This window comes from Conger conger, chromosome 10 (genome assembly GCF_963514075.1).
Source record: "Conger conger chromosome 10, fConCon1.1, whole genome shotgun sequence".
Taxonomy (NCBI): domain Eukaryota; kingdom Metazoa; phylum Chordata; class Actinopteri; order Anguilliformes; family Congridae; genus Conger; species Conger conger.
In genome coordinates this window covers 2,726,459-2,798,547 of record NC_083769.1, presented here as the reverse complement: position 1 = coordinate 2,798,547, position 72,089 = coordinate 2,726,459, and the positions used below count along the sequence as shown (strand labels likewise).

At 45.0% G+C, this 72,089-nt stretch overlaps 2 protein-coding genes across 4 annotated transcripts; one reads left to right on the top strand and one right to left on the bottom strand.

Moving 5' to 3' along the window:
* Positions 1–29,304: 29,304 nt before the first annotated feature.
* lmod3 (leiomodin 3 (fetal)) lies at positions 29,305–40,428 on the top strand. Its single transcript, XM_061257357.1, has 3 exons — positions 29,305–29,780; positions 32,322–33,872; positions 36,146–40,428. Exons 1-3 carry the CDS (start codon positions 29,499–29,501, stop codon positions 36,191–36,193), a joined length of 1,881 nt encoding a protein of 626 aa, XP_061113341.1. The 5' UTR covers positions 29,305–29,498; the 3' UTR covers positions 36,194–40,428.
* LOC133138528 (monocarboxylate transporter 2-like) lies at positions 39,349–60,986 on the bottom strand. Of its 3 annotated transcripts, none has more exons than XM_061257359.1 (6): positions 60,653–60,986; positions 59,716–59,945; positions 47,915–48,058; positions 42,445–43,290; positions 41,708–41,907; positions 39,349–41,662 (listed from the first exon to the last, which is right to left on the bottom strand). In XM_061257359.1, exons 2-6 carry the CDS (start codon positions 59,930–59,932, stop codon positions 41,546–41,548), a joined length of 1,524 nt encoding a protein of 507 aa, XP_061113343.1. In that variant the 5' UTR covers positions 59,933–59,945; positions 60,653–60,986; the 3' UTR covers positions 39,349–41,545. The 3 variants fall into 3 exon arrangements, with proteins under 3 accessions (XP_061113343.1, XP_061113344.1, XP_061113342.1); XM_061257360.1 differs by having other exon boundaries at positions 39,349–41,907; positions 42,445–42,756; positions 42,961–43,290; XM_061257358.1 differs by having other exon boundaries at positions 39,349–41,907.
* Positions 60,987–72,089: the final 11,103 nt, after the last annotated feature.

Sequence of the window (72,089 nt, the reverse complement as noted above, 5' to 3'; positions counted from 1 at the left end):
GCTATGTAGCCAGGTGCTAAACCATGGGCCAAAAAGGAAAGGTACTCATCAATAGATATAGGTTCCATATCTCAAGCCAAATACAGCTAAAAGCTAAATCAGTAACTTAAGAGGGTACTCTTGACGACAACCATTTCACAAGCTGGCAATGAATTGTTTCCCAATATCACAATCCAACATACAAGTTGTGATGAAGGATAAAGAATTTAAAATGCTGTTTGAATTTTCTCTAGCTATAGTACAAGGTAGCTATAGCATCACACAGGGACTCAGGTAGCACTAGCGGTACTGCAATGCAACAACAGCAAAATGACCGAACATATGGCGGATGTTGAGACCGTAAAATAGGAACTGTGACACATTAATCCTAAATACCAGAATGTGACAGGTTGAAATTACAATTAAATTTGGATTTAAAGGTAAAATTCAATTAATTATTAAAATTACTTTGATAAAGTAATTATAATTAATAATACAGTATGGCTAATAATACTATTATTGATAATGCATATTATAATGGAAGGTAAATGCAAATCAACAGACTACCGTGTAAGATTACGAATGTAATGCCACAATGTTACACAAGAGGGCAGTGTATTGAGAAAACGGCTCATGCAGGCTTTCAAAAATGGTACAAGGGTGACATCTAGTGGTCTTTTCAGAAAATTGCACTTGTGGCTATTTATCTGAGAAAGCCAAAGAATGCCGAGAATTCGTTCTGGAGTCACATGACATGAAATATGAGCCAAAGCTCATCTTTCTCATGCAGAGCTCCAAATAATGAAGGGGAATTCATTATGAAGTTACAAGACATGAAATGTGAGCCAAAGCTAGTCTTCCTCACACGGGGCACCAAAAAATGTAGGGTCCTTCGCACAGGGCACCAAATTATGTAGGGTCCTCGCACAGGCTGCCAAATAACGTAGGGATTTTACTCTCTACGAAACCGGGGCGCCAATTAATGTTATGTAGCAGTATAACTGCAAAAAGTAATCAGTCTCATAAAATTACTATTATCAGAAATATCTAACCACAAATGTAGTATTTTAATTAGTAATTAAAACGACTAATATTAATGATTAAACATACCGATAACCTGAAGGTTGGAAGTTCTTCGAAAGACTGCTTTAACTCGGCTCTCATGTCTATGTGATTCCAGAACGGACACCGGGGTTTAATAAAATATATTTCATTAAATAACGCACAAACACAGAACAGATAAACTAACGGGAATTAGTCGGGGAAGTTAGGGTGTGTGTGCGTGTGTGTGAGCGCGTGCAAGCGCACGTGTCGCTTGAACAAAGGAAAGGTAAAAGTGGGAGTGTTAGTGTTAGCTGGGGAATAGAGGCTACTTGCGTAGTTTTACTCTAATTACATACGCGAAAGACAGCGAATCAATTCACGTATATATGTGGCTAACAAAAATACATTCAAACGGTAAGATGGCAAATATAGAAACACAGATTCAAAATAACCGTTAAGACTAAGCTAACACTGGCTATGCCTGCAAATGCTTGTTTAGTCTTACTGAGTCCATACACATTGCTGGATCCAAAAGACGTGCTGTCCTTGTAGAAGTGGCGATGGTAATGTGAACCGTTGTCATAGGCAGATGCGCAGAGCTGGGATGTGTCCGTGGGCTGTGCGTTGCTGTCTGGTCCGCTCGGTTGCTGGAAGGATGTTCGCTGGTTCTTTTTCCGGGTGGAAAAGTTTGTTGATGTTGTTCCTTGGTGAGCTTTGCAGGGGTAAACTGATGTAGCATTCCGCGTACACCAGTTTCCACTCCCTATAGGCCACGAAGTTACCGCAATGTAACTAGGTGTGTCCGTAGGCCTGGTAGTGCGCTGTGCAGCATTCAGCCTCTGTCCGAGTCTCGGAGCAGATGAGCTGAAGCGAATGGCCAAAAAGGGTGCGTCGAGGAAGGGAATGAAGAAAGGGAAGAAAGAGATAGATCTGGAGAACATGTCTTGCTCTTATACGGGAAAATTTATTGCTCCCGCCATTACGGGATTGGCTGAACCAAGCTAGACGTCATGCGGGGTGGACGTTGCGTCATTGTCCTGTGGGATTGTGGGAGTTGTGGTTCCTACAACAATTTTCTCTATGTATATACTTTGCAGAATTCAGGTCAGACTGGTTTGCTTTGCATTGGATTTCAGACTGCGTAGCAGAGAGAACAAGACCTACCAGAGTTACCATAATTCCCTGAGACCCAAACAATGAACCTTTTTATTGAATTTTATTATTATTACTATTATTATTATTGTTATTATTATTGTTGTTGTTATTATTGTTATAATCCTGTCATTAAAGTATATTTTCTTTTATCTCTCCAAGAAGGAATATGAGAAGGGGACATCTGAAAATGGAAAGCGTCTAATCCGTAGAGAAGCCAAGAAATTCTAACTTCAAAGTCCACAAACCATATAGAACTCTGTCACATTCTGGATGGATGCAGGAGAAAGTGTCATTTTTGTGTATTTTCGCAACAAAAATTTTTATCATCCACTTCCTGGAAAACAATTTTATGTTTGTTTCTTTTGACGTCATAAAAAGAAATGATAGCAGCAGGTTGATAGAAAATATACACCATAGCATGAAAGGATGCTGATCGGAGGGGAACGAGTAATTGACAGTCATAATTAACCAACACTATTGGTTCCAATTTTGATTCATGCTCAGTGGTACATGATGACGTCAAATTAAAAGTAAAATTGTTTTCCAGGAAGTGGATGATAATAAACTTTGGTGCGAAAATACACAAAAATGTCATTTTAATCTATTTAAGTTCACCTTCTTTATCCTTTGTCCTTTATCCTTCCCTTTATAAGAAGTTTTTCCCTGGTGGGGTAGTTTTCAGTTACAGGTTATTCCACCTATCTACAGTACTTACAGCATTTTCACCTGTTCCAGCCTACTAAAACTAAACTTTACCTTGAAATATTATAATTCAAATATTTCAAGAATCTTATTAATTTTGTATTATTATGTGAGTCTATTTCATATATCATGCTTGAAACATCTTTTCATTGGAGTTCTGGGGACAATTGGTGAACCTAAAAGTACGTAAGTACCTCTATTTAAGTTACTTCTGTGTTTGTATTTCAGCACTCTGCTGCTAATACTGAGTTTGTTTAACTTGTCAGATGCGATTACATTACAAATAAATGGTAATTTTTTTAAATCGATGAATGTACACAGACCAGGCATCATAGCTAGCTATGCTGTCGTCATCCCAGGCCGGCTCATGTCATGTCACTCCACTCCGCATTGGCCTCCACTGGCTTCATATTACCGCACGCATCCGCTTCAAGGCGCTAGTGTTGGCATTTCAGGCTGCAAAAGGGACTGCCCCACCTTACATCCAATCCTTAATCACTCCCTACTCCCCAGCTAGACCACTACGGTCTGCCAGCTCTGGTCACCTTATGGTTCCCTCACTACGAGCACCTGGTGGTCGAGTTGCACATTCAAGCCTGTTTTCCGTTTCGGTTCACAGTGGTGGAATGACTTGCCTACCACTGTCAGGACAGCAGAACCACTCCCCTATTTCGACTTAAAACCCACCTTTTCAAACTGTACCTTAGTCCTACCTGTACAACAGAGATAAGGACGAGGGCCAATTTTTTTTTTTTTAACAAAGAAACAAACGTGCAAAAGTGACCAAAGTTAACTATCCAAACACTGATTACCTAGCCAACTAAAAATACCGATACACAAAGCAAGTCACAGAGACAACAATTAAGGTTCACAGGGAGGTAGGGAGGGATGGGGAGAGGTGCTGCTTGAAGAGGTGTGTCTTCAGCTTGCGTTTGAAGGTGGGGAGAGATTCTACAGTTCTGACCTCAACGGGGAGTTTGTTCCACCACCAGAACAGACAGTAGTCGTGAGCGTGAGGTGGAGGTTCGGAGAGGGGGAGGTGCCAAACAGCCTGTGGAGGCTGAACGAAGAGGTCTGGCAGGGGTATAGGGTCTGATGATTTTTTGTAGATAAGCTGGGGAAGACCCCTTAACTGCTTGGAAGGCTAGCACAAATGTTTTGAATTTGATGCGAGCCATGACAGGCAGCCAGTGGAGGGTAGTAAGCAGGGGGGTGACGTGTGAGTATTTGGGAAGGTTGAAGACCAGACGAGCTGCTGCATTCTGGATAAGTTGGAGGGGTCTGATGGTGGACGCTGGGAGGCCAGCCAAGAGGGAATTGCAGTAGTCCATGGAGTGACTCACTGACGGAGAGGAGCGCAGTCTCTGTCGAGTGGCCCGATCTGAAGCCAGACTGATGGGGGTCTAGCAGGTTGTTGTTAGAAAAGAAAGAAGAAAGTTGAGTAGAAGCGGCTCGTTCTATAGTTTTAGAAAGGAAAGGAAGAAGAGATACCGGCAGTAGTTCTGGATGATGGAGGGATCCAGAGTAGGCTTTTTTAGCAGCGGAGTGATGTGGGCCCTCTTGGAGGATGCCGGAAAACAGCCGGAAGACAGGGAGGAGTTGACAAGGGAGGTGACAAATGGGAGAATGTCAGGTGTGATAGTTTGGAGAAGAGAAGAGGGGATAGGGTCAAGGGCACGGGTTGTAGGGCGGTGGGAGAGCAGGAGTTGAGAAACATCAGAGTCTGTAAGGGGGGAGAAAGTGGAAAAGGAAGGGATGGGCCTAAAGGGGGGGAAGGGCACAGTGAGGGGGGCGGTGGTTGTAAAGGATCTGCGGATGACTGTGACCTTCTCATCGAAGAAATCAGCAAAGTCATCAGCAGCCAAGGAGGACTGAGGAGGAGGAGGTGGTGCGTTGAGAAGAGAGGAGAAAATAGAGAAAAGTTTCCGGGGGTTAGAAGCGGAGTTCTGAATTGGTGTTTGATGGTATTTTGCTTTGGCAGCAGTGACAGGGGAAGAGAATGCCGCCAGGAGAGACTGGTAAGTCGTGAGGTCTGAAGCGTCTCTGGATTTCCCCCACTTCCTCTCTGCTGCGCGGAGGCTGGCCCTGGAGGTACAGAGGGTGTCAGATATCCAAGGGGACGGGGGGGATGTGCGAGGCGGCTTTGAGACAGGCAGACAGAGGGAGTCAAAGGCGGAGGAGAGAGATGAAAGGAGGGTGGCAGATGCAGAGTCAGCGGGGAGTTTGGAGAAGGATTCGAGAGGGGGGAGTGAGGCGGTGACAGTGGTGGCAAAGGAAGAGGGTGAGAAGGAGCGGAGGTTACGGCGGGCAGAGGAAGGGTAGGTGGGAGGAGGGGGAGGAGGATGGGGAGGAAGAGGGAGGGAGAATGAGATGAAGTGGTGATCAGATGTATGCAGAGGGGTAACCGTGAAATCAGAGCATGAGCAGTTCCTCACAAAGACATGGTCTAGGACATTGCCCGCCTTGTGGGTTGGAGGAGAGTGTTGCAGGGAGGCTGAAGGAGTGGAGTAGCGGTAGGAAGGCAGCAGCCTGGGAGGCTTCTAAGTGGATGTTGAAGTTTCCAAGGAGAATCAGCGGGGTGCCATCCTCAGGGAAGGAGCTGAGAAGGGTGTCTAACTCATCAAGGAAGCTTCCCAGGGGCCCTGGAGGGTGATAGATAACTGCAATAAAAAGGTTAGTAGGGTAGGATACTGCAACAGAATGGAATTCAAAAGTGGATATGGACAGGTCAGAGAGGGGGAGAACAGAGAATTTCCACGAGGGGGAAATTAAAAGACCAGTACCACCGCCACGGCCAGAAGGCCGGGGAGTGTGCGAGAAGGAGAAGGAGGATGAGAGGGCAGCGGGAGTGGCGGTGTTGTCAGGTGTGATCCAGGTCTCAGTTAGGGCAAGGAATTGTAGGGACTGGACGGAGGCATATGCAGGGATGAAGTCTGCCTTCCGAGTGGCAGACTGGCAGTTCCATAGTACCCCTGTAACCCCCTTGTACCCCCTCCTTATAGGGGGTCAGCGGGGGGTAGCTGAGGTTGGAGGGGTTCCGACGCCGCGGAGGCCCATGTCGCAGGGGGTGTCTTCGGGGCAGAGAGCACACTGGGATGGGGTGAAACATAACAACATAACAAACTGGGACGGAGCGTCGCTCTGAAGACGCCTGCGTCAGATTGTTCAAATTATCAATTATAAAATTACACTTTACCGCGTCTAGTGGACGGTCCGCAGCGATACCACACACCTGGTTACAATGATGCACTAATAAAGGATCATATGGTGGAGAAGAGCTTTCCAGAGAAATGGGTGCTTCTGCTGAAGCTTTGGGGAGCTCCAAACTCTCCAGACATCACCGCTGATGTTTTTATCCATTGGTTCCACTGTTGATGCAAGGTCAACAGTAGGGGTTAAAGGAGTGTGGGTTTGACCACGTGCTGATGGCACCAGGCCTCAGGTCTCACAGGGACACCAGCCAACTCCACCTTCTGCATCTGGTCATCTGTGATCTCTATCTACTGGAAAAAACGCTCTGAATCAAACTTTCCACCTTACAGAAACTCAAAACTCAAGGAGGACTGGAAGGCCCAGACTTCTATAACTACTATTTTGTAAACCAGCTACAATGCATCACAAACTGGATGCATCCCAACCAACAGGACAACCCATGGATAGAAATAAAACAATCACAATGTAAAGAAATTTCCATCTCTGATCTACCATTCTTCAATATTTCTGTAAAACGCCACAACCACTTCAAAAACACTGTCATTTCAACAACTCTGACAGCCTGGTGGAAAATGAACAAAATCTTTAAATTCACAATGACCCCTTGCAAATACACTCCAATATGGCACAATCCTGACTTCTTGCTTGCACCACATGGAAACAAAAAGGAATCGTACATCTTTCTGGATAGCACCTTCATCACCTTCCTGGATTTGTTGTCAGGTTCTGTGTTTCCTGTTTCCTGATTTTCTGTCTTCCCCTGCATTTTTGGCTTTTGTTACCTCTGTGCTTTCCATAGTCTGTTTCCTGCTTCATTCCCTCATTCATTTGTTTCCACCTGTGTTTCATTTCATGTCTCCACCTCCCCACTCCTTTTATGTACTTCCTTGTCTTTTGTCATTCAGCTTTGTCATACCCTGTATCCTGAGTCTGTCCCTGTATTTTCCTGTCCCTGGTTCTAGCCTCCTGTACCCCTTGCCTTCACCCCTCTGGTCTGGTCTGGTCTGGTCTGGTCTCTGCCTGGCCTTTGATTTTTTTGTTTTTGGATCCTGTTTTTGTGCCTTCGTCTGTGTGGACTGCCTTCCTGTTCTGCCTGTCATCTGACCACTCTTCTGCGTGCTCGGTATATACCCGTCTGCCTGGATTTTGAAAATTGCCTGTTTCTGGATTGCGTTTTGGATCTGCCCTGTATCATTAAACCTGCTATTTTCCTACCTGAGTCTGCACTTGGTTCCTCTGTCCCCTGCACCCTGACATTTGTTGTACGTCGCTCTGGATAAGAGCATCTGCCAAATGCCATGAATGTAATGTAATTTGGTACAATATTGGGAAAGAACAATGCCTTCAGTACTTATAATTAATCTGTTTTAAAATGTAAAACTTTCAATCAACTCCGCTAATGGATGAAATTACTAAAATCAACCCCAAGCTATCTCCAAACTATCCGAACTATAATATCAATCACATACCTAACAATATCCATCCCCATCAAAGCCTGGGAAAAAGACTTATCACTCTGTTACAATTCAGACTTGTAGGAAATCTGTAGGAACACCTTCACGATGACCACCGATACTAACCTACAACTAATACAATATAAGGTAATTCACAGAACACATATCACCCACCAAAAGATGTATAAAATTGCATTTGTGGACATACACACTGCTCTTTGAACACCCCAGATAATTACTTCCACTCGACCTGGCTCTGCCCACCAACTCCCCATTTCTGGAAGCAAGTCACAAACCAAATATTTCATTATGAGCTGTAGCATTCCACTCTGTTCATCCCTCTGTCTGCTAGGAGACCTCTCAACAATCAACCTACCAAATCAAAATACCAAACCTATACTCCTTGCCCTAGCTATCGCCAAGGAAACCATCCTCGTAAACTGGAGAACAAGAAACACAATAAACCTAACACAAAGGCTAAACCTTCTCAAAAAAGACATTTCCATGGAAATAATCTCACACCCTCACTTTGCAAACATTTGCAACATAGACCACCGTATTCTTCTCCACAATCTGGTTGGTCTCGCTGGACAACCTCTGTTGTGGTTTAAATCCTATATCTCTGATATATTTTAGTTTATAAGAGAAAACAATGAGTCATCTATGGGTATTATAAGCAGACATGGTGCTAACTGCCACTGCTAGTGCTATGCAGAAAGCATGCAACTTTATCAGTTAAACGCAGCTCATTTGCCCAGCTCGCCAAACTGGAGGACTGTCTTAAAGACATAAAGGCCTGGATAGCCCTATATTATCTTTTCTGTAATTCAGGTAAGACAGAGATGTTGGTAGTAGGCCCCAAATCTCTTCCCGATATTTAAACTTCTTTACACCTAGATGGCTCCTCTGTCCAATACAGTTGTTAAAAACATTGGTGTGTCTAGTGTAAAGGTCATTTTCTTAATCGATTCTTAATGTCAACATCAATTACGTGATTAAAAATAACCATTTATTTTTATCTTTATTACAAATTAGACCATGTATGCTGAAATAAGTGTTTAAGAAATATGCTCTGAGAGTCTTCCTCTGTCTCTCTCTCTAACAGGCAGCCTGTGAGATTAATGTCTCTGCTTCTCCGAGCAAATTCCGCTCTTACAGCAGGTTCGAGGAGTTTATGTGGAGACTAAATAATAATAATCCAAGGTTGTCAGCATCATGTGTTCCTTGTTTTTGTTTCCGCCCTTGTGGAAAAGTGTGTATAAGAGTACGAGAGAGACCAACATCTCTGTCTTACCTGAATTACTGGGGGTGGCCTGTAACGTAGTGGTTAAGGTAAATGACTGGGACACGCAAGGTCAGTGGTTCTAATCCCAGTGTAGCCACAATAGCCTCTGGGCCCTTGAGCAAGGCCCCCAACCCTACATTGCTCCAGGGGAGGATTGTCTCCTGCTTAGTCTAAGCAACTGTACATCGCTCTGGATAAGAGCGTCTGCCAAATGCCAATAATGTAATGTAAAGAGTCTTACTATGTCTGATTCAAATCAGAGGTCCGGTAAGCTCTCTCACTTTCTGTTATTTCTTTGTAAATAAATATGAAAGTTAAATTGTTGTTTTACTGTGGATCTGATCACACGTGCTGAAACTCAAACATGTCTTGACATGTACAGTGGGCTCAAAAATTATTGGCACCCTTGACAGAAAATGAACAAACAATACTCAAAAAAATTCTAAACAATATATTTATAGACAAACTCGAAATACCAACATGTGATAAATACTGTGCTATTTTAATGTTTCAATGGAACCAACAAAAATCATTTACTGATTTAATTAAAAATCTATTTCCTCCAAATCAATGTTTCACAATTATTGGCACCCTTAAAGATTACTGTAAATAACACCTACCAAAATTAAACCAGGTATTAAATTCCACTTATTTAAGTTTATCTATGTGTTAAGGAACTGTATTGAGTGATTACATCACTTCCTGTTTCACAAGGGTATAAAAATGAGGTAACACACATGCAATATCCCTTTGTCATCCAACACCATGAAGAAAACAAAAGAATTGGCAGTTCAAAAGAGGCAGATGGTCGGAGACCTTCATAAATGTGGTAATGGCTACAAGAAAATTCACAAACGATTGAATATACCACTGAGCACTGACTGTCAGAGCAATTATAAAAAAATTCAAAAGATATGGAACTGTTGAAAATCTCATGGGTAGAGGACGCAACTGCATCTTGCCCCCCAGGATACTGAGGAGAATGGTGAGAGAAGAAACAAAATCCCCAAGGATCACAGTGAAAGAATTGCAGGCCTTGGTGGCATCTTGGGGTCACCAGGTTTCAAAAAGCACCATCAGACACCACCTCCATAACCACAGCCTCATTGGAAGGGTTGCCTTTTCTGACCACAAGACACAGAAGAAAGCGCTTGGAGTTTGCCAAATGTCATTTACATTATGACTGGAACAAGGTTCTCTGGTCAGATGAGACCAAAATTGAACGTTTTGGTCAGATACAGCATCGGTATGTTTGGCGTAGGAACAGAGATGCATAGAAGGAGAAGCACCTCATACCCACAGTGAAATATGGTGGTGGGTCAGTCATGTTTTGGGGCTGTTTTAATTCCAGAGGTCCAGGGGCACTGGTTAGGATAGATGGCATAATGAATTCCAGCAAGTATCAGGCAATTTTTGCTGAAAATCTGGTTCCCTCTGCCAGAAGTCTGGGACTGGGTCGTAGGTGGACTTCCCAACAAAACAATGACCCAAAACACACCTCAAGATCCACACAGAAATAGTTCCCTGACAACAAAATGGCCATCTCAGTCACCAGACCTCAATCCAATCGAAAACCTGTGGGCTGAGTTGAAGAGGTCAGTTGATAAGCACAAACCCAAGAACGTGAAGGATCTTGAAAGGATATGCAAAGAGGAATGGTCCAAAATCCCTCCAAATGTGTTCCTTAATCTTGTCAAAAATTACAGGAAGAGACTCCATGCTGTTATCCTTGCCAGAGGTGGTTGCACTAAGTACTAGGTGAAGGGTGCCAATAATTCTGAAACCTTGATTTTGTTGAAATTTATTTTTTATTAAATGATTGTTATGATTTTGGTTGTTTCCATTGAAAAATTAATAAAGTACAGTATTTGGCACATGTTGGTGTATTACCTTTCTCTATAATTATATTATTCTTTTTTTTTAAGCCTTGTTTGTGCATTGCTGGTGAGGGGTGCCAATAATTCTTGAGCCCACTGTAGGCTCAAATGTTTACTCAACTTTTCATTAAAGATGTCTGGGACAGGTATCAATTAGGACTATAGAGCCGTTACGTAACCTGCGCTGACTGTGCTGTTTCCCTGCCAGTGCATGTGCAGTGTGCTACTGCCTGTTCAGGATCATTCTCATGATTGTGTACACCCCTATTCTTCACACGCAAAAGCAAACTGGAGCTATTCCATATTACACTCAGACCTCTATGCAGCATTTAATCCCAAAATTATATAGTGCCTAATCCTTGTTCTCTTCTCTATTCTCTCCCTGAACCCTTTTCCCCGCCCTGAGTTTGCAGACCGCTTGAGTCTCGTCCTACTCCTGTTCAAGCCCATGCCATGATGCCCCCTGGAGGCCTAGATGCATTACCATGTACTCTGTGTTGCATACTACTATACGACTCTCTTCTTGGACTGCCTACCTCTGAGGTTAACCTTATACGGTGGGCAATAGCATTAACAATGAACTTCCATTTCCCACCTGGTGGTCAGCACCCTACTTTCCCTTCCTGGCAATAGCTAATCAGCATTAAACATGATTATCAAAATGTGTATAGAATGTATATGTCAAAAAATATTCGTAACAGAAAAAAAAATATCATACCTTCACAAACAGGTCATAGATGTGTTCACTGCCTGAGGCAGATAAAAACACCTCTGCCATATTCTGAACCATCCTTTCTCATAAAGGCTACAAATTCTTTATTGAGAGAGAGAGAGAGAGAGAGAGAGAGAGAGAGAGAGAGAGAGAGAGAGAGAGAGAGAGAGAGAGAGAGAGAGAGAGAGAGAGAGAGAGAGAGAGAGAGAGAGAGAGGCATGACAAGCTGTTGTTAAGTTTTATTTTAGTGTTCGATATTTCTTCTGGACTTGCATTTGTGTACACGTGCATTTGCCTTTTTCTTCTGTTCTATGCAAAATATACTTGCAAAGATATCACTTATGAAACCCATGGCCAGTTACCTGGCTGAGTTGCATGCATTTAGAACATTTCATGGACAGTAGATTGACTGTAATTCTCCAACCTCTTGGTCTATTCAGCTTCTGGCACTGGATCCCAACGTGCTGGGTTGTTGAGACCAACTCCAACATCGTACCTTCCTAAAACAAAACATTGTACTTCTGCATTGATTTACAGTGTAACTCATTCATAAGGTTGAAGGCTCATTCACTGAGAGGCTTATGTGTTGTTTTCTCACATTACCATATCCTTCCCCATACAGAAAAATGAAGCCATTTCCATTTGGACATTAAACTATATAGACTACTCAAATGTGCTATGAGCTAACCTCCTCTACAGGCATCCATGCCATTACCTCCTCTAGGGGCATCTGTACCATTCTTGGTTTCTCTCTCTTGGACACTTTTCATCCCCATCTACCTTCATTTTATTCTCCTCACGTCCACACACAGCACCAAACGCCCCATGGCCCGCTAATCACGAAGCAGCAGGCGATGTCCTCTTTGCTTTGGTTAATTGTGTTCCTGAAGGTCTGTACCTCATCCTTCATTTCCTGAGTGGAATAGCCAAATGATGAGATCAAAAATATACACCATGCATTTGATGTTAAAATGAAAATGACCTGTGTTGTAGGGTTGATCTTTATGGTGTAATGAAAGCTGTACTGCTGAAAGAGCTCGCTCATCATCCAGAAATTACTTACTCCACTAAAAGCATCAGTAATGTGACTGCAGAGCCGTACACCTCCTGCTCTGTGAGCGTCTGTCCTGGACGCTACACGGCCCCTGCAGTGCCTATAACTGCAGTAGTGTAAATAAGGATCTGCCTTTAGGAGACCCCACCAAATTTTCACTGAAGCTGCATGAATGAATTCCATGTTCCAGTAAATGTATCCAGATCACAACAGTAGGGATTTGCATACTGGGAATGAATGGCATAATTTTATACTTACTGCGACACGGAGTCACAGTGCTGGTCTGGTAGCGTGCAGCAGAAGTTGAACCCACTTTTTGTACGTGTCAGCTCCGCTGCTAATCCACACCTGAGCAGGAGAGCATAGCTTGTCAGAAGCTTCTGGCACATTTGCTGGAGCAGTTCTGCTGCCTTCGTCACATACACATACACAATCAGTGACCACTTCATTAGCTATCTCTGCAGCCAACATCCCGGATTTAGTTAATTATTGGCATTTGGCAGACAATCTTCTACAGTTGATTAGACTAAGCAGAAGACAATCCTCCCCTGGAGCAATACAGGGTTAAGGGCCTTGCTCAAGGGCCCAATGGCTTTGTGGATCTTATTGTGGATTAGAACCCCCTATCTTGCGTGTCCCAGTCATTTACCTTAACCATTGCGCTACAGGCCACCCTGTTCACTGACCGGTTGCTTTTCAGTAAATGATAGCATGGACCAAGCATCTTCATAATGAACATGTATCTCATGAAACACTCTCTGCAGTTTTTTCTGCAACACCTCGGTTGGACCAAAGCTGCATAGGCCCTTCTCCCCAGAATCCACAGTTTGGCTGGGTGGCTCTATGAAGATTCCTGGTTGTTCCAAACTTCTCCCATTTAAGAATTATGGAGGCCACAGTGCTCTTGGGAACCTTCAATGCAGCAGAAATGTATTTGTAGCCTTTCCCAGGTCTGTGTCTCGACACAGTCCCGTCTCTGAGCTCTGCAGGCAGTTCCTTTAACCTCATGCTCTAATCTACCAGCTGTGAGACCTTACATAGACAGGTGTGTGCCTCTCCAAATTATGTCTGATCAATAGAACTTTCCACAGGTCAATCGAGGTGTAGGAACATCTCACAGATGATCAAGGGAAATGGGAGGCACCTGAGCTAAAGTTTTAATAAATGTGCTAAAATTCAAAAATTCTGTTTTCGTTTTGTCATTATGGGAGATTGATGAATAAAAATAATAAAGATTTTACCATCAGGCTGCAACATAACAAAATGTGAAAAAAGTGAAGGGTCTGAATACTTCCTGAATGCATCTGGACTCAAAACAAAAATACTACACAGTGGAAATACAGTACATACTCATTTTTATGTCAAAAGTAGTATTGAATAGTAGTATTCGGATAGTATGTGGTGTTGAACAGGGCCTTCTCTGTGAAACCAGCCCATAAGTTCTATCTTAACTCTCCAGCAGGTGGTAGTGTGGATTCAGGTTTCTGACACTGAAATAAATTCTGGAGAGGTCAGGGTTCCTCAGTGTATAAGTGGGCTGGGACCCTCACCTTGGACCTGGACCTGGACCTGGAGCACTTTGGGTTATGGACTCACATACACAATCAAACAATTAGGTAACTACTAGACTTCTGCCGCAGTAGCACATCCACTTCAGGGTTGGATGCATTGTGTGTTCAGAGATGCTCTTCTGAATGTAATGTGTGGTTGTTTGTGTTACTGTCACCTTCATGCCATCTTGAACCACTCTGACAATTCTCCTCTGGCCCCTCTAATTAACAGGGAATATTTGCCCACAGAACTGCCACTCACTGGATGTTTTTGGTTTTTCGCACCATTCTCTGCAAACTTTAATATTGTGCGTGGAAATTCCAGGAGATCAGCAGTTTCTGAGATACTGAAACCATCCTGTCTGGCACCAAAGTCACAAAGACTGAACCTCTTGTCCATATCTGTATGCTTTTATACATTGAGTTGCTGCCACACAATTGGCTGATTTGATATACAGTACTGTGCAAAAGTCTTAGGCACCTTAGATTTTGGTGTTTTCAAGATATAACTGAGTTAAAATGTTTTAAACACAAGTTCTGCTCCTATTCCCACACCTTCAAATGCATGTCCCCACAGTCACCCTGTTTTCCCCACTTTATTTAAATTTCCTTTCAAATGCCTTGATTTGAGATCTAGGTGCCGATAACCATTTGTCTTTGGCCTAATCAGGAAACCTGTCAATAGAAACTATCATATCTAAAGGAGTGTTTTGTCACAGAGGATGAAGCACTTCCTTTCAGCTAGTTTCCATTTGTTGAGATACTGATATAAACTGTGTCATTCCCAAAAAGGATTGTGTGAGATTGGAAAAAGCTCAGGAGAACGTAAAGATGACCTGGAACCAAAAATAAAGAGATGAACTTGTCTAACACCCTCAAATTTCGAAACACGATTTGAAGTACCAGCAGCGAACAGTTATAATTATAACTTCTTCAGCACCATAGATTATATACACTGCTCAAAAAAAGAATAATTAAGGGAACACTCAAGGGACATATCAGATCTTGATAAACGATTTATTCAAGTTGAAAATCTTTACTGATGTACATTGTATAATTTGTTGAGAACAAAATGACGTAACAACGGTCAAAGGAAACCAAAATCATCAACCCATTAAGGGCTGGATTCAAAATCACACCGAAAAACTAAGTAAAAAATAGAAATCACAGGCTGATCTAACTTGTGTGAATTTTATCACGGCAACTCATAATGTGACTCAGCAGTGTGTATGGCCCCCGTGTGCCTGTACGCACTCCCAACAATGTCTGGGCATACTCCTGATCAGTCGGTGGATGGTGTCCTGGGGGATCTCCTCCCAGACCTGGATCAGGGCATCAGTGAGCTCCTGGACAGTCTGTGGCAGTACTTGGCGGCATCGCATGCACCGATACATAACGTCCCATAGGTGCTCAATTGGATTTAGGTCAGGGGAACGTGAGGGCCAGTCAATGGCATCAATGCCTTCCAGGAACTGCCTACATACTCTGGCCACATGAGGCCGGGCATTGTCCTGCACCAGGAGGAACCCAGGGCCCACTGCACCAGCGTAAGTTCTGACATTCGGTCTGAGGATTTCATCCTGGTCCCTAACAGCAGTCAGGGTACCGGAGGTCTGTGCGACCCTCCAAGGATATGCCTCCCCAGGCCATCACTGACCCACTGCCAAACCAGTCATGCCGGATGATGTTACAGGCAGCATAACGTTCACCACGGCTTCTCCAGACTCTTTCACGCCTGTCACATGCGCTCAGTGTGAACCTGATCTCATCTGTGAAGAGAACAGGGCGCCAATGGCGGACCTGCCAATTCTGGTGGTCATGAATGCCAATCGAGCTGCACGGTGCTGGGCTGTGAGCACAGGTCCCACTAGAGGACATCGGGCCCTCATGCCACCCTCATGGAGTCTGTTTCTGACAGTTTGGTCAGAAACATGCTCACCAGTAGCCTGCTGAAGGTAATTTTGTAGGGCTCTGGCAGTGCTCCTCCTGTTCCTTCTCACACAAAGGAGCAGATACCGGTCCTGCTGCTGGGCTGATGCCCTTCTACAGCCCTGTCCAGCTCTCCTTGTGTAACGGCCGGTCTCCTGGTATCTCCTCCATGCTCTTGAGACTGTGCTGGGACATACAGCAAACCTTCTTGCGACCGCATGTATGGATGTACCATCCTGGAGGAGCTGTGCAACCTGATTGGGCTGCAGGTACCGCCTCATGCTACCAGTAGTGACAAGGACACTTGTCAGATCACAAAACTAGAGTCAGTCAGGAAGGATAAGGAGAAAGAAATTGTCTGTGGCCACCACATGCAAAACCATTACCTTTTTGGGGGTTGTCCTGCTTTTGCATGTCCATTGCACCTGTTGTCACTTTCATTTGCACCAAAGCAGGTGAAATTGATTCACAATCACTTGTGCTTCCTAAATGGACAGATTGATATCCCTGGAATTCCATTCTGCCCCAGTCCAGGCCACAGGTTCCACGCTAATACAACATCACCACCCCAAACCAGTTACCATCACCACCCCAAACCAGTTACCATCACCACCCCTCTGGTCAGGCTCCGACATCGCATGCACTGATGGGGTCGGCACATTGGCCAAAAACCCCTTTATTAAAATCACAGGCACAAACATCGTTGAGAGCGGGAGAATCCTCGTCACAGACATCAGTGGCGTCACTCAGATTGGTCAATGTGTACACCCCCACCAGCGTAGTAGAGAGGGTCACCCTATTTCATAAACTCCCATACTCCACTTCGCAATGCCAGTGGTCATGGGGGGGATTTCAACTGTGCCCTCAGGGATGAGGACCGCAGCTAGCCCCGTAGGGACCACTCCAGCGACATGCTGTGGTCCATCATAGAAGATTTCTCCCTCTAGGGCACCTCTCCCCCCCTGAGGTCTCCCCAGGCCTGAGGGTGCACACCTATTCCACCAGGGCAGAGCACTTCTCAGACCACCACAAGTTGATTGTGTCTCTGGTCTGGGAGAAGTCCATAACCACTGGTAGGGGTCTCTGGAGAATGAACAATGGCACAGCACAGACTCCCTATAGCGGTGTGCACAGACTCCCTGTAGCGGTGTGCACAGACTCCCTGTGGCGGTGTGCACAGACTCCCTATAGCGGTGTGCACAGACTCCCTATAGCGGTGTGCACAGACTCCCTGTAGCGGTGTGCAAAGACTCCCTATAGCGGTGTGCACAGACTCCCTGTAGCGGTGTGCACAGACTCCCTATAACAGTGTGCACAGATTCCCTGTAGCGGTGTGCACAGACTCCCTGTAGCAGTGCGCACAGACTCCCTATAGCGGTGTGCACAGACTCCCTGTAGCAGTGCGCACAGACTCCCTATAGCGGTGTGCACAGACTTCCTGTAGCGGTGTGCACAGACTCCCTGTAGCGGTGTGCACAGACTCCCTGTAGCGGTGTGCACAGACTCCCTATAGCAGTATGCACAGACTCCCTGTAGCGGTATGCACAGACTCCCTGTAGCGGTGTGCACAGACTCCCTGTAGCATGTGCACAGACTCCCTATAGCGGTGTGCACAGACTCCATATAACAGTGTGCACAGATTCCCTGTAGCATGTGCACAGACTCCCTATAGCGGTGTGCACAGACTCCCTATAGCGGTATGCACAGACTCCCTATAGCGGTATGCACAGACTCCCTGTAGCATGTGCACAGACTCCCTATAACAGTGTGCACAGATTCCCTGTAGCGGTGTGCACAGACTCCCTGTAGCGGTGTGCACAGACTCTCTGTAGCGGTGTGCACAGACTCCCTATAGCATGTGCACAGACTCCCTATAGCGGTGTGCACAGACTCCCTATAGCAGTATGCACAGACTCCCTATAGCGGTGTGCACAGACTCCCTATAGCGGTGTGCACAGACTCCCTATAGCGGTGTGCACAGACTCCCTGTAGCGGTGTGCACAGACTTCCTATAGCAGTGCGCACAGACTCCCTATAGCGGTGTGCACAGATTCCCTATAACAGTGTGCACAGATTCCCTGTAGCAGTGTGCACAGACTCCCTGTAGCAGTGCGCACAGACTCCCTATAGCGGTGTGCACAGACTCCCTATAACAGTGTGCACAGATTCCCTGTAGCGGTGTGCACAGACTCCCTGTAGCAGTGTGCACAGATTCCCTGTAGCGGTGTGCACAGACTCCCTATAACAGTGTGCACAGACTCTCTGTAGCGGTGTGCACAGACTCCCTATAGCATGTGCACAGACTCCCTATAGCGGTGTGCACAGACTCCCTATAGCGGTATGCACAGACTCCCTGTAGCGGTATGCACAGACTCCCTGTAGCGGTGTGCACAGACTCCCTGTAGCAGTATGCACAGACTCCCTATAGCGGTGTGCACAGACTCTCTGTAGCGGTGTGCACAGACTCCCTGTAGCGGTGTGCACAGACTCCATATAGCGGTATGCACAGACTCCCTGTAGCGGTGTGCACAGACTCCCTGTAGCATGTGCACAGACTCCCTATAGCGGTGTGCACAGACTCCCTATAACAGTGTGCACAGATTCCCTGTAGCGGTGTGCACAGACTCCCTGTAGCGGTGTGCACAGACTCTCTGTAGCGGTGTGCACAGACTCCCTGTAGCGGTGTGCACAGACTCCATATAGCGGTATGCACAGACTCCCTGTAGCGGTGTGCACAGACTCCCTGTAGCATGTGCACAGACTCCCTATAGCGGTGTGCACAGACTCCCTATAACAGTGTGCACAGATTCCCTGTAGCGGTGTGCACAGACTCCCTGTAGCAGAGTGCACAGACTCCCTATAGCGGTATGCACAGACTCCCTGTAGCGGTGTGCACAGACTCCCTGTGGCGGTGTGCACAGACTCCCTATAGCGGTGTGCACAGACTCCCTATAGCGGTGTGCACAGACTCCCTGTAGCGGTGTGCACAGACTTCCTGTGGCGGGGTGCACAGACTCCCTATAGCGGTGTGCACAGACTCCCTGTAGCGGTGTGCACAGACTCCCTATAACAGTGTGCACAGATTCCCTGTAGCGGTGTGCACAGACTCCCTGTAGCGGTGTGCACAGACTCCCTATAGCGGTGTGCACAGACTCCCTGTGGCGGTGTGCACAGACTCCCTATAGCGGTGTGCACAGACTCCCTGTAGCGGTGTGCACAGACTCCCTATAACAGTGTGCACAGATTCCCTGTAGCGGTGTGCACAGACTCCCTGTAGCGGTGTGCACAGACTCTCTGTAGCGGTGTGCACAGACTCCCTATAGCATGTGCACAGACTCCCTATAGCGGTGTGCACAGACTCCCTATAGCAGTATGCACAGACTCCCTGTAGCGGTATGCACAGACTCCCTGTAGCGGTGTGCACAGACTCCCTGTAGCATGTGCACAGACTCCCTATAGCGGTGTGCACAGACTCCCTATAGCGGTGTGCACAGACTCCCTATAGCGGTGTGCACAGACTCCCTGTAGCGGTGTGCACAGACTCCCTATAACAGTGTGCACAGATTCCCTATAGCATGTGCACAGACTCCCTATAGCGGTGTGCACAGACTCCCTATAGCGGTATGCACAGACTCCCTGTAGCGGTATGCACAGACTCCCTGTAGCATGTGCACAGACTCCCTATAACAGTGTGCACAGATTCCCTGTAGCGGTGAGCACAGACTCCCTGTAGCGGTGTGCACAGACTCTCTGTAGCGGTGTGCACAGACTCCCTATAACAGTGTGCACAGATTCCCTGTAGCGGTGTGCACAGACTCCCTGTAGCAGTGTGCACAGACTCTCTGTAGCGGTGTGCACAGACTCCCTATAGCATGTGCACAGACTCCCTATAGCGGTGTGCACAGACTCCCTATAGCGGTATGCACAGACTCCCTGTAGCAGTATGCACAGACTCCCTGTAGCATGTGCACAGACTCCCTATAGCGGTGTGCACAGACTCTCTGTAGCGGTGTGCACAGACTCCCTGTAGCGGTGTGCACAGACTCCCTATAGCGGTGTGCACAGACTCCCTATAGCGGTGTGCACAGACTCCCTGTAGCGGTGTGCACAGACTCCCTGTAGCAGTATGCACAGACTCCCTATAGCGGTGTGCACAGACTCTCTGTAGCGGTGTGCACAGACTCCCTGTAGCGGTGTGCACAGACTCCATATAGCGGTATGCACAGACTCCCTGTAGCATGTGCACAGACTCCCTATAGCGGTGTGCACAGACTCCCTATAACAGTGTGCACAGATTCCCTGTAGCGGTGTGCACAGACTCCCTGTAGCGGTGTGCACAGACTCCCTATAGCGATGTGCACAGACTCCCTGTGGCGGTGTGCACAGACTCCCTATAGCGGTGTGCACAGACTCCCTGTAGCGGTGTGCACAGACTCCCTATAACAGTGTGCACAGATTCCCTGTAGCGGTGTGCACAGACTCCCTGTAGCGGTGTGCACAGACTCTCTGTAGCGGTGTGCACAGACTCCCTATAGCATGTGCACAGACTCCCTATAGCGGTGTGCACAGACTCCCTATAGCAGTATGCACAGACTCCCTGTAGCGGTGTGCACAGACTCCCTGTAGCATGTGCACAGACTCCCTATAGCGGTGTGCACAGACTCCCTATAGCGGTGTGCACAGACTCCCTATAGCGGTGTGCACAGACTCCCTGTAGCGGTGTGCACAGACTCCCTATAACAGTGTGCACAGATTCCCTATAGCATGTGCACAGACTCCCTATAGCGGTGTGCACAGACTCCCTATAGCGGTATGCACAGACTCCCTGTAGCGGTATGCACAGACTCCCTGTAGCATGTGCACAGACTCCCTATAACAGTGTGCACAGATTCCCTGTAGCGGTGAGCAGAGACTCCCTGTAGCGGTGTGCACAGACTCTCTGTAGCGGTGTGCACAGACTCCCTATAACAGTGTGCACAGATTCCCTGTAGCGGTGTGCACAGACTCCCTGTAGCAGTGTGCACAGACTCTCTGTAGCGGTGTGCACAGACTCCCTATAGCATGTGCACAGACTCCCTATAGCGGTGTGCACAGACTCCCTATAGCGGTATGCACAGACTCCCTGTAGCAGTATGCACAGACTCCCTGTAGCATGTGCACAGACTCCCTATAGCGGTGTGCACAGACTCTCTGTAGCGGTGTGCACAGACTCCCTGTAGCGGTGTGCACAGACTCCCTATAGCGGTGTGCACAGACTCCCTATAGCGGTGTGCACAGACTCCCTGTAGCGGTGTGCACAGACTCCCTATAACAGTGTGCACAGATTCCCTATAGCATGTGCACAGACTCCCTATAGCGGTGTGCACAGACTCCCTATAGCGGTATGCACAGACTCCCTGTAGCGGTATGCACAGACTCCCTGTAGCGGTATGCACAGACTCCCTGTAGCGGTGTGCACAGACTCCCTGTAGCAGTATGCACAGACTCCCTATAGCGGTGTGCACAGACTCTCTGTAGCGGTGTGCACAGACTCCCTGTAGCGGTGTGCACAGACTCCATATAGCGGTGTGCACAGACTCCCTGTAGCGGTGTGCACAGACTCCATATAGCGGTATGCACAGACTCCCTGTAGCGGTGTGCACAGACTCCCTGTAGTATGTGCACAGACTCCCTATAGCGGTGTGCACAGACTCCCTATAACAGTGTGCACAGATTCCCTGTAGCAGTGAGCAGAGACTCCCTGTAGCGGTGTGCACAGACTCTCTGTAGCGGTGTGCACAGACTCCCTATAACAGTGTGCACAGATTCCCTGTAGCGGTGTGCACAGACTCCCTGTAGCAGTGTGCACAGACTCTCTGTAGCGGTGTGCACAGACTCCCTATAGCATGTGCACAGACTCCCTATAGCGGTGTGCACAGACTCCCTATAGCGGTATGCACAGACTCCCTGTAGCAGTATGCACAGACTCCCTGTAGCATGTGCACAGACTCCCTATAGCGGTGTGCACAGACTCTCTGTAGCGGTGTGCACAGACTCCCTGTAGCGGTGTGCACAGACTCCCTATAGCGGTGTGCACAGACTCCCTATAGCGGTGTGCACAGACTCCCTGTAGCGGTGTGCACAGACTCCCTATAACAGTGTGCACAGATTCCCTATAGCATGTGCACAGACTCCCTATAGCGGTGTGCACAGACTCCCTATAGCGGTATGCACAGACTCCCTGTAGCGGTATGCACAGACTCCCTGTAGCGGTATGCACAGACTCCCTGTAGCGGTGAGCACAGACTCCCTGTAGCAGTATGCACAGACTCCCTATAGCGGTGTGCACAGACTCTCTGTAGCGGTGTGCACAGACTCCCTGTAGCGGTGTGCACAGACTCCATATAGCGGTGTGCACAGACTCCCTGTAGCGGTGTGCACAGACTCCATATAGCGGTATGCACAGACTCCCTGTAGCGGTGTGCACAGACTCCCTGTAGTATGTGCACAGACTCCCTATAGCGGTGTGCACAGACTCCCTATAACAGTGTGCACAGATTCCCTGTAGCAGTGTGCACAGACTCCCTATAGCGGTATGCACAGACTCCCTGTAGCGGTGTGCACAGACTCCCTGTGACGGTGTGCACAGACTCCCTATAGCGGTGTGCACAGACTCCCTGTAGCGGTGTGCACAGACTTCCTGTGGCGGTGTGCACAGACTCCCTATAGCGGTGTGCACAGACTCCCTGTAGCGGTGTGCACAGACTCCCTATAACAGTGTGCACAGATTCCCTGTAGCGGTGTGCACAGACTCCCTGTAGCGGTGTGCACAGACTCCCTATAGCGGTGTGCACAGACTCCCTGTGGCGGTGTGCACAGACTCCCTATAGCGGTGTGCACAGACTCCCTGTAGCGGTGTGCACAGACTCCCTATAACAGTGTGCACAGATTCCCTGTAGCGGTGTGCACAGACTCCCTGTAGCGGTGTGCACAGACTCTCTGTAGCGGTGTGCACAGACTCCCTATAGCATGTGCACAGACTCCCTATAGCGGTGTGCACAGACTCCCTATAGCAGTATGCACAGACTCCCTGTAGCGGTATGCACAGACTCCCTGTAGCGGTGTGCACAGACTCCCTGTAGCATGTGCACAGACTCCCTATAGCGGTGTGCACAGACTCCCTATAGCGGTGTGCACAGACTCCCTGTAGCGGTGTGCACAGACTCCCTATAACAGTGTGCACAGATTCCCTATAGCATGTGCACAGACTCCCTATAGCGGTGTGCACAGACTCCCTATAGCGGTATGCACAGACTCCCTGTAGCGGTATGCACAGACTCCCTGTAGCATGTGCACAGACTCCCTATAACAGTGTGCACAGATTCCCTGTAGCGGTGTGCACAGACTCCCTGTAGCGGTGTGCACAGACTCTCTTTAGCGGTGTGCACAGACTCCCTATAGCATGTGCACAGACTCCCTATAGCGGTGTGCACAGACTCCCTATAACAGTGTGCACAGATTCCCTGTAGCGGTGTGCACAGACTCCCTGTAGCAGTGTGCACAGACTCCCTATAGCGGTGTGCACAGACTCCCTGTGGCGGTGTGCACAGACTCCCTATAGCGGTGTGCACAGACTCCCTGTAGCATGTGCACAGACTCCCTATAACAGTGTGCACAGATTCCCTGTAGCGGTGTGCACAGACTCCCTGTAGCGGTGTGCACAGACTCTCTGTAGCGGTGTGCACAGACTCCCTATAGCATGTGCACAGACTCCCTATAGCGGTGTGCACAGACTCCCTATAACAGTGTGCACAGATTCCCTGTAGCGGTGTGCACAGACTCCCTGTAGCAGTGTGCACAGACTCCCTATAGCGGTGTGCACAGACTCCCTGTGGCGGTGTGCACAGACTCCCTATAGCGGTGTGCACAGACTCCCTGTAGCGGTGTGCACAGACTCCCTATAACAGTGTGCACAGATTCCCTGTAGCGGTGTGCACAGACTCCCTGTAGCGGTATGCACAGACTCCCTGTAGCGGTGTGCACAGACTCCCTATAGCATGTGCACAGACTCCCTATAGCGGTGTGCACAGACTCCCTATAGCAGTATGCACAGACTCCCTGTAGCGGTGTGCACAGACTCCCTGTAGCATGTGCACAGACTCCCTATAGCGGTGTGCAAAGACTCCCTATAGCGGTGTGCACAGACTCCCTATAGCGGTGTGCACAGACTCCCTGTAGCGGTGTGCACAGACTCCCTATAACAGTGTGCACAGATTCCCTATAGCGTGTGCACAGACTCCCTATAGCGGTGTGCACAGACTCCCTATAGCGGTATGCACAGACTCCCTGTAGCGGTATGCACAGACTCCCTGTAGCATGTGCACAGACTCCCTATAACAGTGTGCACAGATTCCCTGTAGCGGTGTGCACAGACTCCCTGTAGCGGTGTGCACAGACTCTCTGTAGCGGTGTGCACAGACTCCCTATAGCATGTGCACAGACTCCCTATAGCGGTGTGCACAGACTCCCTATAACAGTGTGTACAGATTCCCTGTAGCGGTGTGCACAGACTCCCTGTAGCAGTGTGCACAGACTCTCTGTAGCGGTGTGCACAGACTCCCTATAGCGGTGTGCACAGACTCCCTGTAGCGGTGTGCACAGACTCCCTATAACAGTGTACACAGATTCCCTGTAGCGGTGTGCACAGACTCCCTGTAGCGGTGTGCACAGACTCTCTGTAGCGGTGTGCACAGACTCCCTATAGCATGTGCACAGACTCCCTATAGCGGTGTGCACAGACTCCCTATAGCAGTATGCACAGACTCCCTGTAGCGGTATGCACAGACTCCCTGTAGCGGTGTGCACAGACTCCCTGTAGCATGTGCACAGACTCCCTATAGCGGTGTGCACAGACTCCCTATAGCGGTGTGCACAGACTCCCTATAGCGGTGTGCACAGACTCCCTGTAGCGGTGTGCACAGACTCCCTATAACAGTGTGCACAGATTCCCTATAGCATGTGCACAGACTCCCTATAGCGGTATGCACAGACTCCCTGTAGCGGTATGCACAGACTCCCTGTAGCATGTGCACAGACTCCCTATAACAGTGTGCACAGATTCCCTGTAGCGGTGTGCACAGACTCCCTGTAGCGGTGTGCACAGACTCTCTGTAGCGGTGTGCACAGACTCCCTATAGCATGTGCACAGACTCCCTATAGCGGTGTGCACAGACTCCCTATAGCGGTGTGCACAGACTCCCTGTAGCGGTGTGCACAGACTCCCTATAACAGTGTGCACAGATTCCCTATAGCATGTGCACAGACTCCCTATAGCGGTGTGCACAGACTCCCTATAGCGGTATGCACAGACTCCCTGTAGCGGTATGCACAGACTCCCTGTAGCATGTGCACAGACTCCCTATAACAGTGTGCACAGATTCCCTCTAGCGGTGTGCACAGACTCCCTGTAGCGGTGTGCACAGACTCTCTGTAGCGGTGTGCACAGACTCCCTATAGCATGTGCACAGACTCCCTATAGCGGTGTGCACAGACTCCCTATAACAGTGTGTACAGATTCCCTGTAGCGGTGTGCACAGACTCCCTGTAGCAGTGTGCACAGACTCTCTGTAGCGGTGTGCACAGACTCCCTATAGCGGTGTGCACAGACTCCCTGTAGCGGTGTGCACAGACTCCCTATAACAGTGTACACAGATTCCCTGTAGCGGTGTGCACAGACTCCCTGTAGCGGTGTGCACAGACTCTCTGTAGCGGTGTGCACAGACTCCCTATAGCATGTGCACAGACTCCCTATAGCGGTGTGCACAGACTCCCTATAGCAGTATGCACAGACTCCCTGTAGCGGTATGCACAGACTCCCTGTAGCGGTGTGCACAGACTCCCTGTAGCATGTGCACAGACTCCCTATAGCGGTGTGCACAGACTCCCTATAGCGGTGTGCACAGACTCCCTGTAGCGGTGTGCACAGACTCCCTATAACAGTGTGCACAGATTCCCTATAGCATGTGCACAGACTCCCTATAGCGGTGTGCACAGACTCCCTATAGCGGTATGCACAGACTCCCTGTAGCGGTATGCACAGACTCCCTGTAGCATGTGCACAGACTCCCTATAACAGTGTGCACAGATTCCCTGTAGCGGTGTGCACAGACTCCCTGTAGCGGTGTGCACAGACTCTCTGTAGCGGTGTGCACAGACTCCCTATAGCATGTGCACAGACTCCCTATAGCGGTGTGCACAGACTCCCTATAACAGTGTGCACAGATTCCCTGTAGCGGTGTGCACAGACTCCCTGTAGCAGTGTGCACAGACTCCCTATAACAGTGTGCACAGATTCCCTATAGTGTGTGCACAGACTCCCTATAGCGGTGTGCACAGACTCCCTATAGCGGTATGCACAGACTCCCTGTAGCGGTATGCACAGACTCCCTGTAGCATGTGCACAGACTCCCTATAACAGTGTGCACAGATTCCCTGTAGCGGTGTGCACAGACTCCCTGTAGCGGTGTGCACAGACTCTCTGTAGCGGTGTGCACAGACTCCCTATAGCATGTGCACAGACTCCCTATAGCGGTGTGCACAGACTCCCTATAACAGTGTGCACAGATTCCCTGTAGCGGTGTGCACAGACTCCCTGTAGCAGTGTGCACAGACTCTCTGTAGCGGTGTGCACAGACTCCCTATAACAGTGTACACAGATTCCCTGTAGCGGTGTGCACAGACTCCCTGTAGCGGTGTGCACAGACTCTCTGTAGCGGTGTGCACAGACTCCCTATAGCATGTGCACAGACTCCCTATAGCGGTGTGCACAGACTCCCTATAGCAGTATGCACAGACTCCCTGTAGCGGTATGCACAGACTCCCTGTAGCGGTGTGCACAGACTCCCTGTAGCATGTGCACAGACTCCCTATAGCGGTGTGCACAGACTCCCTATAGCGGTGTGCACAGACTCCCTATAACAGTGTACACAGATTCCCTGTAGCGGTGTGCACAGACTCCCTGTAGCGGTGTGCACAGACTCTCTGTAGCGGTGTGCACAGACTCCCTATAGCATGTGCACAGACTCCCTATAGCGGTGTGCACAGACTCCCTATAGCAGTATGCACAGACTCCCTGTAGCGGTGTGCACAGACTCCCTGTAGCATGTGCACAGACTCCCTATAGCGGTGTGCACAGACTCCCTATAGCGGTGTGCACAGACTCCCTATAGCGGTGTGCACAGACTCCCTGTAGCGGTGTGCACAGACTCCCTATAACAGTGTGCACAGATTCCCTATAGCATGTGCACAGACTCCCTATAGCGGTGTGCACAGACTCCCTATAGCGGTATGCACAGACTCCCTGTAGCGGTATGCACAGTCTCCCTGTAGCATGTGCACAGACTCCCTATAACAGTGTGCACAGATTCCCTGTAGCAGTGCGCACAGACTCCCTATAGCGGTGTGCACAGACTCCCTATAACAGTGTGCACAGATTCCCTGTAGCGGTGTGCACAGACTCCCTGTAGCAGTGTGCACAGACTCTCTGTAGCGGTGTGCACAGACTCCCTATAGCATGTGCACAGATTCCCTATAGCGGTGTGCACAGACTCCCTATAGCGGTATGCACAGACTCCCTGTAGCGGTATGCACAGACTCCCTGTAGCATGTGCACAGACTCCCTATAGCGGTGTGCACAGACTCTCTGTAGCGGTGTGCACAGACTCCCTGTAGCATGTGCACAGACTCCCTGTAGCATGTGCACAGACTCCCTGTAGTGGTGTGCACAGACTCCCTCCTCTTTTATCATCAACTAATCATTGTTTTGTTTCTTCCCTCCTGCTAGGGGCTCTGGGCTCTGGCCTGGAGCTGTAGCTCTAGCACCGCAACCTGACGCCGGCTTCAGCTGACCTGCCCTTCTGCCCTCCCTGTGCCAAGAACGGACACTCCCAGATAATCATCTATATTTGTCATCTGCAAAGTTATTATTTGCATAATTATTATTAGCATATTTTTTATATTTGTATAATTAATGATTTCATGTGGCGGCACGGAGTGGGTAGCACTGCCGCCTCACAGCAAGGAGGTCCTGGGTTCGAATCCCCATTGGCCGGGGCCTCTCTGTGCGGAGTTTGCATGTTCTCCCCGTGTCTGCGTGGGTTTCCTCCCACAGTCCAAAGACATGCAGGTTAGGCTGATTGAAGAGTCTAAATTGCCTAAGCATTGCCTTTGCAGAGTTTGGACAAATTTGCATGGGCAACATTCCAAAATTAAATGGTTGGTTGGCATTTATATAGCACCTTTATCCAAAGCACTGTACAATTGATACTTCTCATTCACCCATTCATACACACACTCACACACCGACGGCGATTGGCTGCCATGCAAGGCACCGACCAGCTCGTCAGGAGCTTTTGGGGGTTAGGTGTCTTGCTCAGGGACACAGCCCGGGCGGAGGATCGAACCGGCAACCCTCTGACTGCCAGACAACTGCTCTTACTGCCTGAGCCATGCCTTGAAAATTAAAGCATGCAAACCTCATGCATACATACCTGGGATGACTCAGTGCTGTAATTGGCCCATGTAATTGGCCCATACTTTACATAAATACTTTACAAAAAAGAAAATTGCACGATGACAGTTTTTTTGTTTAGAACAGCCCTTCATGTGTATTTTACAAGTTATGGATTTTATGCTTTAACCTATGCACTTGTAAGTCACTTTGGATTAAAAGCATCTGCCAAATGACTAAAATGTAATGTAAATGTAAATAAATGAGAAATGCTGTTCATTTTTTTAAATAATGTTGAATAAAAGTTATTTTGACTTTTCTTGAATGAGGGAGATCTTTAAAAAGCCAAAGCCTTGTTCTAAACTAAGCCGAGGCACAAGGAAAACAACAACACCCTGCATAATAATCATTAACAGTTACTGTCAATTTAACAGTTTGACCCAGCCCTGGTGCCTTCAAGCGTTTCCTGAAACTGTTGTCTGTGCCTTTGGGAGTTCTCAGAAACAGTCTTCCAGTTTTTTTCTGTAAAGAGGTCTACATCATGTTTTTGCACTCCATGTTTCCTTTGCTGTGGTATATTCTGGAACTGCCATGTGTTTTATTGTGTGGTTCTCTCGCACCCTCGGTGGGATATAATTACACCCCAGTACATTCTGAGGGGGTGGAGTCAGTTTCTGTGAACTCCCGTCTCTGGAACCCTAGCCAGGCACACAGAAATGTGCACCTGCTGCTGTCACTCCCAGCCGCCAGCCACACATATATCAGGCACACTTGCACAGCTGACTCAAGCCCCTGAAAAAAGATCATTTCCTTCTTGCTCCATAAATACCTTCCATCCCACCAAATGGAGCCTAATTTTAGACTGTGTCTGGAGCACAAACAAGTTGAAAGTCCCATTGAAGCTGGTTTATCAAACTCAGCAGGACTGTTGGGAAACAGGGCTGTGTCCACGGCGTGCCAACATTGCTGGATCCCACCAGTGTCATTGCTGAACTTTTTCTCCTTCATCCGAACCTGAAGAACAAGGTGAACAGAGTGAACATTGCTGGAGGAGGAAATGTCAGACCACAGCGAGCAGGACTGTAACCTGGAGGACATTGAGGAGGATGAGATCCTGGCGAGCCTCTCTCCGGAGGAGCTCCAGCAGCTCCAGAGGGAGATGGAGGTTCTGGCCCCAGACGAGGAGGTGCCAGTTGGGATGAGGCAGAAAGACCAGACAGAGAAACCCCCCTCTGGCTCCTATGACCACAGGTCTCTGGTGGATTATTTGTACTGGGAGAGAGAGTCTAAGCGCATGCTAGAGGAGGAGAGGGTTCCCACAACCCTTTTACCCAGTCAGGTAAGAGGCTGAGCCAGCCTTTACTGGTCTCTGACAGAAATACAAGGCCAAGCGACGTGTGTTCATGAAACCATTTATTAAAAACAGCCTGCCATCGTGTTCATATAATGTGCATTATACCATTGGTTTCACATTTTCAGAGAACTATTTATTATACAGGTTTCAGTACAGTGTATAGTTAAAGTAAACAGACACTGGGAATGCTTATTCAGCATTACGTCAGCATTCCCATTTTTATAACTAAATTCCAGTGGGAAATTAGTTTGCATAGCTAAGTACATGCTTCATCTGTGATTACTAGAACAGAAATGGAACGTTGTTATGCAGCGGTGTGAACTAGTGATATTCATTCATTAGGAAGATCTCATGTGTTGTCATGTGAACTCATGTGTACAGAAGTAGTTTGTTTATGTAGTTAGCTGGCTAGCTCTCCTTAAGTTGAAATACAGTAACCTTATGCACTGCCTGGCTTGTATTGCCACATTAGTGAGGACAGCAACTAATTAATGAAGTTTCATTAAGGTGACTGTAGTGTTTGGTTAGTGCCTAGCTAAAGGTGTTCTATGTGGGCTATATTGTAGTGGGAAAGGAGAGTCCCAAGGTGCAAATGTGTCAAAGGCAAGGATCTGACTAAAGCGCAATTTTGAGAAGTGAAATTATTTTATGCAACGCTGTTCTCCACTATGGAAACATTGGACTGACGATACAGGCAAATCACATTTTTTAGAAAAGTGAATTGAAAAGTCATTCTTTTTAAAAAAAAACTATGTTTTAATGTGAATTGAAAAGTCACATTCAATTCACATTAAAACATAGTTTTTTAAAAAAAAGAATCATAAATAATAATTCAAAAAGTAACCTTCCAATTTGTCATTTGTGAGTTTTGTAGTGTTACGTGTCCATGTTTTCCATTCAATATTGTACCATTTTCAAAAGCATATGGGTTGGCACAACATATGCCAGAGTGCCGTGGAAAGGCAAATTATATTCTGGATTATTTATGGTTTATAAAACCAGAAAAACAGGGAAATTAAAGGTATGTGAAGTTACTGTCACTTCAAATAAACTCATTTGTCTGGAATAGATGCATGACATTTCCTGAACAATCCAGTGACTAGTGACAAATAATCCGTTTTTGTAAACGGTCACCATCCCATTTTGAAAACAGTTAACCCTGTAACCGATACTGCTTATGACCGCTAGGGTCGTATATTATTTCTGAAAAAAAAATGAAAAAAAGAAAAGAAAATTGAATTTCAAACTTTATATTGAGGGTGGCATGAATGTTGCAGTGGGTAGCACTACTGCCTCACAGCAAGGAGGTCCTGGGTTCAAATCCCGGTTGGCCGGGGCCTCTCTGTGTGGAGTTTGCATGTTCTCCCAGTGTTCATGTGGGTTTCCTCCGGATACTCTAGTTTCCTCCCACAGTCAAAAGACATGCAGGTTGGGCTGATTGGAGAGTCTAAATTGCCAGAGTGTGTGAGTGAATGGTGTGTGTGCCCTGTGATGGACTGGCGACCTGTCCAGGGTGTATTCCTGCCTTTTGCCCAATGTATGCTGGGATAGGCTCCAGCCCCCCTGCGACCCTGTTCAGGAAAAGCGGGTTAAGACAATGGATGGATGGACTTTATATTGGGCCATCTTAAAATAGCTTCATTTAAATGTCAACACATGTTTACATTTACATTGCCATCATGCTCACAGACATGTCCAGCAGTCTGTAGTTAAAGGCGTTGGCTTTGTCCCACATGCTGGTTGATCATGTGTAATTGTTTTAAATGTATCGGTTAAAATTATAATTCTTTGTAATTTCATCCCTCTTCCCTATGGATTCTGCCGGACAGCCTTGATTGGCATGAAATGTGGTGCTATTGGTACACAGTAACATGATAACACCATGTCCTGGATGCAACATGATAAATCTGGTCTATTTTAAGCAGGGAATCCGACGGAAACTGTGTAAATGGGATTTTTTTCACAAATACCATAGTCGATCTAATGATTTTACGCTTTTATGCCAATGGTTTCTATACAATTTGGCTTATATTTTTATGTAACAGTAAACTTTGTCAATGCATTAGATTTTATACGCCATCCAGTGAGCAGCAGTTCTGTGGGCAGAAATGTCTTGTTAATGAGAGAGGACAAGGGCCAGACTGGTCAAAGCTGACAGGAAGGTGACAGTAAAGCAAATAACCACACATTACAACAGTGGTGTGCAGAAGAGCATGTCTGGTGCATCAATGCACCTAATCTGAAAGTGGATAGGCAGCAGAAGATTTAAAAATAAGTCTAATAAATACATAATAAAGTGCTCACTGAGTGTACATGGCAGCATGTGTGTTACATTTTGTTTAGCTTTAATTTTGACATTGGCCAATGTTAATTCCAGTTTAAGTCAGTAATTCCAGTCATTTTTTGGGGAAAATTCAATTGATCGAAAAATCCTCACTGAGAATTCACTTTGAATTTCTGTTTAATTTAACAAAAATTGACTCCATTGACTCCAGATACTCGTTTATGCCTTTATTCTGTCTCCAGAGAAAAATACAAGAGGAAATTGATTATGATGGTAGAAAGCCGGAAGAGGAGCTTGTGCAAGAAGAAATGGAGGAAGAAGTGGCAGAAGAGGAGGCGGAAGAGGTAGAGGTAGACAAGAAGGTGGAAGAAGAAGAACCTATCAAGATGGATAAAAACTGTGCCCCTGAATGTCCATCAACATCTTCAGAGCAGATTCTTCCTGCCACTATTCCTGTCCAGGAAGTATTGCTTCCCCCACCAGATTTTGCAGATGTACCAGAGGAGCAGGAGGGGAAGGGTCTGGATCAAAATGACACAGTACCGCAAGAAAATGGTGATATGCATACAAGCATTGCTCAATCTGATATGGCAACTGCACATCCTGAATTGGCTCCCAAGGACCTGATAAAAGGGGAGATCCAAAAACAAGATACAGAGAAAGAGGGGACAAAAATAACTCCGTTAAAAATTCCAAAAAAGTTGGCTCTTGGCAACAACTTGATCAAGTTGACAGCGAGGCCGTCTGGCAATGAGACAAACTTGGATAGCACCTTGGGAAAGATCCGGAACAACAACCCCGCCGTCAAGGACGTCAACCTGAACAACATAGAGAACATTCCCAAGGAAATGCTGGTCGACTACGTCAATGCCCTGAAGAAGAACAAGCACGTAACAACTTTCAGCATTGCCAACACTGGTGCCGACGAGAACATTGCTTTCACGCTAGCTAACATGCTGAGGGAGAATCGAAGTATTACCACCCTGAACATCGAGTCAAATTTTATCACAGGGAAAGGCATCATCGCCATCCTGCGCTGCCTACAGTTCAATGAGACCCTGAGCGAGCTGCGTTTCCACAACCAGCGACACATGCTGGGTCACCACGCTGAGATGGAGGTCGCCCGCCTGCTGAAGGCCAACAACACACTCCTGAAGATAGGCTACCATTTTGAGGTGCCGGGACCCAGGATGGTGGTGACGAACCTGCTGACCAGGAACCTGGACCGACAGAGGCAGCAGAGGCATGAGGAGCAGAAGCAGCAGCAGCTGAAGGAACAGAGAGAGCTGATGGAGATGTACGCCAACTCACTCAACCTTCCAAAGGGATTGCTGGAGATGTTGGGAGGGTATCTGCCACCCATGGCGTTTGCACCCCATAATGCTGGGGAGTCTCCTAAGCAGAGTGCTTCTTCTGCATCGCCCCCACAACACTACGTGCAGCCAAAGCCTCCCAAACCTTCAAGCCCTCCCGAACCTTCAAGCCCTCAAGAACCTTCAAGCCCTTTTGAGGGCATCCAGCTGAAGAAGACCCCCAGGCGTAAAAACCCACTCCTGGATCTGAGCCCCAGGATGGAGAGAAGAGAGGACATGGAGAACGTGCAGCTGAGGCAAACGGCAAAGCAAAGAGCACCTGCGGCCGGAGGCCCTTTGGACGAGAGAGCAAACCTGAAGGACGTGATCAAGACTCTGAAGCCAGTGCCCCGCCGGCGACAGCCGCCCAAGGTGGACCTCACACCGAGAGACCAGCTGCTCAGCCAGATCCGGCACAGCAACATCGCCTACCTGAAAGCCGTGAGTGATACTATAGGTCTAACGTTGCCACCAACTCACTGTTAACAGAGTGAGAATCATCCTCCAACTCACTGATTAACAGAGTGAGAATCATCCTCCAACTCACTGATTAACAGAGCGAGAATCATCCCCCAACTCACTGATTAACAGAGAGTGAGAATCATCCCCCAACTCACTGATTAACAAAGTGAGAATCATCCCCCAACTCACTGATTAACAGAGTGAGAATCATCCTCCAACTCACTGATTAACAGAGAGTGAGAATCACTGAATGAGAGGTGAACAAGGGTTTGAAATGATGATTGAATTATTGATTGACAGATGTGAGGAGTGACCACAGATCTTAGATTTGCATGACTGAATGTGGGAGCAGTGACCCTATAGCTGAAAGTTGTAGCAATAGTTTGAAATGGTAAATATATGTATATACTTGGTGTCGTAAACATATCAGCACCGGCTGGTTAAATAAACTATTTTGGCCCCAAGGGATTTGCAAAGTCAAAGCAATTTTTCTATGTTTGATTTTAAATGTCTTTTTGGCAGCCTATAAATAAGATAATATGCTGTTTATTTGCAAGGAGAAGGAAGCAGGTACACAGTGCTTATTTTAACTTTGTGGCTACAACCCAAAAAAGAGACTACTGACTAATACATAAAATAAAAGTATAAAAGTGACATTTTTCAGTCAACTTGAATAGGGATGATCTTGGGATGTAGTTTGGGATGTTTACAATAGGAATTAATTTAAAGACACCAATGATCTAGAGTCGAAAGCCATAATACTACTTTACACAACTAACACTGTCAAATACTAGGACCAGTACCGTTATTATTTGGAAAATCTTCCTGGAATATTGTGCAGTTCATAACACGTAAAATTATTTTATGAAGAGAAATGGCATATTCATTTTCAGCTTGTTCAGTATTGTCTGAAGAGGTTGCTTGACAGTAGAGCTGCTATCCAGCTGGCCGCTTGTTCTCAATTACTTGTAAACATATTGATAAACCAAAATGGTTTTCATGTGTTGACAGTCAACATAGCCTGTGTGTTCTGGTAGTGAACTCCACTTCATAGAGAATTACAGGTGCCTGGATCAGAACATTGAAAGCATACTCAGGACAAAATGTTTTCATATGTACATTACTTAGAGTATGTACTTTTATTTATATACTTTTACTTACTTACTTCAAACACTGCTACATATCGGCATCTGATTATTTCAGGATGAAGCAATAGCACATGAATGAACATCCTTTCATTAGAGGTGTGGGGGGTGACCACTCCAATTTTGCTCAAACTTTGTGTAAATGTTCTTTATATATTCATAGAGAAGCCTTATTGGATTTTTCATTCTAGAGATACTGGCTCTTAAAAAAAGAAAGAAAGTGACTTGTGAGTGGAAATTGGAGTTTTTGTCGATTTTGGAGCATCATATCAAACAAACTGCTTTGAAAAAGATTATGGTAATTCAAAAAAGATAAATTGTGTGGGTTGCTAATGTTGACAGTTTGCAATCAAAATTAAACTTCATATTCGTCAAAAGTTAAATTAGGCCTAAACCAAAAACATGACTGTAATGCCACTGCATGTTTTGATCGGTTCACACAGGAACAGCACAGTCACACCTTCAGTTTACAGGAACATATGCACAGACAGCAGTCACACCTTCACTTAACAGGAACATATGCATATACAGCACAGTCACACCTTCACTTAACAGGAACATATGCATATACAGCACAGTCACACCTTCAGTTTACAGGAACATATGCATAAACAGCACAGTCACACCTTCAGTTTACAGGAACATATGCATATACAGCACAGTCACACCTTCAGTTTACAGGAACATATGCATATACAGCACAGTCACACCTTCAGTTTACAGGGACATATGCATATACAGCACAGTCACACCTTCAGTTTACAGGAAAATATGCATAAACAGCACAGTCACACCTTCAGTTTACAGGAACATATGCATAAACAGCACAGTCACACCTTCAGTTTACAGGAACATATGCATAAACAGCACAGTCACACCTTCAGTTTACAGGAACATATGCATAAACAGCACAGTCACACCTTCAGTTTACAGGAACATATGCATAAACAGCACAGTCACACCTTCAGGTTAAGTACATAAACTGTGCTCTTTGTCAAATCTGTGATAGCACTGCGCTAGATTTTACCAGCTGTATTTTTGTTCCTTAATTAAGGGCTAATTTGTTTGTTAAGAAAAATACTCATTTGTATATTCTTCAATCCTCAGGTACCACTTCCCAAAGAACTGGAATCCAGCGAAACAGATCTCTTCTGAAGAATCGGCATTGAACATTAAGTGACTAACACCAAGGCCTGAAGTATTAGCTGAAGAATAAGTAAATCCCCTCTGACGCAGCAGCAATAAGTAAATCCCCTGTGACTACCTTGCTGAATAATGAGGAAATTATAGTACAGTACCTGCACACTCTAAAACATGCTGGTTTGAAAATAACCCAAATTGGGTAGTTTCTGACCCAACTGCTGAGTAAATAGGACCACCTTTAACCCAACCATTTAACCCAAAACATTGGATTATATTAACTACACCCATATGTAAAATACATGTTTAGTATGTTTTGCTAAATGAAATGTAATGAAACATTAATTTGTGTATGGCCCATTTTATATAGTGACATATGAGAAAGGTTTGTTATATTATGTCTGTATGACATATACAATTCTTATGACCTTATAATTGTGAAGTGCCTTATATGTTACTTGTGAATTTGTGTCACATTTATACAATCAGTGACCACTTTATTAGGTAGACCTGTACACCAGCTTGTGAATGCAAATATTTATTCATGTGGTAGCAAGTAAACGCATAAAAGCATGCGGATGTGGTCAAGAGGTTCAGTTGTTTTTCAGACAAAATGTCAGAATGGGGAAGAAATGTGATGTAACTTACTGTCACCATAGAATGATTGTTGGGGCCAGACAGGGTGGTTTGAGTATCTCAGATACTGCTGATCTCCTTGGATTTCGCAAAGAATGGTGCGAACAACAAAAAATATCCAGTGAGTGGCAGTTCTGTGGGCAGAAACACATTGTTAATGAGAGAGGTCAGACTGGTCTTTGGAAGGTGTTACGCATTGGAATAGTGGTATGCAGAAGAGTATCTCTGAGCACACGATGCATCAGACCACTAAGTGGATAGGCTACAGCAGTAGCTGTACAAAAATAAGTCTAATAAATATCTAATAAAGTGCTCACTGAGTGTATATGCCAGTTCTATAACACCTATGTATTTAAAGTATATATATATTGTGTATATTCCTGTATGTTCTTCTTTTTGTTTACACATTTTGCACATGGGTACATATAAAAGGTACCAAAATCATGCAAAAATAAATGTTTTCTATTTAGTAAATCATACTAATCAGCATATATCATTTTTACAATAAACAAGAAAATGTTATATCAAAATATATAGTTTATTCAAGTTATCCCATAAGGACAAAAACGTTAAATTGATTTCCTCCAGGTACATGTTGCTGGATTCAAGCATATTTGCTAATGCTTAACATCTTGAGGGTATTTTGACCAGTTAGCTGCTGAAAGGTAATACAAAAAAGCAGGCATGTAAATCAATAAAATTTATTCAATTCCAGAATCAAATTAACCTTTCATGTAGTTCATTTCCATATTAAAAGGAGGGTCCTTTTTAGCATCATTAGGTCTGCTGGTTGACTTTTATTATGTATTTTACAGAAAACACTCTACATGGTCATGTAATATAATGACACACTTACTGATTATCTACTGAATATTATTATCTCTGTAGCATTCAATTCATTGCAAGTAATGTAGCCAAGTTAGAGGTGGTGGACTTCATAGCCTACATTCATAAGCTGCATGCTAATTAACATAAAACATTCACACACTTGAGAACCTTGTTGTTGTTACAGAGGATGATATTAGGAATACATTTCGGGTGAATTGAAATACAAAACTTTTTTCTTTTTAAAATGAATTCCGCCACCAAGAGGGGCTTGGGCGGTCAGCTCATTTTATTATTTAACACATTCTCTTCCTGCCTTTTTATATACATACACACATGTTTAGAGAGGGGGAACAAAAAAAAAAAGAACTTTAAAAAAATATTGTATGTGCTCCCTCTCCTTCAACACGATTGAGGTGGAGGTGAAATAAATGACAGTTAACAGTAAACCCTGCTGGTTAACTGATCAACGGTTAACAGTAAACCCTGCTGGTTAACTGAGTGACGGTTAACAGTAAACCCTGCTGGTTAACTGAGCGAAGGGTAACCAGCAGGGATCCCCTTTTATCAACAGCATATCGGTTTACCTGCAACCAGTGACCAGCAGCTACTTCCTCACTCTGTACTTGCTTCCTGGGTTCAAATCATTGGATTAAAATGATTGAAAAAAAACTTGAATCACAAAAGCACATTGTTTACATTATAGGTCTACTATTTGACATGGTTAAAAATACTACATTTGTAATTGTGATCAAATGTATACTTAAAGATATTTTGGTTTCCATAGCTATATTTCACAATTTGCTGCTTAACTTGCTGCCTTGAACTTTATATATACTATAGTTATAGCCCATCTGGTAATTACATGATGCCTTGGGAACTATGAGAATCAATGACTATGCGATGGAGAGTGCATGCTATGGTTATGCATGTGAATAGACAGGCAGGATAAAGGTATTTTTGGCAGCTGCACTGGCTGACTCAGCCTTTGTGGTTAAACCAAATAACCCAAAAGCCATTGCAACACAGAATACTTACCCAGCGGATTTAACCCAGCATTTGGTTTGACAAAAAAACAGCATATGGCATGTTAGTGTGCAATAGTTGAAGAATGAGCAAATGACCTGTAACCCAGCACCTGCCATATCTGAAGATGAAGTAAAATCCCCTGTGCTTGGCAAGAGACCTGAAGGAGCACCATACAAATATCAGCAGGGCCATCGGTCACTCTCCGGTCCTAGAGGGGATAACAGCTGTTTCAAATTAATCTTTAGTGGAGCACCTGTTTCATCTTTAGTGCAGCTTATTTAAAGTAGTTCTTACAAATCTTTGAAGTGACTTTCATTGGTTTTACATTTTTCAAATCCTAAAGCTTTGTCCGCCCCCAATAAAAAGCTATACTTGAACAGATAACCAAAAAGAATCCTAAGGGAAGCGTTGCTTTAGTAACAGTAACAGACAGTAAAACTGCTGGCCGGTTTGGGTTCAGCGCCTTTCAGAGTGCCATTGGATGTTCATAGTGTGGAGATGTTCATAGTGTGGAGATGTTCATAGTGTGGAGATGTTCATAGTGTGGAGATGTTCATAGTGTGGAGATGGCTGCAGTAGGAAAAAGACTGGGTGCCCTATAGGAAGAGAACTTACCGGCTGGTGCATACTTGACTTACACACTTTAATTCAACTGTTCCCATAGAAATGATGTTGGATGTATGTTGCTCTTTATTGGAACATTAGAACATTTGCATAAATGACTATTTTAACCAAATACAAATACCCTGAAAGAGAGCAGTCAAAAGATCTAATGCCCTAATCCCAGTGGCTCCCAAACTCCTGTCCTGGGCCTGTACGCCTGTTTTCCTTCCAAACATAGTTGCAAACTTTTAGGAGTTTTCAGAGTTTTTAAGCAATTGAAATACAGCCTTTCTTTTCTTTTTTTGTTTTATGACTAATAAAACAAAAACTTTTTTTTAATAACTAAAATTAGATTTTAAATGACAGACAGGCCTGGAGTAATCAACATTTGCACTTAGCTTTGACTTCCAGTGAACATTGCACTTTTGGTCACTTTTAGTCATTGCGTTTCATTGTTAGTCAAAGGTTAAGGAGAAATGTTGATTAAATATCAAGACTACTTTCGGTCTGAACCAAAAAAAAAAACATGAGTTGAACATCAGTTCAACAAGAAAGCAAAAGTGAATTGTGTTAAAAAAATTTAAATACTCTGGTAGGAATAGGGTCCACAGGACTGAGTTTGGGAACCACAGACTTCACCTGGTCCACAAGGTCAAATGTACAGTACAGTTACAGGCTGACTGGCCAATTGAACATGGTGTAAAACTGCCAGCCACATTCCCTATTACACCTTATCAAGATCCGGATTAGAAAAGACATTCAGTGCATTCAGAAAGTTCTCAAACCCATTAATTATTTTTTGTTTTATTTTAAAGTTATAAAATATATTTGAATGTGATGTGCTTAGAAGTAACTATACATAATGAAAAAATTAAAAACCTAAATTCCACCAGTTGTCCTCCATTTTCTTCAGACATTTTCTTCAAAGACACATCCTATTACCCCTTTCTCTCTGGAATCTCCCTGTCAGTTGTTCTTGCTGATTCCAGAAGTACTGTATGTCAAGGACTCCAAAAGCCACTTTGAGGGATGTACCACATTGTTAAAGGCATGAATTATTTTGATGTGAATGTCTTCACTCTTCATGTTTTATAATCAATACTGAGAAAACTGGTCAAATGTTTTGTTATATTGATTAAATTCATACTGAAATTGAACGCCTTTTTCCATCTATGACAAATTAAAAATGTGGCTAATTGATAAAAATATACAGCTCCCTCAAAAAGTATTGGAACAGCAATTCCTTTGTTTTTGCAATACACTGAATACATTTTGGGTTGAGATATAAACAGGAACACGCGACAAAAGAAAAGAATTTCAGCTTTTATTTCCTGGTCTCTACACCTAGATGTGTTCGAACACAGCACCTTTGGTATCAGACCACCCAATTTTTATGTGAGCAAAAGTACTGGAACAGAGAGTATTTATCTTAATTAAAGTAAATAGCACATGATATTTGGTAGCATATTCTTTGCTTGCAATAACTGCATCAAGCCTGCGACCCATTGAAATCACCAAACTATTTCATCCTTTTTGCTTTTTGCTTTTCTAGGGTTATAGTCTTGTTGCACAATAAGGTTCTTCCCAATTAGTTTGGACGCATTTCTCCATAAATTGGCAGACAGAACGTTTTTGTAGACTTCTGAATTCATCCTGCTGCTACCATCATGAGTTACATCATCAATAAAGATTAGTGAGCCCACTCCAGAAGCAGCCATGGAAGCCCAAGCCATGACACTTCCTCCATCGTGCTTCCTTCATCATGCTCGTATGTTTTGGACCATGAGCTGATCCCTTCTTTCTTCTTGATGTTTTGGGGTTTTTCTTCAGTTCTCACAATGTTTCTGTCATGAACTGCTGTTGTTTTCCTTGGTCGACCTGTTCAATGTCTGTAGCTCAGTACGCCAGGGGTCTATTTATTTTTCAGGACATTCCAGGTTATGGTACAAGCTATCCCCAATGCTTTTGGGAGATAGCTTGGACTGGTGGGTGGTCTGATACAAAATGTAATATGTTCTAAATTGTTTAAAATCTTGATAAAAATACCAAGCTGAAATTCAGATCTGTCATCTCATGTATTGTACATCTTTTGATCCCAAACTCAATTGTCTTCAGTGTATAGCAAAAACAATGGAATTGACCTTACTGTTCCAATACTTTTGGAGAGAGATTGGCAACTTGCTTGCACCACATCAAATGGCTTATCTAGCTAGCCTTGTTCATTTTTCGTTGCTAGCTTAACTGACAGCGAACCATCTTCTGATATCCAGCAGTTTAGCTTTCTGTCTCAAAAGTACATGGAGGATCATCCTTCTTTTCCTGAGCAGGAACCTCCAGGGATTTCTTCTCTTCTGCTGTGTTCAAAGTAGACTGCTCATCGTCAGCTGTAACCTCCACAGCTGTGTTCAAAGTGGACTGCTCATCGCCAGCTGTAGCCTCCACAGCTGTGTTCAAAGTGGACTGCTCATTGTCAGCTGTAAACTCCACAGCTGCTGCTAGCTTTTCCTTCTCTTCCTGTTCCAGTCGCCTGTAGTTGTAGAAGTTCATGATGAAGAGGAAGATTCCGGCAGCCAGCATTATTGCCCCACAGGCGTAGTACATGTATTTATAATCCATGAAGATGTCTACCAGTGCCCCTGCAGGAGAAAGGAGGAACAGAAAACACATTTCAGTGTGCTGTGCAAAATAATAATGATAAAACATGACTCTCAAACTGTGAATTATACAATTATACAAAAAAATAATTATTTTGCGATTTTGTGGGAGCAGATGGCAAAAGAATGAGTGGAAACTTTAAACTCCCTGTCAACTGTATTTAACCATATCATGTTATAACATGGGACATAGGAGTTCATGCACCGGTTGACACTGACTTTGAGGAATAAATAAGATAAGAAAGTATATTAAATGGGGAAAGGAACATGTACTGGGATGTGCATGACAGGCAAATAGTTTATGGCAATTGAGAGAGAATATTCAAAAAATGTAAATCCCCTATGATCCCCTATCTCTGGTGGTAATTTCAATAGCCACCAGGTGACAGTGTTAATCATATGCTGATTATAAAAATAAAATAAATGAACCAGGCATGCAATTAGAATGTTTCAGATGTATGCGACTAGTCAAATAACTGTGCAGTACACCGAGTCAGCACTATAGTATTATTCACTCACCTGCTATTGGTGGTCCTAAAAGCACAGGTCCACATTCAATGATGGTGACAAGCCCAACCGCACTGGAGAACCGCTGAGCCCCGACCATGTCCATCAGAACTTCAAAGAGTAAGGCACATACCATGCCAAACGCCACACCAAAGAAGATGGCGTAGATGACCAGCCCAACGTACCCTGTCGCCAGAGGGCACAACAGGTGGCAGACACCGTTGTATGCTACGGACAAGCTGAAGAAGTACTGGATCCGCGGTCTGATCCACCTGGTGTTCGCCAACAGTCCTGTCCCGGGCCTTGCAAACATGTCCACGAGGGCTAAGATGGAGAGGAGAAAGGCAGACCTGTATTCATCGATGCCTAAGTGTCGGGCATACGGGGCAAGGAAAACGATTGGGGCGAAGAAGCCAAAGAACATGATCACATTCCCCACAAGGTAAATGAGAAAGCCTCGATGTTTGAAGAGAGAGAGATCAATCAGTTTGTTGATGCGGTCTGCACATCCTGTCCTCTGTTGCTGACCTTTTCCGCTCAGCACACCAACATCCTGGGAGACTTTACCATCTTCCATGGCGGCTGTGCTGCTGCCGTTCCTGTTTGGGTTTGGGTTTTGTGGTCCGATAGGTCTCATGAGAGCCCCAGCCACACAGCCGTTCAGAAGTATGGCTCCAAGGATGAAAAACGCACCACGCCATCCAAAACTGTCGAGGAGGAACTGATTGAGAGGAGCCAGAGTAGAGAGGAATACAGGGCTCCCTGCCATGGTCAGGCCATTGGCTATTGGTCTCTTGATGAAGAAGTACTTGCCGATTATAGTCAGGGCAGGCTGGAGGTTGAAGGCAAGACCCATCCCTGCAAAATAAAGCTCAAGGTGAATTTGAGCCATCACATTTCAAACACCACATCTAAAACGTACAACTTAGTGAATGTGAGTGAATGTGAAACGCATTAAAGGTACAATAGGTAAGATTTCTGTGTTAAAACATTGTTACAAGAGCATTGAAAATCCCTTCCCATCATTGAAAAAGCCTCACAGACATGTTGACTCCTCTGCCTGTGTTTATCGTCCTTAAATTCGGGTTTCAAAATATACAGTTGACAGACCGACACTCTACCAAAACATTGTATAGCTGTACAATAATTCAAGCTCATTTGTTGAAAATTGGTTCTAATTGCCACAGACACTGGCATGGGGGCTGCTGATCTCCAGGAATTTTCATATGGAAGAGTTCAAGCTCAAGGTTCAAGGAAGGTGGCAGTAACTCAAATAACCCATGTTATCACAGTGGTATGCAGAAGAGCATCTCTGAACACACAACATGTCAACCCTTGAACAACATGTCAACATGTCACTAATCAGAGGTGAGGAGTTCTCTCAGGCAGAACCCAAGGTTAAAACCCAAAAGAGTAGACATTCACAACTATTTATTGTTTAACCAATCAATCTAACAGGACACATCTGGAAAAAAGAAACACCTGTCAGGCACATGTCACAATACTCTTGCATACCTAAAAATGTAGTGGTTTGATACAAAAGGTGATATGTTCTAGCCTACCTGTATGTTCTGAAATTCAGATCTGTTAGTTCATGTACATCTTTTGACCTCAAACTCAATTGTCTTCAGTGTAATAGCAAACACAAAGGAATTGACCTTGCTGTTCCAATACCTTTGGAGGGGACTGTACCTCAGGACTACACAAGACAGTCTTTTTGATGATTAAAATTTAACAGAAAAGATGCTTCTGTAGACTTCAGAATTAATTTGGCTGCTGCTATCAGCAGTTACATTATCAATGAAGGCAGGTGAATCAGCACCTATGACAGCCATACATGCCAAAACTATAACACCCCCACCACAATGTTCATTGATAAGTGAATCTTGGTCTATTCTGTCCATAATAAGACCTTTTTCCAGACCTTTGCATGTACTTATTAGCAACCTGGCTATCCTGTTTTTGCAACTTACTAGCAGATTGTTTCTTGCATTGTAGCCTCCGTAAATACTTTGGCAGAAGGAAAATGCCAGCATCATTTACCAAACGCTGGCAGGGAGACTGCTTTGTGGCTCTCCTTGAACTGCATGTAGCAGTGATCCAGTGTATTTCCTCCTCTCATGGCGAAATGTGTTGTTTGAATTCAGGCATAACCCAGGTGAGGCTTGCCTTGTTGAAGTCGCCTGCCACTATGAAGGCAGCCCCCGGGTGCCGGCGTTGCTGTCTGTTGATAAGCTCCTGCAGCTCGGATACGGCCATGCCTGTATATGTCTGGATATAGACCGCTGTGATGACTACAGATGGGAACTCAAGGGACAGGGAGATGAAACGACACATAATAGATGCTCCAGGTGAGGAGAGCAGGACCAGGAGAGAACATTAGCATTCCTTGGATCACACCACTTGTTGTTTGTCATGAAGCAGACTCCTTTGCCTTTGGACTTGCCGGACTCCTCCGTTCTGTCTGTGCGCACTGACATCATCCGGCTGGTTCTCCAGTGACTAGAAGTTTGTGAGCAGGATTCCTGGGCAAAGGTGGGTGGTTTGCCTTGTCCCTCAGCCTGTTTCAGACCCCAGTTCATTTCCTTCTGTGTTTTTTGGGCCTTCTCCTGTTCCTGTGATTGTCTCCATTACACTGGCTTGCGCTCCAGATGATCTCCCCTGGCCACGTGGGATCAGTCCCAAAGTTCACAAAATAGTAAGAGAGCGGGTTCCTGATCTTCAGTAGCAAAGTCAGAATCAACCAAAGTCTAACATTTTTTTTATTTGAAAAATGTATTTCCCCAAAAAATAGGTTCCACAATTATTGGCACCCCAGGTTTACTACTTTGTGCAAACACCACTGGCAAAGATGGCAGCCATGAGTATTTTCCAATGAATTTTGATAAGGTGAGAAAACACATTTGGATGGATTTTTGACTATTCCTCCATACATAACTTTTCAGAATCACAGATAGCATGGGGCAGTCTGTAGCCTAGTGGTCATTGCAGAACATGGATGTTGTTTTTACTCAACCATTTCTGTGTGGATTTTTGATTTTTTGATTTTTGATTTTGATGTATGTTTCGAGTCATTGTCCTGCTGGACAATCTACCTACGACTCAGCTTCCTAGCAGAGGAAACCAGATTTTCTGCCAAGATTCCCTGGTACTTTGTTTGAATTCATTGTGCCTGGAACACTGGCAGCAAAACATCTCCAAAACATCAATGACCCACCTCCATATTTGCTATAGGTGCGGCTATAGGTGCTTCTCCTTGTATGTATTCCTCTTTTGCCACCAAACATGTTGATGGTGTTTATGGCCAAAACTTTCTATTTTGTTTTCATCTAACCATAGAACTCTCTTCCAGTCATGTTTCACAAACTCCAGATACTTGGTTTTGTTTATTGTGCACAGCAAGTCTTTATGCCACCCTTCCCAAGAGTTTGTTGGTATGGAGGTGTCATTTCCTGGTTATTTCTGAGACTTGGTGACCCTAACCAATCTCTGGTTACTAATGGCCTCCCTCACCATCTTCCTCGCTGTCCGTGGGGATAATATGCACTTTCTCTTCCTGGCAAGTTTGTGACCATTCCATATGTTTTACACCTTTTTATTATTGCCCTTACAGTGCTAAGCGGTATGTTTAACTGTATTTTTTGTACCCGTTACAGAGTTGCGATGGTCAATTACCATCTCTATCTTCTGAATTGACAGTTATTTGGCTTTTCCCATGCTGATGGTTGACAGAGGGATGTGCTTGACATGCTTGTTACCGTATTTTTATACTCCAGTGAAATAGGAAGTGATGGAATGACAATATAGTTCCTTTAGACTGAGATTAACTATACTATGTAAAATGATATGGCTAATTTCAATTACAAAGGTGACAATAGTTTTGGCAAGCATGCAGTTTAAAAGCATGCAGATATGGTCAAGAGGTTCAGCTGTTTTTCAGACCAAATGTCAGAATTGGGAAGAAATATTATCGAAGTGACTTTGACCCTGGAATTATTGTTGGTACCAGACAGGGTGGTTTGAGTATCTCAATTTTCACATACAACAGTCACTAGAGTTTGCAGAAAATGGTGCTTTCTGAGAAGAAGGGCCAGACTGGTCAAAGCTGACAGGAAGGTGACAGTAACACAAATAACCACACATTACAACATTGGTATGCAGAAGAGCATCTCTGACCACACAATGCACACGACGCTCAAACAGTGGTGAGAAAACTCTCCAAAGGTAACAATTCTCAGGAGGAACCCGGCTATAGAGGGCAGCCCATCAGGTGTAATGCTACATGGGGCACAACATGGAAAGAACACTGCTCTGAGCAGAAGCAAGGCTTAAAAGCAAAGAATCAATTCTGATATGTGTTCAGTTCAGAAAGGTTAAGGGTTGCGGATGATTGCTTTGCTACATTGCTTTAATGATGAACTGTTCATCACAGAGTTCATTTTATACATAATCAGCATGTTGTGGTTTCTCATTTTAAATTGACAGCATTTCCTCTCACTGATAAGCGTTTCTACAGGAAGTATGTGTTGTGGCAGATATGTATGGGCACCTGAACAAATGGGATCTGGAGCACAATCAGGACCACACATAAGAGTGGGAAAGCTGAAAATCTTTAAACTGCAGAGGGTAAAGAAAGGCCATCTGCTGAAGTAGTCAGAACCTGCAGACTGCAGAAAAGCCCTCACCCCACAACTGAGTGAATCTCCATGGAAGGTCATAACTTAAAGACCAGGGAGTGCAAACTCTGCTGTAATCCTGCTGTTCAAACAACCAGAGGCCACTGAGCAGGAGTGCATCCACCTCAACCACCAACATACTCTTTTTTGACTGCTACAAACCTTTTTTGGTGTTTGGAGAAGAGGCACCTTTGGACTTTATCCTCAACTACCTTTCTCACTGTCCCAGTCTGGCCAAAACTAGAATGAGCCTTTTTCCAATAGCTGGAAGCTTCTGAAGGTAGCGCTACTACCTCCGGAAGACAGAAGGATACATGCGTGTTCAGTGGTTATAGTTATAGTGGTTATAGTGGTTATAGTTATAGTATAGACAGTTGTAAGGTGTATTTTTCACTTTGAAGGAGCTACTGACTCCTATAGGCTTCAAGTCTTTATGCTAAGCTAACATGTGAAGTCAGTGAATGCACAAAAATGGAAATGAAATGGAACATCTCCTCTAAGTCTGGATAACTCAGAAAAAAAGGTATATTTCACAAAATGTAGGTGTATTCCTTTAAAAAGAACACTTGAAAGGATATACAATAAAAATGAAAATTGACAAGAGATTTTTCTGATTATACATTTGAATTACAACAGCATCAGTTAAATTCAGCATAAATTCAAGAAAACATCACTGAACAACCATTATCTGTAATTATAAAGGTCATAGCAGGAATCAAGCAAAAACATTTATGCCTAGAAAATATATGTCCATATTTACACCACTAATAAATAGTAAATATGAATAAAAATGATATTGGAAATACCTCCAATGATGCCAATGCATATATACAAATGCATAATGGTAGTTCCAAAAGAAGCAGTTACCATAGCAGCCGCACACATTAGCCCACCAGCTATGACCACCGGCCGGCTGCCATAGCGATTTACCAGAATGCTACTCACAGGACCTGCAACACAAGCGGGGGTAGGGGGATGAGAGAGGGGAGAGATTTTATTCATTTTTAAATAAAACTTTAAAACACACTTGGGGGTGGTATCAAAAAAAAACAACAACTTGCGAGTGGAAATTGGGATTTGTGTTTGGAGAATCATATCTTTGGCATTAAAGAAGGGGAAAACCAGAAAATGTGTAGTCCTGTAAATTGAGGTCCTGTTTGAACTGATCAAAACATGCATCAATTGCATCAACTAAATTTGATGCATCGCTGGCATTGTATATCTTTTGAATAAAAAATCCATTTGACTTCATTTTGTTTGCGACTGTTCTTATCCAAGATACTTATACTAGGATTTCAAGTTTGGATACCATACAGCAAGTGGCACTGACGTAGAAAGCTATCAAAGTATGTTTTACTGTGAATGAAGCATCTCTTTGAAATGATTAAAACATGCCAAGACATAGCTGTAACAACTCAATGGGCCTCATTTATCAATATTTTTGGAAATCTGTGTGCAAATGTATATGTGTTCGGAACGAACAAATTCTGCCGGATTTATCAAACACGAGTACACACAACTTTCTTTCGTATCCACGTGTGTACATGGATAAATACCAAGTAAACGTACACCAAAGGCATGTTCACAAAATTTGTTATTAGCAGAAATTGACAAACCTAAAACACCATATATGGAATTCCGGCTACTAAAAGAACTGCAGAAGACTAAAGCCTGGCAATATACGCTCAGTAAGCACTTTATTAGGTATTTATTAAATGTTTTTTAAACTTATTGGTCTTCTAGTGTGTAGCCTATCCACTTAAGATGTTTGAAGGTACAAAGGTAAAATAGGTAATTGCAGACTTCTAATGGTCAAGGGAGGAATAGCAGCAAGAAACACCTTCAAACCAAACACTGTTTATCCCACCCCTTCTCTGTAAATGGGCTCACGTTAAAACGCCATTGGTTGTGGCAATTAGAACCAATTTTCAACCAATGAGCTTGAGTTATTGCACCGTTAATACAGTATTTTGGTACAGAGTGTTGGGCCATCAACTGCATATTTTGTTAATTTTGGTCAATTTCGTTCGGCTCACATTGGATAAATGAGGACCATTTTTTTGGACATAAGTAGGACTATTATACCTCCTCAGCTATATAAAGTAGTGCAACACTTTTTAGTCATTTTCTACCTGGACCGAAATTTGGAATATCATCTTTGAATAAATGATCCATTTGACTTAATTTTGCTAATTGTGGTTATATCTTAACCAAAATATCTACTAGTCTTAGAAGTCATCCACAAAATATGACTCAGTACAAATCAGGACTGTTTTATTTGAAGCATTACATTATCTGTAGTTATTTGTAGAGTAAGGATAAAAAGTAAGTTTTATAAGTTTATTCAGTAAATGGTTGGCATTTATATATCAGCTTTATCCAAAGGGCTGTACAATTGATGCTTCCTGTTCACCAATTCATACATACACTCACACACCAATGGTGATTGGCTGCCATGCAAGGCACCAACCAGCTCAGCAGGCGCATTTAGTTAGGTGACTTGCTCAGGGACACTTCGACACACCCAGGTGGGGGATCGAACCGCCAACCCTCCGACTGCCAGACAACTGCTCTTACCGCCTGAGCCAATGAGACGACTGCTCTTACAGCCGGAGCCAATGAGACGACTGCTCTTACAGCCGGAGCCAATGAGACAACTGCTCTTACCGCCTGAGCCAATGAGACGACTGCTCTTACAGCCGGAGCCAATGAGACGACTGCTCTTACTGCCTGAGCCAATGTCGCCCCATAGCCCAGGGCTTTATCCTGACTCAGTACAGTGCCTTCTCCTTACTCAGTAGAGCACCTCATCCCTTACTCAGTAGAGCACCTCATCCCATACTCAGTAGAGCACCTTATCCCTTACTCAGTAGAGCACCTTATCCCTTACTCAGTAGGGCACCGTATCCCTTACTCAGTAGGGCACCTTATCCCTTACTCAGTAGGGCACCTTATCCCTTACTCAGTAGGGCACCTAATCCCTTACTCAGTAGGGCACCTCATCCCTTACTCAGTAGGGCACCTCATGCCTTACTCAGAAGGGCACCTCATGCCTTACTCAGTAGAGCACCTTATCCCTTACGCAGTAGGGCACCTCATCCCTTACTCAGTAGGGCACCTCATCCCTTACTCAGTAGAGCACCTCATCCCTTACTCAGTAGAGCACCTCATCCCTTACTCAGTAGAGCACCTTATCCCTTACTCAGTAGAGCACCTTATCCCTTACTCAGTAGTGCACCTTTTCCCTTACTCAGTAGGGCACCTCATCCCTTACTCAGTAGGGCACCTCATCCCTTACTCAGTAGGGCACCTCATCCCTTACTCAGTAGGGCACCGCATCCCTTACTCAGTAGAGCACCTCATCCCTTACTAAGTAGGGCACCTCTTCCCTTACTCAGTAGGGAACCTTTTCCCTTACTCAGTAGGGAACCTTTTCCCTTACTCAGTAGGGAACCTTATCCCTTACTCAGTAGGGAACCTTATCCCTTACTCAGTAGGGCACCTTATCCCTTACTCAGTAGGGCACCTTATCCCTTACTCAGTAGGGCACCTTTTCCCTTACTCAGTAGGGAACCTTTTCCCTTACTCAGTAGGGAACCTTTTCCCTTACTCAGTAGGGAACCTCATCCCTTACTCAGTAGAGCACCTCATCCCTTACTCAGTAGGGCACCTTATCCCTTACTCAGTAGGGCACCTTATCCCTTACTCAGTAGGGAACCTTATCCCTTACTCAGTAGGGAACCTTATCCCTTACTCAGTAGAGCACCTTATCCCTTACTCAGTAGAGCACCTTATCCCTTACTCAGTAGAGCACCTTATCCCTTACTCAGTAGAGCACCTCATCCCTTACTCAGTAGGGCACCTTATCCCTTACTCAGTAGAGCACCTTATCCCTTACTCAGTTGAGCACCTTATCCCTTACTCAGTTGAGCACCTTATCCCTTACTCAGTTGAGCACCTTATCCCCTACTCAGTAGGGCAGCTTATCCCTTACTCAGTAGAGCACCTTATCCCTTACTCAGTTGACCACCTTATCCCCTACTCAGTAGGGCACCTTATCCCTTACTCAGTAGAGCACCTTATCCCTTACTCAGTAGAGCAGTTTATCCCTTACTCAGTAGAGCAGATTATCCCTTACTCAGTCGAGCAGCTTATCCCTTACTCAGTAGAGCAGCTTATCCCTTACTCAGTAGGGCACCTTATCCCTTACTCAGTAGGGCACCTTATCCCTTACTCAGTAGGGCACCTCATCCCTTACTCAGTAGGGCACCTCATCCCTTACTCAGTAGAGCACCTTATCCCTTACTCAGTAGGACACCTTATCCCTTACTCATTAGAGCACCTTATCCCTTACTCAGTAGAGCACCTTATCCCTTACGCAGTAGGGCACCTTATCCCTTACTCAGTAGGGCACCTCATCCCTTACTCAGTAGGGCACCTCATCCCTTACTCAGTAGGGCACCTTATCCCTTACTCAGTAGAGCACCTTATCCCTTACTCAGTAGAGCACCTTATCCCTTACTCAGTAGGGCACCTCATCCCTTACTCAGTAGGGCACCTCATCCCTTACTCAGTAGGGCACCTTATCCCTTACTCAGTAGGGAACCTTATCCCTTACTCAGTAGAGCACCTCATCCCTTACTCAATAGAGCACCTCATCCCTTACTCAGTAGAGCACCTCATCCCTTACTCAGTAGAGCACCTTATCCCTTACTCAGGATAAGGTGCTTACTCAGTAGGGCACCTTATCCCTTACTCAGTAGAGCACCTTATCCCTTACTCAGTAGGGCACCTTATGCCTTACTCAGTAGAGCACCTTATGCCTTACTCAGTAGGGCACCTCATCCCTTACTCAGTAGGGCAGCTTATCCCTTACTCAGTAGAGCACCTTATCCCTTACTCAGTTGAGCACCTTATCCCCTACTCAGTAGGGCACCTTATCCCTTACTCAGTAGAGCAGCTTATCCCTTACTCAGTAGAGCAGCTTATCCCTTACTCAGTAGGGCACCTTATCCCTTACTCAGTAGGGCACCTTATCCCTTACTCAGTAGGGCACCTCATCCCTTACTCAGTAGGGCACCTCATCCCTTACTCAGTAGGGCACCTCATCCCGTACTCAGTAGGGCACCTTATCCCTCACTCAGTACAGCACCTCATCCCTTACTCAGTAGGGCACCTCATCCCTTACTCAGTAGGGCACCTCATCCCTTACTCAGTAGGGCACCTTATCCGTTACTCAGTAGGGCACCTTATCCCTTACTCAGTAGGGAACCTTATCCCTTACTCAGTAGGGAACCTTATCCCTTACTCAGTAGAGCACCTTATCCCTTTCTCAGTAGAGCACCTCATCCCTTTCTCAGTAGAGCACCTCATCCCTTACTCAATAGAGCACCTCATCCCTTACTCAGTAGAGCACCTCATCCCTTACTCAGTTGAGCACCTTATCCCTTACTCAGGATAAGGTGCTTACTCAGTAGGGCACCTTATCCCTTACTCAGTAGAGCACCTTATCCCTTGCTCAGTAGGGCACCTTATCCCTTGCTCAGTAGAGCACCTTATCCCTTGCTCAGTAGAGCACCTTATCCCTTACTCAGTAGAGCACCTTATCCCTTACTCAGTAGGGCACCTCATCCCTTACTCAGTAGGGCACCTCATGCCTTACTCAGTAGAGTACCTTATCCCTTACGCAGCAGGGCACCTTATCCCTTACTCAGTAGGGCACCTCATCCCTTACTCAGTAGGGCAGCTTATCCCTTACTCAGTAGAGCACCTTATCCCTTACTCAGTAGAGCACCTTATCCCTTACTCAGTAGAGCACCTTATCCCTTACTCAGTAGAGCACCTTATCCCTTACTCAGTAGAGCACCTTATCCCCTACTCAGTAGGGCAGCTTATCCCTTACTCAGTAGAGCACATTATCTCTTACTCAGTAGAGCACCTTATCCCTTACTCAGTTGAGCACCTTATCCCTTACTCAGTTGAGCACCTTATCCCCTACTCAGTAGGGCACCTTATCCCTTACTCAGTAGAGCACCTTATCCCTTACTCAGTAGAGCACCTTATCCATTACTCAGTAGGGCACCTTATCCCTTACTCAGTAGGGCACCTTATCCCTTACTCAGTAGGGCACCTTATCCCTTACTCAGTAGGGCACCTCATCCCTTACTCAGTAGGGCACCTCATCCCTTACTCAGCAGGGCACCTTATCCCTTACTCAATAGAGCACCTTATCCCTTACTCAGTAGAGCACCTTATCCCTTACGCAGTAGGGCACCTTATCCCTTACTCAGTAGAGCACCTCCTCCCTTACTCAGTAGGGCACCTCATCCCTTACTCAATAGAGCACCTCATCCCTTACTCAGTAGAGCACCTCATCCCTTACTCAGTAGAGCACCTTATCCCTTACTCAGTAGGGCACCTTATCCCTTACTCAGTAGAGCATCTTATCCCTTACTCAGTAGAGCACCTTATCCCTTACTCAGTAGGGCACCTTATCCCTTACTCAGTAGGGCACATCATCCCTTACTCAGTAGGGCACCTTATGCCTTACTCAGTAGGGCACCTCATCCCTTACTCAGTAGGGCACCTTATCCCTTACTCAGTAGAGCACCTTATCCCTTACGCAGTAGGGCACCTTATCCCTTACTCAGTAGGGCACATCATCCCTTACTCAGTAGGGCACCTTATGCCTTACTCAGTAGAGCACCTTATCCCTTACGCAGTAGGGCACCTTATCCCTTACTCAATAGAGCACCTTATCCCCTACTCAGTAGGGCACCTTATCCCTTACTCAGTAGAGCAGCTTATCCCTTACTCAGTAGGGCACCTTATCCCTTACTCAGTTGGGCACCTCATCCCTTACTCAGTAGGGCACCTTATCCCTTACTCAGTAGAGCACCTTATCCCTTACTCAGTAGAGCACCTCATCCCTTACTCAGTAGAGCACCTTATCCCTTTCTCAGTAGAGCACCTCATCCCTTACTCAATAGAGCACCTTATCCCTTACTCAGTAGGGCACATCATCCCTTACTCAGTAGGGCACCTTATGCCTTACTCAGTAGAGCACCTTATCCCTTACGCAGTAGGGCACCTTATCCCTTACTCAATAGAGCACCTTATCCCCTACTCAGTAGGGCACCTTATCCCTTACTCAGTAGAGCAGCTTATCCCTTACTCAGTAGGGCACCTTATCCCTTACTCAGTTGGGCACCTCATCCCTTACTCAGTAGGGCACCTTATCCCTTACTCAGTAGAGCACCTTATCCCTTACTCAGTAGAGCACCTCATCCCTTACTCAGTAGAGCACCTTATCCCTTTCTCAGTAGAGCACCTCATCCCTTACTCAATAGAGCACCTCATCCCTTACTCAGTAGAGCACCTCATCCCTTACTCAATAGAGCACCTCATCCCTTACTCAGTAGAGCACCTCATCCCTTACTCAGTAGAGCACCTTATCCCTTACTCAGTAGGGCACCTCATCCCTTACTCAATAGAGCACCTCATCCCTTACTCAGTAGAGCACCTCATCCCTTACTCAGTAGGGCACCTTATCCCTTACTCAGTAGAGCATCTTATCCCTTACTCAGTAGAGCACCTTATCCCTTACTCAGTAGAGCACCTTATCCCTTACTCAGTAGGGCACCTTATCCCTTACTCAGTAGAGCATCTTATCCCTTACTCAGTAGAGCACCTTATCCCTTACTCAGTAGGGCACCTTATCCCTTACTCAGTAGGGCACATCATCCCTTACTCAGTAGGGCACCTTATGCCTTACTCAGTAGGGCACCTCATCCCTTACTCAGTAGGGCACCTTATCCCTTACTCAGTAGAGCACCTTATCCCTTACGCAGTAGGGCACCTTATCCCTTACTCAGTAGGGCACATCATCCCTTACTCAGTAGGGCACCTTATGCCTTACTCAGTAGAGCACCTTATCCCTTACGCAGTAGGGCACCTTATCCCTTACTCAATAGAGCACCTTATCCCCTACTCAGTAGGGCACCTTATCCCTTACTCAGTAGAGCAGCTTATCCCTTACTCAGTAGGGCACCTTATCCCTTACTCAGTTGGGCACCTCATCCCTTACTCAGTAGGGCACCTTATCCCTTACTCAGTAGAGCAGCTTATCCCTTACTCAGTAGGGCACCTTATCCCTTACTCAGTTGGGCACCTCATCCCTTACTCAGTAGAGCACCTCATCCCTTACTCAGTAGAGCACCTTATCCCTTACTCAGTAGGGCACCTCATCCCTTACTCAATAGAGCACCTCATCCCTTACTCAGTAGAGCACCTCATCCCTTACTCAGTAGGGCACTTTATCCCTTACTCAGTAGAGCATCTTATCCCTTACTCAGTAGAGCACCTTATCCCTTACTCAGTAGAGCACCTTATCCCTTACTCAGTAGGGCACCTTATCCCTTACTCAGTAGAGCATCTTATCCCTTACTCAGTAGAGCACCTTATCCCTTACTCAGTAGGGCACCTTATCCCTTACTCAGTAGGGCACATCATCCCTTACTCAGTAGGGCACCTTATGCCTTACTCAGTAGGGCACCTCATCCCTTACTCAGTAGGGCACCTTATCCCTTACTCAGTAGAGCACCTTATCCCTTACGCAGTAGGGCACCTTATCCCTTACTCAGTAGGGCACATCATCCCTTACTCAGTAGGGCACCTTATGCCTTACTCAGTAGAGCACCTTATCCCTTACGCAGTAGGGCACCTTATCCCTTACTCAATAGAGCACCTTATCCCCTACTCAGTAGGGCACCTTATCCCTTACTCAGTAGAGCAGCTTATCCCTTACTCAGTAGGGCACCTTATCCCTTACTCAGTTGGGCACCTCATCCCTTACTCAGTAGGGCACCTTATCCCTTACTCAGTAGAGCACCTTATCCCTTACTCAGTAGAGCACCTCATCCCTTACTCAGTAGAGCACCTTATCCCTTTCTCAGTAGAGCACCTCATCCCTTACTCAATAGAGCACCTCATCCCTTACTCAGTAGAGCACCTCATCCCTTACTCAATAGAGCACCTCATCCCTTACTCAGTAGAGCACCTCATCCCTTACTCAGTAGAGCACCTTATCCCTTACTCAGTAGGGCACCTCATCCCTTACTCAATAGAGCACCTCATCCCTTACTCAGTAGAGCACCTCATCCCTTACTCAGTAGAGCACCTTATCCCTTACTCAGTAGGGCACCTTATCCCTTACTCAGTAGAGCATCTTATCCCTTACTCAGTAGAGCACCTTATCCCTTACTCAGTAGGGCACCTTATCCCTTACTTAGTAGGGCACATCATCCCTTACTCAGTAGGGCACCTTATGCCTTACTCAGTAGAGCACCTTATCCCTTACGCAGTAGGGCACCTTATCCCTTACTCAATAGAGCACCTTATCCCCTACTCAGTAGGGCACCTTATCCCTTACTCAGTAGAGTAGCTTATCCCTTACTCAGTAGGGCACCTTATCCCTTACTCAGTAGGGCACCTCATCCCTTACTCAATAGAGCACCTTATCCCTTACTCAATAGAGCACCTTATCCCTTACTCAGTAGAGCACCTTATCCCTTACGCAGTTGGGCACCTTATCCCTTACTCAGTAGGGCACCTTATCCCTTACTCAGTAGAGCACCTCATCCCTTACTCAATAGAGCACCTCATCCCTTACTCAATAGAGCACCTTATCCCTTACTCAGTAGGACACCTCATCCCTTACTCAGTAGGGCACCTCATCCCTTACTCAGTAGGGCACCTTATCCCTTACTCAGTAGGGCACCTTATCCCTTACTCAGTAGAGCACCTTATCCCTTTCTCAGTAGAGCACCTCATCCCTTACTCAATAGAGCACCTCATCCCTTACTCAGTAGAGCACCTCATCCCTTACTCAATAGAGCACCTCATCCCTTACTCAGTAGAGCACCTCATCCCTTACTCAGTAGAGCACCTTATCCCTTACTCAGTAGAGCACCTCATCCCTTACTCAGTAGAGCACCTTATCCCTTACTCAGTAGGGCACCTTATCCCTTACTCAGTAGGGCACCTTATCCCTTACTCAGTAGGGCACCTTATCCCTTACTCAGTAGGGCACCTTATCCCTTACTCAGTAGGGCACCTCATCCCTTACTCAGTAGGGCACCTCATCCCTTACTCAGTAGAGCACCTTATCCTTTACGCAGTAGGGCACCTTATCCCTTACTCAGTAGGGCACATCATCCCTTACTCAGTAGGGCACCTTATGCCTTACTCAGTAGAGCACCTTATCCCTTACGCAGTAGGGCACCTTATCCCTTACTCAATAGAGCACCTTATCCCCTACTCAGTAGGGCACCTTATCCCTTACTCAGTAGAGCAGCTTATCCCTTACTCAGTAGGGCACCTTATCCCTTACTCAGTTGGGCACCTCATCCCTTACTCAGTAGGGCACCTTATCCCTTACTCAGTAGAGCACCTTATCCCTTACTCAGTAGAGCACCTCATCCCTTACTCAGTAGAGCACCTTATCCCTTACTCAGTAGGGCACCTTATCCCTTACTCAGTAGGGCACCTTATCCCTTACTCAGTAGGGCACCTTATCCCTTACTCAGTAGGGCACCTTATCCCTTACTCAGTAGGGCACCTTATCCCTTACTCAGTAGAGCACCTTATCCCTTACGCAGTAGGGCACCTTATCCCTTACTCAGTAGGGCACCTTATCCCTTACTCAGTAGGGAACCTTATCCCTTACTCAGTAGGGAACCTTATCCCTTACTCAGTAGAGCACCTTATCCCTTACTCAGTAGAGCACCTCATCCCTTACTCAGTAGAGCACCTTATCCCTTTCTCAGTAGAGCACCTCATCCCTTACTCAATAGAGCACCTCATCCCTTACTCAGTAGAGCACCTCATCCCTTACTCAATAGAGCACCTCATCCCTTACTCAGTAGAGCACCTCATCCCTTACTCAGTAGAGCACCTTATCCCTTACTCAGTAGAGCACCTCATCCCTTACTCAGTAGAGCACCTTATCCCTTACTCAGTAGGGCACCTTATCCCTTACTCAGTAGGGCACCTTATCCCTTACTCAGTAGGGCACCTTATCCCTTACTCAGTAGGGCACCTCATCCCTTACTCAGTAGGGCACCTTATCCCTTACTCAGTAGAGCACCTTATCCCTTACGCAGTAGGGCACCTTATCCCTTACTCAGTAGGGCACCTTATCCCTTACTCAGTAGGGAACCTTATCCCTTACTCAGTAGGGAACCTTATCCCTTACTCAGTAGAGCACCTTATCCCTTACTCAGTAGAGCACCTCATCCCTTACTCAGTAGAGCACCTTATCCCTTACTCAGGATAAGGTGCTTACTCAGTAGGGCACCTTATCCCTTACTCAGTAGAACACCTTATCCCTTACTCAGTAGGGCACCTTATCCCTTACTCAGTAGAGCACCTCATCCCTTACTCAATAGAGCACCTCATCCCTTACTCAGTAGAGCACCTTATCCCTTACTCAGTAGAGCACCTCATCCCTTACTCAGTAGAGCACCTTATCCCTTACTCAGTAGGGCACCTTATCCCTTACTCAGTAGGGCACCTTATCCCTTACTCAGTAGGGCACCTCATCCCTTACTCAGTCGGGCACCTTATCCCTTACTCAGTAGAGCACCTTATCCCTTACGCAGTAGGGCACCTTATCCCTTACTCAGTAGGGCACCTTATCCCTTACTCAGTAGGGAACCTTATCCCTTACTCAGTAGGGAACCTTATCCCTTACTCAGTAGAGCACCTTATCCCTTTCTCAGTAGAGCACCTCATCCCTTACTCAATAGAGCACCTCATCCCTTACTCAGTAGAGCACCTCATCCCTTACTCAGTAGAGCACCTTATCCCTTACTCAGGATAAGGTGCTTACTCAGTAGGGCACCTTATCCCTTACTCAGTAGAACACCTTATCCCTTACTCAGTAGGGCACCTTATCCCTTACTCAGTAGAGCACCTTATCCCTTACTCAGTAGGGCACCTCATCCCTTACTCAGTAGGGCACCTCATCCCTTACTCAGTAGAGCACCTTATCCCTTACTCAGTAGAGCACCTTATCCCTTACTCAGTAGAGCACCTCATCCCTTACTCAGTAGGGCACCTTATCCCTTACTCAATAGAGCACCTCATCCCTTATCTTTATGTACAGTGCCAATTAAGTGTCTTGGATTATTTCTGAAACATTCAATCTCTTTGCTAAATGGTAAATGGTTGGCATTTATATAGCACCTTTATCCAAAGCGCTGTACAATTGATGCTTCTCATTCACCCATTCACACACCAACGGCGATTGGCCATGCAAGGCGCCGACCAGCTCGTCAGGAGCATTTTAGGGGTTAAGTGTCTTGCTCAGGGACACTTCGACACAGCCCAGGCGGGGGATTGAACCGGCAACCCTCCGACTGCCAGACAACTGCTCTTACTGCCTGAGCCATGTCGCCCCTTTCACCTTATCCCTTTGTAGATGTTCTCCTAGCACCTGTCACTTATGGCAGGTGTGCAAACCTTATTCTCCTTTTAGACAGTTAAAAGTAAAATATATCATGTATGAAGCATACCAGTTCACATGCATGCACACATTCACACTCACCTCCAGCATACATAGTAGCCAGCATAATAGAAGACACCCAGGCAATCTCACTGTAGGAGATGGAGAAGAATTCCTGGATCTCCTTGAAGTAGATAGTGAGAGCTTTAGGGAAAGCATAGGAGAACCCAATGCAGATGAAGGATCCGAACACCACAGCCCATCCCCAGCCCCCATCCGGTGGAGTGTCGCCCAGGTTTGTAGTTGTTCCGGCAGGCATAGCGATTCAGTAGCTGGGGAGGAGAAAACTCTTTGTTTCTTATTATTGAAAAAGTTAACACATACTCACACTCAGTCAAACACACGCTCACTCATATACACACTCAAACACACACACTCAAACACACACACACACACACACACACACACTCACATTCAGTCATACATTCATATGAACACAAACACTCATACACACACACACAAACACAATCATAAGCACTCATAAGCACACTCACTCATAGTGAAGCACACCCAGTGCTGTGAAAATGTCTAATATTAAATTTTGTCTACAGATTGAAACCATTCACTGAAACCATGACAAATATGCAGTAATAGATCAAATCAGAATCAGTACACGTAGGGGGCTCAGGTGCAGTAGTGTCAATGCCAGCAAAGAGGAATCTGTGAATTAGGGTGCAAGTTTAATCCTTATATGATCCAGAAAATATTCACAATATTGAATACATAACAGGACCATCATTTAAGATGTGTAATCGAAAATGCAGTTACTTTTCACATACTGCATTTTAAGTTCGCAGACACTAGGACAAATGTTGGAACGTCGCAGTTTAATTAGCAGCGCCACTTACACGTAGGTAATTAAATATGGGGTGAATACTTGTGAAAAACACACTACTGCGACATCTAGTATATCCATGCGCTCATCTTACTAATATACGAAATAAATTAAACACTTAACTAAGGATTAACATTGTCTTACCGTTTATTAAAATGTGGGATGACGGAAAAAAGATTTCTTCATTCCAAATAGATCGCTGCCAGCTCTGATGAAAAAAAACTTTTGCTCCTGTTCACCCACTCCGCTCACGTGGGTTTCTGCTTAGATTGGCGTCGCTTATATTTATTTTTAGGCATCCAAACTTGAAGGGTGGAAACCCAGCTGGTATTTCCCATTTCTCATCTTACTCTTTTCCAATCGTGACATACATTGCCACTTTGGTTGGCACATGGGTTGTTCATGCGCAATGTATTTCAATCGTGAATTCAGACGTGATTTCTGTACCGCAACTTACACGTGGCATGAAAACCTTCGGGTCGCGTGCAGCTTCTTTAATCTTTCAGCGCGGACCCCTATATGAGGGCACAATTACTGGGTCTAATTGGACTGGGTCCAGCCAGAGCGGAGATAGGGGTGGCCAGGGTTGGGCGTTGTCCACCAGTCTATACAATAGGTCTAATAAATACCTACCTAATAAAGTGCTCAGTGAATGTGAATGTGTGTGTGTGTGTGTGTGTATGTATATATATATATATATATATATACACGCTCAGTTAAAAACAGCTGTGTCCCAGGGGTAGGGGGTAAGGTCAGTGTCCTGGGGTATATATTCTGTCATCTATTAACGACTTGTGTTAATACAACGGCACAATGATTTCACTCTAGCCCTGCTTGCCAAGGGTTTAAAGTTAAAGTTTAAGAAGAATGTATATGTTTAGTCACGTATTCCTTCTTGAGAAATTTCTTCTGTTAGCCATAAGCACTGAGGGCCAGATGTACAATTACACTGCAGCATGTGTGTAATCTAGTCATCCTTGTCATCGCAAGGTGCGCTTCATTTCACGATGCATTTAAGGGTGGATCGGGTAAATAAAGGGCTAAGATATTATAAGTGTTGCTGATTATGTATTCTGTCAAATTTACTAAAGTTCATGAAATTAACGGGGTTTGATTTGTGTGTGAAATTCCCCCACCAGAGCAGGCATAACCCGAGCTGCACGTGAGCAGGACAGAGACAGAGACACAGGCATATGAAGAGGCACTGAAATAATCTCTGCGACAAGAATTTCAACTCAGACAACAATCAAACAGATTATTAATATTAAATATTTTCATTTAACATTAATACCCGTGTGCATACCCCTGGTTTAATATTAATACCAAAGTGCATACCCCTGGTTATGGGTATGCACTTTGCACTTTGTTGTACGTCTCTCTGGATAAGAGTCTGCCAAATGCCATTAATGTAAAATATTTAATTATGAATAATGAATAATAATTCATACAAATAATATTGACAAAATAACTTCAAATCAATATCTCATGTGAAGCAGTAGGACATGACAGAAATAATGTGTTCAACCACTGTTGCCCCTAGTAAAAATACATTAAAAAATATATGTAAAATGATGGTAATTATCTGTGATTTCATGATTCACTTGTATTGAATTTTATGTCCATAATGATAAATCAAAATTTACATTTTGTTGTCATTTTCAGGTAATTCACATTAGTTTATACGGATGTGTACTTTTACATTCACATTCTTGACCCAAACCACTTTTTCAAAATAGATAAAACATACTGTAAATTGCTCCGCCTGAAGCCAGGCAGAAAAAAACAGGGCAACAGCTTCAATTCCTATTGGTCTATCGATGGTGCCATCAGGATGGAACTAAGTGAAATTAGTTCTAAAGTTCAACATTGTGTTTGAGCTTCTCATCACCCCAGATGAACTGTAGTAGTAGCAGCTTTTTCTTTGTGCATTGTCTCCCACTTCTTTTTTTTTCTGCTCTTTCCTTTTTCCTTAAACACCATCCCCTTTTGCCCCTTTTTCAACAGCCAGTCAGCCTGCCTGGAGACCAGAAACTGCTGGATTGATCCTGGATCTGCCTGGGAAAATCTTCATTCCTGGCTTTGACCATCAGAGGGAGCGATGAGCCAGTAGGCGCACTCACTTCGGCCTGAGAGGGTCAGTGCCTCAAAGCCAAAAAAATTGCAAGTACCCTTCGCTGTGGCCTGGAGCATTGGTGGGGTTACACCTGGATGGAAAAACACATGGAACCCCACCCCATAATAGTTTTCATTGGTTTAAACGTGTAACAACACTGCACTATCATTTTGATTGGCTCTGCCAGTCGCTGCAGGTCATCCCTTTGATGGAAGTCTCTGAAACTCTTCATTTTTAGCATACATTCGCAAATCAATCGGCCTAATTACAATATGTTTGAACATGTACACTATCACTAACAGATAAAAAAAGGGAACATGTATATCTCACGTACCACCATACTAAGCACAATTTGTGCCGTGCCAAACCAATCAGAGTTGACGATCCTTATCACGTGTCAGGAAGTCATTGTGGCGCGGTGAAAAGAGATGCCTGTCGGAAGTTAAAAACCTGTCTGTGACTGAACGATGTTGGGTCACTCTGCAGAGACACCACTGCTTTATGATCACTGTTACTGAACGATGTTGGGTCACTGCAGACACCACAGCTTTATGATCACTGTTACTGAACGATGTTGGGTCACTCTGCAGAGACACCACGGCTTTATGATCACTGTTACTGAACGATGTTGGGTCATTCTGCAGACACCACAGCTTTATGATCACTGTTACTGAACGCTGTTGGGTCACTCTGCAGAGACACCACGGCTTTACGATCACTGTTACTGAACGCTGTTGGGTCACTGCAGAGACACCACGGCTTTATGATCACTGTTACTGAACGCTGTTGGGTCACTGCAGAGACACCACGGCTTTATGATCACTGTGACTGAACGATGTTGGGTCACTCTGCAGAGACACCACGGCTTTATGATCACTGTGACTGAACGATGTTGGGTCACTCTGCAGAGACACCACGGCTTTATGATCACTGTTACTGAACGATGTTGGGTCACTCTGCAGAGACACCACGGCTTTATGATCACTGTTAGAGAATAAAGTCTGATATTCTGGAAGATTCTGCCTTATCCTCGTTATTGAAACACTTTAAAGAAATTATACATAAAGTCTGCGAATCTTTGTTTTCGACTGGAAAACCACAACAAAGTTAACATCAATACAATAGTAGTTTTTCTCCTACAGTCAGGTCCATAAATATTGGGACATCAACACAATTCTCGTCTTTTTGGCTCTATACACCACCACAATGGAATGAAATTGAAATGAAACGAACAAGGCCACAGCTTTTGTTGTAGGAGGAGCCAATACTTTGCACCCTGCTCAGGCTATTAGTACTGGCACACCTGAACTCACTTCAGTGTGCATTATTGTTCTGCAGTGGGTTGGTTGCATTTTCTCCTGGATTAGTTAAGTATTATTTGTTTGCTTGCTGATTCTAAAATTCAGTTTAGTTGTCATTATAGTGTTCTGTTGTGTACTTGTTTGTTTGTTAGCTATTACAAGTGGTGTTTATTTAGATTCAGTGAAACTGGGTTAGGTGTTTGTTTCTCTCAGGTAAGCTAGGCTATTAAGTTAGGCTATTGTTTTACTGGCTGGCAGGCCACAGCTTTTGTTGTAGGAGGAGCCAATACTTTGCACCCTGCTTAGGCTATTAGTACTGGCACACCTGAACTCACTTCAGTGTGCATTATTGTTCTGCAGTGGGTTGGTTGCATTTTCTGTATTCGGCGTCAGTGTTATTTAAGCAGTTGTGTAGCGCACCAGCGGCAGCTGTGTGCGGCAGCCTCGGCTACTTGCCTCGGCGTACGAAGTCGCAGGTGTACAAAGTCGAGGGTGTCTATCTGCGGGTGTCCATGGAGGCTGTCCGAGAGCCTGATGTTTGATTTTGTTTTTGCTGCCTGCCCTCATTCCACTGTGTAGTATTCCCCTTGTCCTCCCTAGTTCCCTCCATGTGTTTCCTTCCCATCCCTGTCCTCTCTCCTCTCCCCAGGTCCCAGTCAGGTAGGAGGTTCGCCTCCCGCCAACATGGGCAGAATATCTCTAACCTCATCTTCCCTCCCAGATCCCCTGGTATTGATCTCTGTGTGGCTGGTGGCCTCTGGAACTGCCAGTCCGCCGTCCAGAAAGCAGACTTCATATCTGCCTATGCCTCCCACCTCAACCTTGACTTTCTTGCTTTAACTGAAACGTGGCTCTCACCAGAGAACACGGCCACCCCGGCTGCCCTTTCCTCTGCCTTCTCTTTTTCCCACACACCCAGATCCTCTGGCAGAGGAGGTGGCACAGGTCTCCTAATCTCATCCTCATGGAGATCTAGTGTCTTCTCCTCATCCCTCTCCTTCTCCTCTTTTGAATTTCATGCGGTTTCTGTCACTCTGCCGTGCAAACTGTTTGTTATTGTTGTTTATCGCCCCCCCGGGTCCTCTGGGAAACTTTTTGGATGAGATGGACATCCTCCTCAGCTCCTCACCTGTCAATGACACCCCCCTGATCCTCCTGGGTGACTTCAACCTCAACTCAGAGTCCACCCAGTCTACCTTTCTCTCCCTCCTCTCTTCTTTTGACCTTACCCTCACTCTTTCCCCTCCCACCCACAAAGCAGGCAACCTTCTTGACCTCATCTTCACAAGGAGCTGCACAACAACCAACCTCTCTGTAACACCACTCCATATATCTGACCACTCCTTCATCTCTTTCTCTCTTCCACTCTCCTCTAACACCCATCCATCTCTCCCACCATCCACTGTCACCTGTCGACGGAACCTACGCCACCTGTCTTCCTCCACCCTCTCATCTACAATCCTCTCCTCCCTACCATCTGCGGAGTCTTTCTCTCGACTGTCTCCCGATGATGCGGCTACAACTCTCATGTCCTCCCTCTCATCTTCCTTTGACTCTCTGTGTCCCCTCACCACCAAACTAGCTCGGGCCTCCCCCCCCAGTCCATGGCTTTCTGATGCTCTACGAGCTGTCCGAACCGAACTGCGGGTGGCGGAGAGAAAATGGAAAAGGTCCTGTCTCCCCAGGGATATGGCTTCCTTCCATGCCCTCTTATCATCTTTCCATTCCTCTGTCTCTCTAGCTAAATCTTCCTTCTTTCACTCGAAAATTAACGCGGCCGCCTCTAATCCCCGCAAACTGTTTTCAACTTTCTCCTCTCTTCTGGCCCCTCTAGTAGTTTCCTCCTCCCGTACGGCAAAGAATCTTGGGGTGACTCTTGATAACTGCCTCACCCTGGCTCCACAAGTATCCTCCACTGCCAGAACCTGCAGGTTCTTTCTGTATAATATACGCCGTATCCGTCATCTCCTGACTGAGAAAGCCACCCAGCTCCTAGTCCAGGCGCTCGTCATTTCCCGCCTGGATTACTGCAACTCCCTCCTAGCCGGTCTCCCAGCGTGTGCCATCAAGCCCCTCCAGCTGGTCCAGAATGCTGCAGCCCGCCTGATCACCAATCAGCCCAGGTCGGCTCATGTCACCCCGCTTCTCATTGGCCTCCACTGGCGCACGCATCCATTTCAAGGCCCTAGTGTTGGCATTTCAGGCTGCTAAGGGGACTGCCCCACCTTACATACAATCCCTGATCACTCCCTACTCCCCAGCTAGACCACTCCGGTCTGCCAGCTCTGGTCGCCTTACGGTTCCCTCTCTACGTGCACCTGGCGGTCGAGCTGCACGTTCACGCCTGTTTTCCGTTCTGGTTCCTCAGTGGTGGAATGACCTGCCTACCACTGTCAGAACAGCAGAATCCCTCCCCCTATTTCGACGCAGACTCAAAACCCACCTTTTCAAACTCTACCTTAGTCCTCCCTCCTGATTTCCCCTGCCCCTCCTTTCTGATATCCCTATCCTTGTCTAACCCCCCCCAAAAAAAAAAAAAAAATTCTGATGACAACTATGTTTAGAACAGCATTTCCTGTGTATTTGGCTAGTTTCTGGATGTGATGCTCTGACTTATGGTAGAACCTATGCACTTGTAAGTCGCTTTGGATTAAAAGCATCTGCCAAATGACTAAAAATGTAAATGTAAATGTAAATGTATTTGTATTTACATCCAAATCAGGTGAACGGTGTAAGAATTTTGTATATGTGCCTCCCACTTTTTAAGGGACCAAAAGTAATGGGACAAACTAACAATCATAAATCAAACTTTCACTTTTTAATACTTGGTTGCAAATCCTTTGCAGTCAATTACAGCCTGAAGTCTAGAACACATAGACATCACCAGACGCTGGGTTTCATCCCTGGTGATGCTCTGCCAGGCCTCTACTGCAACTGTCTTCAGTTCCTGCTTGTCCTTGGGGCATTTTCCCTTCAGTTTTGTCTTCAGCAAGTGAAATGCATGTTCAATCGGATTCAGGTCAGGTGATTCACTTGGCCATTGCATAACATTCCACCTTAAAAAACTCTTTGGTTGCTTTCGCAGTATGCTTCGGGTCATTGTCCATCTGCACTGTCCAATGAGTTCTGAAGCATTTGGCTGAATATGAGCAGATAATATTGCCCAAAACACTTCAGAATTCATCCTGCTGCTTTTGTCAGCAGTCACATCATCAATAAATACAAGGGAACCAGTTCCATTGGCAGCCATACATGCCCACGCCATGACACTACTACCACCATGCTTCACTGATGAGGTGGTATGTTTTGGATCATGAGCAGTTCCTTTCCTTCTCCATACTCTTCTCTTCCCATCATTCTGGTACAAGTTGATCTTTGTCTCACCTGTCCATAGGATGTTTCTAATCTGGTATTCCTGTTTTTGAGGCTCACCAATGGTTTACATCTCGTGGTGAACCATCTGTATTCACTCTGGTGAAGTCTTCTCTTGATTGTTGACTTTGACACACATACACCTACCTCCTGGAGAGTGTTCTTGATCTGGCCAACTGTTGTGAAGGGGTTTTTCTTCACCAGGGAAATAATTCTTCTGTCATCCACCACAGTTGTTTTCCGTGGTCTTCTGGGTCTTTTGGTGTTGCTGAGCTCACCGGTGCGTTCTTTCTTTTTAAGAATGTTCCAAACAGTTGATTTGGCCACACCTAATATTTTTGCTATCTCTCTGATGGGTTTGTTTTGATTTTAATGATGGCTTGCTTCACTGATAGTGACAGCTCTTTGGATCTCATATTGAGAGTTGACAGCAACAGATTCCAAATGCAAATAGCACACTTGAAATTAACTCTAGACCTTTTATCTGCTCCTTGTAAATGAGATAATGAGGGAATAACACACACCTGGCCATGGAACAGCTGAGCAGCCAATTGTCCCATTACTTTTGGTCCCTTAAAAAGTAGGAGGCACATATAGAAACTGTTGTAATTCCTACACCGTTCACCTGATTTGGATGTAAATACCCTCAAATTAAAGCTGAAAGTCTGCAGTTAAAGCACATCTTGTTTGTTTCATTTCAAATCCATTGTGGTGGTGTATAGAGCCAAAAAGAGGAGAATTGTGTCGATGTCCCAATATTTATTGACCTGACTGTATGTTTATTGAAATACACCATTATTTCTACTAGACTATATTGATGTGTAGCGAATTGTTTTATTTGCTACATAGTCTGTCATTAGCAATAGCTTCCCCATCACCATTACTGTGTCATCGGATGTTCAAATTGATTGCATATGTGACAAATGAAAACGAAAGGAACTAAACCACAGCTAATCTGGAAGTCATCATTTTTTTTTATTAGTCATGCAAGTTGCACTGCTCGGAACACAGAGAGCTAACTTGGTGTTCGTAACACGCTGAGTTTACGCATTTGTGCAATATTGCATTGTCAGCTTATCCATGAATGACAGCAGCTAATCCTAGTTTGATTTTGTGGTATTAGCAGTCCGGTGAAATCATCACCTTATGTTTTAAAATAAAAGACGCGTTCTACCTAGTTAGCCTATTATTTCACACGTTTCCTCGGTACAAGTCACATACAGGGAAGTTGTATATTTATTTGTCTTTTTCTCTATGTGTTTAAGTGTCTGGGATAGCCAAAAAGTAAATAAATAATAAATAAACCACAGCCCTCAGGAAAAAACTACCATTTAAAGGATGTTAACTTCTGGACGTTAACTTCTGGTGGAAGCAGTCACTTCCCCATGTTCTGTTCGGAACAGGGTGGTGAGTCTACGTTAGCCTATGTTTATTGAAATAAACCATTATTTTGAATAGCCAAATTATTTAATTTGGTTCGTAGTCTCTGGTTAGCAACAGCTTCCCCACCTCAATGTTACAGTGGATCACCATTACCTTGTCATGGTATGCTGAAATTGATTGTGTATGTGACTCATACCAAATGATAATGAAGAAATTAGAACAAATCTGATCTGGAAGTCCTTTTTCATTTAGCCTATGTGTCATGAAAGTTGCACTGCTCGGAACACAACTAGTGGTGTTCAGAACACGCTGAGTTTACTTTATGCATTTCTGCAATATTGCATTGTCAGCTTGTTGTCCATGAATCACTGTGCAGCAGCAAATCAGCAGCAGTCCGGTGAAATCATCCGACGTGTTCATCCGAGCCTATTCTTTCACACATTTATTTCCTCCCGAGTCATCTAGTAAAGCTTTACTTTTCAATTAAATGTAGATGGGTTTTCGCCAAAAAAACAAGACAGGATTTCACCGGACTTTTTACCACAAAAAATGTTCATCAGCTAACGTTAGCTATAGGTAGCTGTATCATAATTAAGTTACTTGGTTGACTTTCTATTTCTTCCAAGTCATTATTTTTATTCACAATTGAAATATACGTCATTATCAAAGCACGCCCAAACAAGGAGTTCAACCACATAATGTAAGGCTGTCGGTTTGAAGAAATGGTATCTGATCTCCAACAACAACCTATTATTTCTTGCAGTAGCTGGCTTAATGGTAAATAAACTCACCAAGTTAGCTCAGTATGTTCCCAACAGTGCAACTTTCATAAAAAAAAAAAAAAAAAAAGTACTTCTAGATCAGCTTTGGTTTTGCGTGTGTGTAAAGTCTAATTCCTTCTGCTTTCATAAAAACTTGGTACAAGTCACATACCCGATCAATTTCAGCATACAGTGACATGGTAAAGCTGACCCACTGTGACATTGTGGTGGGGAAGCTGTTGCTAACCAGAGACCTCGAACTGGGCAGGCAAATAGGTGTTCGGACCTTCGGTCTTGTGCAGTCATTTTCTCTATAAATATTGGTCCAATTCACATCAATCAAAGTGTTTTGGTGTCTGGGATAGCCAATAAGCAACTATAAGCAATAAGCACATTTCTTGGGATAAAAGCTACCACGTTAACTTCTGTTGGAAGCGGCCACTTAACATAACATAACATAACATAACATAACATAACATAACATAACATAACATAACATAACATAAACACTTCCTATAGCCAGCCAAGAGTCTTTTCAATTCTTGCTTTTGGAATTTTCCCCCATTCTTCCTGGCAGAACAGAAATATTATTCATGGTTGATTTCGAGGTATGCTTTGTATCATTGTCTTGATGGAATGGTTATGTCTGTTCTGGGTTTTCAACATTTCTTCCAGGCTTGCATTCCTCACTTCCGGCATCTCTTGATAGTTTAATGTTGTAAAGTGCGATTATTATTAACTGCTACTAATCTAGATATTGTACATTACTAATCCGATTAATAAACTTACTGTCTAACTAACAAACTAACAGTCACTTTAATTGGGTAGTTTAGATTAATCATGTAACTAACTCACTAACGTAATCTCTTAGCTTTCCACGCCTTCCTATGCTATCCCTGATTACTTGCTTAGTTTCAGCGAAGTGTTCACACCTGTCTCTTACTATCACTCTGTCTTCACTCTATGCAACTGTCTACTCCCTAATCCGGAGCCGTATGTTTTACATGTGTGTTATCGTGCATCCAGTCCACGTTTTCGTCTCCCCCTTGTTATTGTATTATTGCCCTATTATGTTTCCCACCTGTTGTCTATTTGTTTAGCCCACCATTCTCCTAAGCCCCGCCTAGATTGTCACCTTCCCTCATGTATTTAACCTCAGTCTCCGCTTTGCACTTTGTCAGAACGTTGGTCGTTTTCAGTGGCGAGTTCTTTGGTTTTTCATTATTTGCATGTTTTTTTTCGACACTGATTTTTTCCTCAGCCCTTTTGTACCTTCACCTCCCTGGATTTTGACCTTTTGCTTGTTTTATTCTACTATTCTTTTGCTTTCTGTTTTGAGCATTGTCTGTGGATCTCTTGGCTCTGAACCTTGGACTGATTAAACAACATTTTTTGGATTATCCCATGGTCTGCTTGTGCCGTACATAACAATCTGAATATTTTCTTGCCTTGATTTCAACTGCTCCATTTATCTTCCAGTTTCTAATTTAAGTTCTAATCTAAATTTCTGACAGTGGAAATAGGTCATTTGAAACATTGAGAGTTTTTTGTAGCCTTCTACTTCTTGGAGGAAAGGAACCATCTTCATTCTGAAATCCTTGGTTTAGGGCCTTAGTAATCATCTTTTTAAAAAGTTACAAAGAATGGGTTCCCAAACATTTGCACAGGGCCGGTTTCTTTTCTTATTTATAAACCGTAAAAATGAAAATAAAATGCAATCTTGCTTTAGAATGTACAGAAAGGTACAGAAAGGTCTCATGTTTTTTCTTTTGTTCACCAAGATAATAATTGTAAAAGGCTTTTTGACCAGGGGTGACTCTTTGCATACGACTGTAATCACATTACTTTCACTCTGACGTCTTTCTGCCTTCAAAGTATGTCTAATCCAGGGCCTTCACAGCCTGTGAACAGGCCAACACAGGTGGCAGAGAGCCCTGGTGTAAAATCCAGCTACCAGCCCTTTCAAAACATAGCCTGATCTGGTCAAACAATGTTGAGTATAGAGCTGGTCTGAACTGGTCAATAAACTTTTCAGCAGGGTGGAGCAGGAAACCTAGGGCTCATTCCAATCGCTTATTTTTGTCCACTTTTTTATTTTACTTGCTCCTGACCCAGAAATCTATCGCGCGTGGTCTGCCATCTTCCAACCCAACCCTTTATATGTTCATTCTGAGAGCTAGAAGTAGATGGCAGATGATGACCAAGATGACCAAGGAAACATTATTGCATCCTTTGCGGAAGTTTTTTTTTTTGGAAAGCCGAATGTGCATCCACCTCTGTATACAGTCCCCTCCAAAAGTATTGGAACAGCAATGTCAATTCCTTTGTTTTTGCAATACACTGAATTAACAGAGGTCATGCCAAGATAATGTCCGAACCACACGTGCATGCAAAACACGAAAATCACCAGCCTTGTAGTTTTGCCCTTCTGGGAGCAATATACATGAAAATTATTTTGGTAAGGCAGACGCGCTATTCCAATTAACTACTGTTTGGCAGTTTTTATTAAAAAGCTGAGTGAAAATATTAGCATTTTCGTAAGAGTTATTTTTGCGCTATTCTACAAACTTTTAAAAGAGTTTTACAGTTTCTCACCCAATTGGAACATTTAAACGGACTAGTGCCTTTTCCTAAAATCGGGTTTTCATGTG

Excerpts from the sequence above, each read along its gene's own strand:
- lmod3 (XM_061257357.1), top strand. The coding sequence starts at position 29,499 with ATGTCAGACCACAGCGAGCAGGACTGTAACCTGGAGGACATTGAGGAG. Across the intron at positions 29,781-32,321 it reads CAACCCTTTTACCCAGTCAG|AGAAAAATACAAGAGGAAAT; the intron begins GTAAGAGGCTGA and ends TTCTGTCTCCAG. Across the intron at positions 33,873-36,145 it reads ACATCGCCTACCTGAAAGCC|GTACCACTTCCCAAAGAACT; the intron begins GTGAGTGATACT and ends TTCAATCCTCAG.
- LOC133138528 (XM_061257358.1), bottom strand. The coding sequence starts at position 59,932 with ATGCCTGCCGGAACAACTACAAACCTGGGCGACACTCCACCGGATGGG. Across the intron at positions 48,059-59,715 it reads GGCTACTATGTATGCTGGAG|GTCCTGTGAGTAGCATTCTG; the intron begins GTGAGTGTGAAT and ends CTTGTGTTGCAG. Across the intron at positions 43,291-47,914 it reads ATGCATTGGCATCATTGGAG|GGATGGGTCTTGCCTTCAAC; the intron begins GTATTTCCAATA and ends TTTATTTTGCAG.